Source organism: Phasianus colchicus, chromosome 1, assembly GCF_987193195.1.
Source record: "Phasianus colchicus chromosome 1, bPhaCol1.hap1.1, whole genome shotgun sequence".
In the NCBI taxonomy this organism is placed as follows: Eukaryota; Metazoa; Chordata; class Aves; order Galliformes; family Phasianidae; genus Phasianus; species Phasianus colchicus.
The window spans coordinates 101,169,291-101,241,379 of NC_143436.1; the positions used below are offsets into that span (position 1 = coordinate 101,169,291).

The 72,089-nt window shown below is 36.8% G+C and overlaps 2 long non-coding RNA genes across 2 annotated transcripts; both read right to left on the minus strand.

Annotated features, from left to right (window-relative positions):
- Positions 1 to 1,535: 1,535 nt before the first annotated feature.
- LOC149919907 (uncharacterized) lies at positions 1,536 to 4,282 on the minus strand. Its single transcript, XR_016463752.1, has 3 exons — positions 3,633 to 4,282; positions 3,512 to 3,541; positions 1,536 to 1,642 (listed from the first exon to the last, which is right to left on the minus strand). It is a non-coding gene; the product is annotated as an uncharacterized LOC149919907 (long non-coding RNA).
- A 7,232-nt stretch (positions 4,283 to 11,514) lies between these two features.
- LOC149919908 (uncharacterized) lies at positions 11,515 to 15,284 on the minus strand. The gene is made up of 3 exons (XR_016463753.1): positions 15,211 to 15,284; positions 13,450 to 13,543; positions 11,515 to 11,599 (listed from the first exon to the last, which is right to left on the minus strand). It is a non-coding gene; the product is annotated as an uncharacterized LOC149919908 (long non-coding RNA).
- Positions 15,285 to 72,089: the final 56,805 nt, after the last annotated feature.

Here is a 72,089-nt window from a genome sequence, read left to right on the forward strand (position 1 = left end):
TCCACACTGTTAGAATGAAGCCTATGATCATTAACTGCAGGACGTGATCATAAAAGGGATTCTTATCTAAGTCTTAGGGCCTCTTCACATAGGACTTTCCTTGGAAGAGAAAAAAATGGATAAGAGATGTTTCAGACGCTCATTTATCACTAATCAGTCTCTGAACAGTCCTGACTACTTCCTTGACAACATTTTTGATCGCTTCTTTCCAGCCTTTCTCTTCTTCCCCTACTTCACCTGAGATGCAGAATGGATCTCACATTGTCTTCCTCACTTCCTTGTTTTTCTTACCACTGTCTTTTCCCATCCATTTCTCTTTCCATCCCTCTGTCAAGTTTTCCACTGTTTCTCTACCCCTTCCTGTATCTTTGCTAAGGGAAAAAAAAAAAAAAAAAAAAAAAAAAGTGGAGAAATGCCTACACTATAGCACAAAAACCTTGGATTACATATGGTACCATTTCACTACTAGCTATTATGGACATGGGGTGAGGGGAATCCCTACTTCTCTTACCCTATATCTACAATATTAATGTTGACTGAAGGCCTACTGGACAGGTGCAATTACTTCTAGAAGTTTACATGCTGCCTATCACACACTTACTTCACAGCTGTTCATTAGGTGATATCACAACAACCATAATTAATGCCATAAAGTCTCCATTGACCATGATTTTATTTCTTATGTAGCTTGCAAAAATGAACACATTCAAAATTCACAGAATGAATTATTAAATTCGTCCATGATTACTTTGAATTTGTAATTTCTTCCTAAGACAAGAAGATTTAAATAATCCATTTAGTCATCGTTGTTACATATTAATTCACTGTTTGGTTAGACTCTAGGCAGACTACCATGTTAAGGTCATTTTAACTGCTGTTTTCATTAACGATTATTATATCCACTCCTAGAATGTATGCAAATGAAGGTTGGTATGAATTTGTCATAATTATCTTAACTTCATTTCATTTGTCAGGCATAGCGAGCTCATTTATAGCTCATTGTTTTGGGAAAGCTTTTCTGCATTTGTGTCTTTAATTTCATTTTGCATGCAGGGCTGGTCATTTCTGCCCATGCTTCCCATGGGGGTTTTATTTGCACTTGAAATTGCCTCTGATAACACTGCACTTCAAGGCCTACATGTGTATTCCTTTATGTGACTGTGTGCCATCCATGCATGTATATATATTTACACATATGTAGTATGTATATATACTATGCTACTACATCCTTTTAAAATAGTATAAATTATTATGAAAATAAATTCTGCAAAATTCACAATGCAAGTTGAAGAGCAGAAAATATTATCTCTCCAGAGAATGCCAGTCTGCACAGAAAGCAGAATTGATAAAAATAATAATAATTAAAAAAAAAAAAAAAAAAAAAAAAAGTAAGGAAATCTCTAAGGATTTGTTTTATTTTTTTTTCCACAAATATAAGAAAAAGAGAAACAGTAATTGGGACAACACAGCTGTGCCTTGCAGTGATATAGAAACCATCAGAAATCATTAAACATGATCTTAATTTATTGCACACATGGAAATTTGTAGCTGAGTTAGTGATGAATAGACTATAGAAGGGCTGGTGATAACACTCATATTTGGCTGATGACTTTTCTTACGTACTTCTTCCTCTTCCTCACTGCTGGGTTCATAGAATGAAGAGAAACAATGGAAAAATGGCAAGTTAATACTAAAACAAAGTCTTTATGCTGGCAGAAGTATCAGTGCATCTGACTTCCTGATTGACCTCCAAAGTCACATCTTTCCTTCAACAAGTAACTTTGTGGATATTACTCCTAATTCTTTTACACAGAGAAAAGATAAACAGAATAATAAATTTATCCATGTGTCTGGTATTCAAATGAGAAAGAGAAGAAGATAGCCTTGAACAGGAGATAAGAGTTTGCAGAAACACAGCAAAACAGCAGGGAAAGAATGGAGGCACAACTCTTCCATTTTGAGCATTTCATTCAGTTCTTAATCTGCTTTGTTATAGAGGATGTCTGGTATTTAGGCAGATGCCTTACTTGAGTGATGCAAGGGGACTGGGGTGCTTTCTCCCATTTTCAGCATCTTCAAGGATTCAGACCCCACGAGGACTCTATTTGCACTCTCCAGAAAACAACCCATCTGGATTTTGTCTTCAAGGTTACCTATAAATTCTTTTGTATGCCTTCAACAGTTTTAATGTAAGCTATATACACACGACTATTATTACTAAAATTAAGAGGCCCAAACCAGCTACTTCATTCTGCTTTAAGATATCCAAGTTCTAAAACAATCAATGTTTTATGAGTTCATAATGGACCAGGTCAAAAGAACTTTATACGCTCAACACAATTGAAGTGCTTCTACTCTAGTCTCCATCAAGGATGTATTTCCTACAGCTTTCTCCTTCTCAGTGTCATACATTACAAAAGTCTTTTCCAGAAGTAGAAACTTCATTTCCTTCTGAAGTGCAATGTTCGAAAGCTGCATCATTCAATCTAAAACTGTTCATATAAGCAATTCCATTTTGAAAGAAATTAGAACTCGTAATTTCTTGTTGCTCAGTTTGAAGGCATGAAAAAACTTATTAATAATACAATAAATAGCCTCATAATACTCTGTGCAAATTAGATGGCAGAATAAAGGAGTTCACGTAACACTGTGGAAGCTGGGCACCTTCACCTATCCAGTGAAAATAATTCTCTAATTTACTCAATTTTGATCCCAAATGGTAACTTCAGACAGTCTGAGATAAGAACTAAGTATGGGTAATTTAGAATCAATTTAGCAATTAAAAAAAAAAAAAAAAAAAAAGAAAGAAAGAAAAATGAAATTAAGAAAGGGAAAAAAATTGGAATGCATTTTTAGAATGATAATCTGCTTTTTGTCAGAACAGTTACTACACAGATTCAGAGGAAAACATTAGATAAGCAATACATGTACATCTTAGGGAAAAAAGAAAGAAAGAAAATGTGTGATTATAATTTACTATCATTCTGACTAGATAAGTGGGTATTTTTTTTTTTAAATGCAAATAAAAAGATTTTTTTTACTCACCAAATCAATTTCAGCCATACTGTAAAAACTTTGAACTAGATTTGTTTGCAAAAGAAAACATCCATATCTAGACACCCTACTCTGTAATTGTCATCTGAAGCTAGTATTGCTTTGATACATAATCATTCATTATGTTCAGCATAACACTTATCAGTTTTAATCTTACAGATTGTCAGACTAAAGAATGATGATTTCCTTTTCATTTTTGTTGTCTGTTTTTTCAGAAGAGGCTGTGGGTAACTCCATTTTAATACTAATCCAAATATTTTCCCCTATCCTAGGTCAATTTTGCTATGTTTTAGACTTGATTTAAGCTCAGAACTGAAAGCAATAGCTAAACTGAGCTGACTGTACCCAGGAGGTTGTGGGTTGACCTTGGCTGGCTGCCCTCCCACTCCCCCTCCTCAACAGTGTAGGTACTAAGGAAATGCTCCTGAGTGGAGATAAAAACAAGGAGATCACTTACCAACTAGCATCATGGCCAAATGAGATTCAGCTTGGGGAAAATGTATATAATATATTGTCAGTTAAAAATAGGTTTGGAAACAGAAAGAAAAAAAAAACTCTGAAACACCCTGCTCTCCTACCCCTCCTTTTTCTGGTCTCAACTTCACTCCTTCATCTCCAACTCCTCCATCTCCTTCTGTCAAGCAATGCAAGAGGATGGGGAAAGGGGCGGTGGTCAATCTTTCACAGCTTCTTTCTGCCTCCTCACACTTTTCTCCTGCTCCACTGTTGGTGCTTTCCAAAGGCTACTGTGCTTCAGGATAAATCTCTCCCAGAATGGGTGTTCCAAGGGTTGCAGTGTAATTATCTGGTCCACGTGAAACACCACCTCCCTCAGTCTTGGTGTTGCCTCTGCTATCAAACATTTTCTGACCCTTCTTCTCTCTCAATACAGTGCTTTCTTCCATCCCCAGGGTGGCTGCTGGGCTTGGATTTGTTTTGTGCTGCCGCCATTGGAGCCAGCTGTGTCAGGCACCAGGCATCCCTTCAGCCCTCTGCTGCCAGCACCTGCCAACACCTTGGCACCTGCACACAGTAGAATGCTGCCTCTTCATGACTGGGAAATAGTTCACACTATAGTAGGACTGTGATTGTGGGAACAATAAACCCTGAATTTGGGTGGGATTTGCTGTTCCAGCTGTATGCATACAAGTCTATAGGGCCTCATAGGATTCCTCTCAGGATACTTGAAGAGCTATCTGATGTCATCATGAGGCCTCTCCCAACTATTTTTCAGCAGTCTTGGGAATCTGGAGAGGTCTCAGTAGATTGGAAGCTAACAAACATTGTCCTCATATTCACTGTTCACAGTCAACATAATTTCACTAGGGAAAAGCCCTTTTATGACAAGGTTTTCCACCAACCTGACCAAGCAAAGCAAGTATGTTGATGTAATCTTCCTAAATTTCAGCAAAGCTTTGAATACTGCTTCTTACAGTGTCTTTCTGGACAAGATGTTCAGCATACAGATAGACAAAAACAAATGCGTTGAGTGAGCGATTGTCTGGCAGGTCAGCTTCAAAGGGTTGTAGTAAATGAAGTTACATCAGGCTGGTGGCCAGTCAGTGCTGAGGCTCTGCAGGGCTCCATTCTATGTCCAGATCTCTTGAATTTTTTCATTAATGACAGGACTTGAGTACACACTAATTAAGTTTGTGAGCAATACTAAACTGGGGGGACATCCTTGAGTGTAGAGAGGCCTTGCAGAGAGATCTTGACAAATTAAAGGGCAGGGCAATCGCCCGCTGTATGAAGTTCAACAAAACTAAGTGTCAAATTCTGCACCTGGATTGCAGTAATCAAATGTATATGTTCAGGCTGTGGGATGAGAGGCTACAGAGCAGCTGCTTGGAAAGATATCTGGAGGTTTGGTCAACAGCAAGTTGAATCTGAGTCAGCAGTGTGCCCTGGCAGCCCAAAGGGCCAACCATACCCTGGGGTGCATCAGGCCCAGCACTGCCAGCCAGGCATGGGAAGGGACTGTCCTGCTCTACTCTGTGCTGTTGAGCACTACGTGCAGCTTTGGGTGCTGCAATATAAGAAGGACATAAAACTATTAGAGAGCATCCGAAGGAGGGCTGTGAAGATGCGGAAGAGCCTGGAGGGCAAGATGCATGAGGACAGGCTGAGGTCCCTTGGCTGGTTCAGTGCAGAGCAGAGGAGCTGATGGAGGCCTGATGGCGGCTGCAGCTCCTCACGGGGAGCGGAGGGGCAGCGCTGAGCTCTGCCCTATGTGACAGATACAGGGCCCGAGGGAACGGCATGGAGCTGTGTCAGGGAGGGGAAGCTGGGGTTAGGGACAGGTGCTGCACCAGAGGGCGGTGGTCACGGCCCAGAGCTGCTGGAGTTCGAGGAGTGTTTGGCCAATGCACTCAGATATAGGTTTGAATTTTGGGTGGTCCTGTGTGTCTCCTTTCTCCTCTAAGAAATCCTACGGACAGAAAATCACTGCCATGTATTTTTTATACAACACAGATTTTGCTTCACCTTCTTCATTCTTTTATATTTTCCTTTTCCATTTTCTTTCCTTCTCAGAGATATGGGATTTTTAAATGCCTCCGAAACAGAAATGCTTCTCAAGCCAAGAAATACACCTCATGCAAAAAGCAGAATCAAACTGTGAAGGAAAACATTCTAAAAGTGACCTTGTCCCATGCTGCTGAGTAGATGAGAAGTTTAGAGAATGAAGGCACATTTTAAGCATTTCGAGTGAATTTAAAATCCCAATCACCGAACTATAAAATCTTTGCATATGTTATATGCAGTAGATACAGAGAAATTTTTTAAAAGCCCGTGGGACCATTTATACAAGTAAAGCAAATCATGACTGTACTCTGCAGAACTGGGATATAAACCTTCTCTTTCATTTCATATCAGCCCACACGTTCTGAGGGCTCATTGTATTCTCTTGCTTTCATATTCAGATGTGCTTAAATGTGATGCATTTGATATTTACAGACTAAACCAAGATTTTATCCCAAGCCCTTTTTTCAGTGGCATATAGCATTCTTGAGCCTCACTCAAATCATGCATGCAAAGTCTTAGCCAAGCTGTTTTGACAGTTTTCTCTAATACATTCTAATTAGAATTTGTGGGGTCTTTCTTGTTTGCTTGTTTGTTTGTTTTGTGAGAAAGAAGCTGTAGAAGAATTATACTAGGCCTGACTTGTACCTGCAACTGAAATTTAGTTTATTCAGTATTCAATATGCAGCAATAAGGATTATAGGTATACCTATGCCTTCTGACTTTCTATGTCAAGTTGCATTAAAGTTGAATCTGTGCATGTCAGGCTTGTTGACTATAAATATATATATATAATTTTAAGCAGTGATCATGGTTACTTCACATATAAGCCATCCTCCTATTTGTTTGTTTGTTTGTTTGTTTGTTTAAATCTCAGTCTGTCATTTATCTGAAATATTTTAAAAGCAATTTTAAAGAGCACTGAGGTTTTTCAGATCAGATGTTATACATGGCATGGAATTGATAATGCTCAGGAGAATCATGGGAAGTACTCTGTGAAGGGGGGAAAAAACCTGCCTGAATGCCTTCAGCTTGATAAATAAAGAGGAAGGGGCTATATCTGAGGCTTCATTTTGGGAGAAATTGTAGCCTTGTTCTCTTTAGGAAAAGAGCAGAAGTAGCAGATTCCCAATATATTTTCTGGAAAGAAAGCAGGAAAAGCTTTTCTAGCTGCTTCCTCTCTTGACTATCTCTTTATGAGGATTTATTTTACTTTTGCAGGTATGCACTCAAAGAAAGATAAAATTTTTGAGACAAATTATCTTGTCTTTTTTATAAAAGCTGGGATTTTGATTAAACCTCAGTTTTTAACAAATATATATATATATATACCAGTGAAAATTGCAGGGTTTTTTTTTTTACTGTTCTGTCTTTTTAGCAAAACCTTTTTTCTGCTACAAATACCCATTGGGACTTTGAGTGTGTTTCTTTTCAGACAATGTATATCTAAAAATCAGTAATTATTATTTTATGTTTATTAGGACATGAAAACATGTACTAAGCAATGCGGTCATTTTTATCTGGAATTTTCCATTGTTTTATAATTCCAGATTCGCTTTCTGGAGTACCTTTATGTCACTAATGTTTCAACCAATGCTCATGCAGAAACCATAGATTTCTCAAAACCTTTGCATTCTTGCTACTTAAAATGCTTCTGAGGACAGAATCACTGCAGCAGCTGCAAACTGTGTCTGCTTTTGCAGGCACCTTCTGTTTTAGTGGCTCTGCAGATTTAAACCTGTAAGTGTATGAAATAGTCTGTGCTACTGTGAGATGGGCAGTAAAATAAAAACTTTCAGATTTTTTGTGGGCACAAGAACACTTTTGTAGAATGGATATAGACAAAATGGTTTGTGAGGAACAAATTCATATTGTCCCTGTGGTATCAGGAGAGAGAATTTTAAGGCAAAGTTGCTTCCAGCTAATCCCTGTTGATTTATCAGACTCAGTAATGTGTCTGAATGTTGAAGAATAGCAGAAATTGCCTAGTTACATCTGTGCCTGGGATTATTTTTAGATTAATGAGAGATGGGTTGAATTACTGAAACTGAATCTAGAATGGACTTTAACAAGCAAAGACAGTGGTGGCTTTCTTGGCCAGATTTTTTAATTTGGATTGTTACAGAACATATGTAAGCTCCATTATTAAGTTCCTAATTTACTTTCTCAAACACTGAAGAATCGGTATCTGGAGCTAAAAGCCACTCAGTGGTATAGAGCAGGTGCTGCTGTGGGTCAGGATATCCCTTCAGCCATTGCACCAGGGCATCTCAGGAGAGTCTGGCAGCACTCAAGAGACCTGAAGAAAGAAGCAGTATGCAATGAATGGCTTTGCTGCACCACTCCAGCCTCTTCCCTGAGCTATTTTGCCTTCTCTTAGGCAAGAACCTGGAAAGGCAGGGCTATGAGGGTGTGCAGTTTTTCATTCCTTATAGAGGAAACTTTGAAACCTCAAAAGGTTCCAAGAGGTTCATTGCTACAAATGCTTTGCATGGCACATTGTATTGGTCTGGAATGCCAGCTGCCCTGGCCAGGAAACAGGGCAATTCCACAATTCAAGTGCGACAAACTTTGAGGCATGAGAGAAAGAAAACATAACCCAGTGGTCACTGAGCATAAATTCTGATTGCAACGGAAAAATCAATTTTGAAGGCTTAGCCTCAGTTTTCTAAAACAGAAGGTACTTCAGAAGCAAAGACAAAACACGCTACTGCAGAAAAAATTGTGTAAAGCAATAAATACAAAAACTCATTTAAAAAATCTTTTCTATATTTTTCAGACCAATTTATGTTAAAATTGCTCCCCTCTCAGGAAAAAAAAAAAAAAAGTAATTTTTTTAATCTGTTTTTCAATCTATTATTTTCATTATGGTGATATCAGCAAATAAGCATTCACTGTGCTCCTTCTATATCTTTTTTTATTACTCAGCTTTTTTTTTTTTTATTATTACCCTCTCATATTAATCAGTGTAACAGGAAATATAAACATCTCTAAGTACTTCAGTACAGGGTTAATTCAGATCCTTCACTGACAGGTCGAACTAACCTGGCTGACAGCACAGTGGTGGGCTCATTGCTTTCTGCAGATTCTGTTGTGAAAATAGTCATTTGTAACAGAAGACAGAAAATCTTTCACCATTGCAACTTCTTGCTGATCACTGTGTGTGTGTGTGTGTGTGTGTGACCCCAGAGTAGCAGAGAAAGAATTATTGATCATTATGGAGATAGCTTATGGTGAGAAAGGATGACGTCTGTTACTGTGGGACATCGGGAAGCTTAATTTTCCAAATGCTAAAATAATTATTGCTGAACTGTTCATTTTTTATCTAGTCCTCAATGAAACTGAATTGCCTCTTCATCTGCCACATGGCATTGCAAGCCCAGTCTGTACAATTTGGAGGTTCTTTCTGGATGAACTGCAAAGTGTTTTCTCTCTTATGAATTAGATTTTATTCAGGCTTGTTATAATTGCCAGCAATTTGAATTCACTTCCTTACAGCTTATTTTGTGAAGAATAATCAATACAGCAAAATGATTTGTTTGTAGGACCCTAGCTATTCTGAAGGTTTATTCTTGCTTATGCTTCTGCATGCTGTGGCAAGAAGACACGAGATAGGCACAGTAAGATTTTTGAATGTAATGAAGTGTCAGCATCTCATTTAAGCTGGTTACATAGTAAAAGTGCATGTATTAGAAACATCAATATCTCATTTTTGTTTATAACATTAAAAACTTGATCACATTCTCTTCCTTCGGTTCATGGTCCTGTCTGTTGCTAAGAAACCCTTCCTCAGGTGGCTTTGAACCTTCTCAGCATTTTCATCTCTAGTTGTCGAGCCGTAGGATACTGCTGCTATGCTGCTGAAATTTATGTTCCTTGCTGAAAGTAATAAAACCGCTGTGCAGATAAGTAGCTACTTCATTGATCTTTCAAAGCATTATGCATTCATTTCTCTTTAACATTTCTCATCTCATTTTTTAAGTGTAGCACTTACAGTGCTAGATAGTGAAAAAGTGTATGCTCAAGACAAAGATATTCATGACATTTCAATTTGATTTGGTTCCTCACTTCCTGTGGCTTGGGCTTGGGCTTCTGTCGCAGGCGAATATACTTCTTCATATCCCTAAATGCTTGCCTTCCATTAAGCTATCTGCAACACATCTCCTTGCTATGGACAAAAATGTTTGATGCTTTTTTCTTCTTTTATTCAAGCTTCAAATACAGTATGTTTCAGGATTGTTGCAGGAAAAATGAAAAATAAAAAATATAAAAAGAGACCCTTAGATGTAAAGGCTTCTTTTAAATACTGTTTTATTGAATTTAAGTGCAACACATTCAAACTGGTAACTGTTGATTGACAGTCTCAGGAGCAGGCTATGCTGAATATTGCATTTTTAACTGCCTATGGAGTACTAAATAAATGTAACCTATATATACATAAAAATATATGCATTATGAGCATATGGAGTGTTTGATCAGAAAACAGCTCCATAGAGTCTATAATGACATCATCTCTTTAGTAAAATAAGTTTTAACATCTGATAAACATTGGAAGTTTGGCACATAGAAACTAGAAATAGCTCTGACTGAATATTTATGAATTGTCAAGTAAGAGTTTGTTTTTCAAATTAGTGAAGTCCGAATCAGTTCCAGAAGAAAGCAGTCATGGAGGAAAAGTTCTCTGCTAGGAAAAATTAAATCAGCCAGGAACTGGATGATAATTTGAGAGGAAAAATATATCTGACCATAATAGTATGAAGTTGCTTTTAGAAATGTTTGTGCTCTGAGTTTTTCCTTTTTCTTTCTTCATGATCCCAATAGGTGCATTTTTCTTTAGTGCTTTATATCTTAATATGGATATCAACATATCTGTGATGGAAGCATATACTCACCTAGCTCTATTTACACGAGAAGATTAGCAGCATGTATTTTGTATGTAGTAATACTGGATCATACTCTCAGCAGGTGGAAAGTGGTTCTTTTGGCTTCATTAGAGATGTGCTTGGTGCTGATTTAATCTGTTTCATTTCACTTGGGTTTTGAGCACTTCCAAAAACATACCAGTCTGAAAAATGTACCAGTCTGTGAATGAGTTTTCCAAGAGTACAAAGATATAAATGTATTTCTTAAAATAAAATTTCTTAATTTGCAAAAAGAATTTCATGACTGTAATCCCCAGTACTGTCTGTTCCTGCAAACTTTATTTATACAGCTTTGCTGTACACCGTGATAGTTCTTCATCTGAAAGGTTAAGGCAGTCTTTAAAATCTGCTTAGCTTGCCATACTGTATTTTTATTTTCAGGCAGCTAATGTCAATAAAGAAAAGAAATAAAAGTATAGAACAAATTTAGCTGTATTTTCTGTGATTTCAGGATATACAGTGAAAGTATCTATGGTTTTAAAATTAAATAATAGAAATACAATTCGGGGTAGTTCTTACATCTATATACATTAGTAGGAAAAGGTCAAAACATTATGAAATTTAGCAGTGAAAGCTTTTGTGTATTGCCTCTTCTGAGTGGAGACCAAAGACAGGACAAGGGTCTAGTTCTATCTTCTTTAGTCCCCTTATCAAGTATTTATATGCATGAATAACATCTCCCTGAGCTTTGCTTACTCCTGGTTGGACAGTCCTCACTCCTTTAGAAACTCCTGATATGGCAAACGCTTCAGTCCCTTAATCACTTTTGTGGCCCTTTGCTGGACTTGCTCCATCATTTCCATGTCTCTTATAACCAAGAACCCAGCACTAGAACCAGCACTCCACGGTGTCTCACCATAGCTAAGCAGAGAGGAAGAATCATCTTACTCTACCTGCTGTTGAGTCTTTCTCTTACACAGGCAAAGAGACTGTTGGCTACCTTTGCTCCAAAGACATATTGCTAGTTCATAGTCAATTTGGTACCCACCAGAACTCCTTTTCTGCAAAGCTGCTTCCAGCCAGTTCATGGAATCACAGAGTGGTTATGGTTGGAGGAACATCTGAAGTCATCTCGTCCTACTTCCCTGGTCAATTAGGGCCACCTGGAGCAAGAAGACTAGGACTGTGTCCAGTTGGTCCCAAGTATGTAGTTGTGTATGGGGTTAATCCTCCCCAAGACTTTACATTGTTTTTTGTTGAAACTGCATGATGCTCCCATTAGCTCATTCCTGCAGTCTGTTAAGGTTCCATTAAAGGGCAACACAACCTTCTGATCTATCAGGCACTCCTCCAGGTTTTGCATGACATGCATATTGTCTGAGGATGCATTCTGCCCCATTATCCAGGTCTTCAATGAAGACGTTAAAAAGTATTGGCGCAAGTGTCTACGCTTGGGATACACCTCCATGTCTGGCTTTCAACTGGACTTTTTGCCACTGATCACAGCCTCTTAAGTCTAACAGTTAAAACAGTTTTCAGTCCACATCACTGAGCAACTATCTATTTTTATACTTCATCATTTTGTCTTTTGTCAGAGTCAAAAGCCGTGTTAAAATCAAGGTAAACAACATCCACCATTCTCCACACACCCATCAAGCAAGTAATTTCATCATAGAAAGCTATCGGGTTGGCTGGGCATGATTACTTTCTCCTTCATAAATCCATTCCAACTGTTCCCAGTCATCTCCTTGACTTTCACATGTTTGGAAATAATTTCAAGGACTGTATTTCCTTTTACTTTCTCAGGCTGAAGCTTACCAGCCTGTAGTTCATCTGGCCCTTCTTGAAGATAAGGGTGAAATTTGCTTTTTTTTCAGACCTGAGGAACTTTCCTCAATTGCTGCAAACTTACATAGATTATTGAATGGCCTCCCGCTAACATCAGCCTTCAGCAGTCACAGGTGAATCCCAACCAGTCTTAGCAATTTATGTACATTCAGGTTGCTTAAATGTTCCCTAATATTCCCTAAGTCTTCCTTGCTCTTGACTTTTTCTCAGGTCTCAGGGATTTGGGATTTCTGAGGGCAAATCTTATCAGTAGATGCTAAGGTCAAAAAGGCATTCAATGCCTTGACCTTGGTAGTATGTAACTCTATCTAACAGTTTCAATGCAGAACAACAACAATAAAAAAAACTAGGAATTTTGCAAGGTAATACATCTGAATAACTTTTTTGTTTTGATAAACCTGCTGCCAAAAACAACAACAAAAAGTGCTGGAAAAGCCTTGTTAAATCACTTAGTCCATTCCTTGACCCCTGCCAGTGCAGGATTATTCCTCAGTACATTCTCCACTGTCTTGTCCAAGCACGAATGCACATGACTCAAGCAATGGGTTTCCATCACTTCTCTTGAGATGTATTTCTACAGTGTAATAGATCTTACTATTAAGAAGCTTTTCTAAATGTTTCTTCATTTAGTTTTAGTCATCAATCTTAACACGCCAGTGGTTCAGTTTAACCAGCACATCTTTCTCATTAGTTTTCCAGTTCTCAGTTTATACATGACCAGTACTCTCACTGAACGTAAGTGGCATATCTGGGCATTAAGATCTTTTTCTACTACTTTTACAAGACAGTTTATGCGGTTATTTTCATTGCAATGCTATGAGTTATGGTGAGTTAGTTCACTTTTTCTGATATACTACTTCATTTCCCTCCTGTTTCTGTACTTGTTTCATTTTACCTGAAAGGTACTAGTATCAGATTTCAGTTACAACAATGAGTATTTCTAATAAGCTCATTCAACTTATCTTTCATGCTGAAGTGCACTATTAGAACAATCCACACGATGTTCTGAAAGACTGAGAGAGGTTGCAAAATGCAGAAATAAGAACTATCATTAGAAATAAAATCTCATTTAATATTCTGTATTTCACAATTTCACATTTCAAGTGCTTTTAATTATTATCTGTTGCAGGAGATAAAAAGATTATGAATAAAAAATTATTCCTACCTCAATCTAGAATGTTCCTTCCTCCTACATTTCCATGTCTACTCATGGTGTGCAGTCATTGCCATCAGGGGACATATCTGTGGTCCTTCTCAGGCTTGAAGGAGTAGGAGGGATCGTATTAGTTTGTCAACATTTTGATTTTTGCTATAGCATTCTGCTATAAACATAGTCTCAGCTGAAGTGTCCAGACACATATTCCTTGAAGGACTGGTCAAGTGTTCTCAGAGAGCTGTATTTCCAGAGACCATTTGGATGTACCAAAATTGAACAAACTAGATTCAGGATTGAGCAGTCGGCTTTGCCTCTGCAGAGAAGCAGTAAGACTTAAACTTCCAGAAAGGTTTCGAATTCATCTGATAGAAACTATATTTATATGTCATCTTTTAATGAATCAGCCACTACCTTGATATCCACTGATAAGGTTTTCTAAGTCTATCCTGATTTGGGCTAGAAAATTGTTATTGACAATTAAAAAAACTAAAGGTGCTTAGGAACTTAGATTTTGAGGGTTGTTGTTTGTTTGTTTGTTTTTGCCATGGAAAGAACTTCTGAGAAATTTATTGTTGCTTTAGTGGGTCTTTTTATGTTCTTCTAAAGTGTAAAGTAATGAAATAGAGTGGATTGAACCAGCTTTAGGGATGATATTATACTTTTTTCATAAAACTTTTCACTAAGGACTAAACAAATCCCAGTCTTCAGTATTTTGCCATTAGCTGAGTGGTTGTCAGACAACCAAAGCAAGCATCACATTCCAAAACCAAAATATAATGGGTAGAAATTTGAGAAAGTGTCTCCAGTTAGTTGCTATTAATATTTACTTGTTTGGTGTAAAGTTCTATACTGAAAACAGAGTCTAACAAAGGAGAAAGAGTGGCATGCCACAACTCAATGAAATGCAAAAAAATAGCTCTTGAATTACAGTATTTGGGTGGAGAATGCAATCAATACAGTTTCACCTAAAATATTGCCATGTTATGATTGTGAACAAAGCTCAAAAGTCACTGAGAAGGAAAACCTGCTCAGTTATCTAATTTATGAACGACGCTGCGTAATCTATACAAACTATACTTTCTGTATACTGCATCTTCCTTTTGTTTGTGACTTCTGCCTGTCCTTTCATGTGTATTAAAGCCCCATTAACTTCATATATATTTCTTTCTATATTTCTTTCTTATGAGCTCCTATAAAGGGAAACAGCATGATCATGACTAGGAGACAATCTGCTAATAGAGAGTCTTGCTATTGAAATATGATACTCAGTCCGGAAAACATTAAAAGCCTATATTCTATTTCTTTCTCTCAGAAAAAAAAGAATATTTGTCATGTTCAGTAAGTTTCTGTCTATATGTTTATTCTTAGATATTTCAGCCAGGAAAGCTTCTGTATCCTTCAAGGTTTTTTCCATAACAGTGAACTTCAGATGTTCCTTCTTATTTTTATCCCATTCTAATTTACAAGTTCCTTTTGAAGTCCTCATTACTTCCTTTTCTCCTTCGTCATTCTGCTATTATGTACTTCTGTATTTTATTGCTATTTTTTTCTTTTTTTTATTCGTTTGTTTGTTTTTAATTCTTGTCACATCCTATTCCCATTTCCTATTTCTGCTTGGTTAATTGTGTAATGTGTAGGAGCACACATTTGAATCCATCTACAGTTATGACTGTGCTTTTCTAGGTTGAAACATAAAACTTACTTTCCATGTTTACAAGTTTACTACTGCCCCTCAGTACTAATTCTGATCTTTTATCTGGACCACCTTACCTGCAGAGAGACCTGTCAATCTCAGAAGGTCTTCCCAGAGGAACAAAGAGCTGTTCCTAAGGATACAGCTGCAGACTCAGAATCTCAGTGACTGGGGCAAAGTCCTTGTCTTTTGCTTAACTATATTAAACATTAAACACACATGCAGTGCTCTACAAGCGAAAGTGAAATGTTGCAAATTCTGAACCAGAACTTTTAATCACAGAGTTTAAAAGTGTTCACACAGAAATGTTAGATCACTTCCCACAGGAATTTAAATCTTCTTTACCCTTACTAGTTATAATAGATTTAGGAGAGAACAGAGTTAAACAGGTTATATCCATAGAAAAAAAGCAACAGCTCCAGTATTTGAAGTTACTCCATAGAGCACTTCTGCCAAACTTACTGAAGATTTACACTGTAAAAATTGCAAACAGGAAGGAATGCTAAAAACATCAGAACTTTCTCACAGACATCAATCTCAAAAGCAGCCACTGAAAAATGTGTCAAAATAAAGAATAGGTGTAAAAAGAGCAATCATGCTTTGACAAAGTACTTGACTAATCAAGTAAAAAATGGAAGCAATATCAATTGCTACATATTATTATGATATAGGTGATTTCTGTACTAATGGCCCAGAGAAGTTTCTATTTTTACATGCAAACTTTTAGAAAGATACAGAAAGGATAAGACTCACTACGTATGTATAATTGCCAAAAAGGAAAAAATATGTCCCTGGACTATTTGCAATCATGTCATGTGATTACCTAGGCTTGCATTTGCTTTGATAATACAGTCAGTGAATCTTTTTAAGTCTGCAGTTTACTCCAATGTCTCCATAGGCTTTCTTAACATTTGCAACTTCAATTAACCTTAGTGGCAGCAGATATGCCAACTCTTCTTGTGGGTTTGCACAGATTCATATCACTTTTCATCACCTGTAGGCAAGCAGAATTGGAGAATTACTATTACCAACTTCACAACCAACTAGCTATATATAGTATGTTACTCAAGTATGATCTATATTTTATTCTACCTATTAGTTATTCTGAATTATCCTGCCCACTCCTTTCCCCCACATTTCCCAAAGCACTCCTGTAAAAGCAGCAAGCTATTGGAACATGTATCTCTCAGAAACTTTAAAACAAATCATCTGAGTGTTATTAACGTATGAAGACATATGGCTTATGGGAAGGAAATTATCCTAGGATATAAATCCTGGTGAATGTAGTATTTTAAGGGAATTACGAATGACAAGAAATAACAGTATTTTCTCAGTTCAGTGAAAAACATTAATGATTTGGCTTCTGTCTCACTGTCTCTAGTTGGTTGGTTGGTTGGTTGGTTGGTTGGTTTTAATGCAAGAAAGCACAGGTTTACTTAATATTTGTGATTTTTAATTTTATTTTTCTCATCTAATTGAGTACCTCTCTTCAATCTTTGGAATACTTTATCTGGCACAGCTCCTTGTGACCCACCTCTGCCTTCATATATACAAGCATAAGTCCCAGTGAAGTCAATGGAGTTGCACTTGCATATTTGAGAAGAGGTTTGAGGCCTTTCACCTGAACACAACCAAGTTATGAATTATTTTTAAATTGTATTAGCAAAAAACTAGCATTTTTCCAGTGCTGTTTATTCTATTCATTCTGTATCAACAATTTCTTTTTTAATTTTATTTTTTAGGAAATGCTTACAGGTGAAGTCGCATCTCATATCTGATTAGCTGAATTGTAAATACAAAAGATATTGGCTTGGAATTAGGTAACAGGGACTAAAAGTGCCTTTAGGAATTTAATCAAATTTATGCTTTTGAATGTTGAAAGGAATTACAGTTTAAAATTTTTGATAGATGTAATAAATCAAATTAAATTTTCAAAGACCCCTTTGTTTAACATGAATTTTAACTATAGCACAAGCTATTTCTTCCTCTACCTATAAAAAATGTAAATTATTCATACCACCTGTATTCAGTGACCTACCAGTGAACTTCCCCAAACCAGAAATGATCTGCTGCAGCATAAATAATGAGTCCATTGCCAGCCTTTGTGCTCAAGTGTCTAAATGAATCTTTCAAAGCTGTAATTACAACTAATGTTACATTTTATCTGTCTGCAGCAGATGATTTGTTGGTAAATAAGGAATTTTGATCACTCAGAGAGAAATCTTTAAAGTGGAGTTTTGCAGAAATCAGAGATCTAAAAAGTTGAAAATTACCTTGTTTGTATGCTTCAGGCTTGATTCTCAAAGCAATCTTGCAGATCTCACTGGTGGCATTTAGGATCTGTCTTAAGTTACTGTGATTAGATTCTTATTTTGCTTTTCATTACACACAATAATAGTGCATTCCGGGGTTTCAAATAAATTTCCCCTACATGACAATTCGCAAATGATATTTCTCTTTCATCACTTAAATTCTTCAATTTTCTCAATTCACTCTTGAGAAAATTAATGAAATCCCTTCAATATTTACCTTCTTTATCAAGCAAGAGGAAGTTTATTGTTTTCACTTTTTTTCTTAAATTTATGTAAACAGTCGCCACAGTAGATCTGAAACTGGCAATGCTATATACCTTTGCTGGCTGACTGGAGGTGAAAATGCAAATTACTTTGATTTGTTGACTTAAGTCTAAGTTAGGTCACATAAAACTGCAGCATCAGCTATTAAAAATTCATGATTTTACTACTCTTCCAACCATTACTTTTATTAATGTTTCAACCATGTAACACCCTCACGCTTCCTCTAGTGACATGAGATGGAGAATGGACTGTGTTGACAACATTTTTCTTACAATGACACCATCATAACAACTTTGAAACAGTGGGTCACCTCTGCTGGTGAAAATTTTTATGAGTGTGGCATGCAGGCTCTTGATCCTCATTGGCAAAAAAAGTGTTGCTTATGGTGGTGACCATATTGAAAAGTAGCTGAGAGTTTGTACCTTTTCTGAGCTGAGCTCTGTACCTTTTCTACTTTCCATGGAAATAAATAGGAGGCGTTCCTTTCTGAAAAACCTATGTTCTAAAGGATAAAGTATTTTAATAAATTCTGAAACCTTAAAGTATGAAAGCATCATATTCACTTAAAAGACCACAGACCTGTGTCTTTTGATGAAATTGTTAAAGAATAGTGTCTGTAGGACAACATAACCAGAAACCTACATAGCTGCTTGTATATCATATTAATATCCAGTTCAGTACTACATAGTGTTGGTGTTTTGGTCGTGTTTTTTTTTTTTTTTTTTTTTTCATCTGATTAGGAGATATGAGCAAGTTTGTTTCCTTCCCTTTTCCTTTCAGCTAAGGTTTTTGCAGTATATGGGATGCCTAAGCTGACACAGACCATGTGAAAAAAAACAGGTAACATTAATTTCCTTAAACACTGGAGACTAAGACATTTAAATGAATGGAATGGACTAGATGGATCCATCAGAATTTGTCAAGAGAAAATGCTTCTGTCCTATTTTTTCCCCTCCTTTTCTGAATATTAATGAGCCTTTTAAAATGGAGATAGAGCAATGCAGAAACTGTAAGAATCAATCCACGTAAGAAAACAAAACAGTCACAGTATTTACAGGTTTCTGGAACCTGGCAAAAGATCCAAGACCTTTTACAGGCTTCTGGAGTCTGAACAAATGGCTGGAGTATTTTGTACTAATGCATTTGGAAAAGACTCAAGTCACATAGGTGGCCCAATGAGTATGAGCCATATTGAGTTCATTATACAGCCTTGTGCTCAGTTTCAGTTGTTGATTTCTTTTAATCTGTATGCTTTCAGGGATCTAATAAATGCTGTAGATGGATTGCTGCTTCAGAATTCAGTATGAGAGTCTCAGTCTGTCATTAAAACTAGCCAGTTGAATGAAGGCTGGGCATTTCTTGCCAATGATAATACACTTGCTAACTTTTTTGTTCAGGCATTTAATTAGAATAAAAGCACTGCTAATGTAGTAGAACTGTTTGTAGCAGGTTGATTATCACATTGCATCTCTGTAGCCTGTATATCATTTGGTCAGAACACAAAGGAATGTCTTGTAGATAATATTCTTACTGATGGGATGCCAAGGCATGTAAAAATGTTATGGTAGCTCTCTGGATCATTGGTACTACCTTTCTGAAACCACAGACAAATCAAACAGCTCTCTGCAAGCAGATGATTTTTTTTTTTTTTTTTTTTTTCTAGGCTAGCTGTTATGTTTTGGTTTTATGTAGCTGTTTAACTTCCCAAGGAACTACAAAACACAGCCAAAGAACCTAGTAAGTCAAAATTATCATGTGAGCACTGTCAGTATTCTCTTTTATTTGTTATATAAAGTGCAAGTGGTGGCTTATTCCAGCACAGGAAACTCTTGCTTAGGATTTCAGTATTGAGAGCTGTTTTAACATCTGGGTGGCTTCACTTGCAGAAGTGCCAATGCTGGGCTGCCTGTTGTGGAGAGCTTTAAGCCAGACCCCATCACAGGGCTTTGATTTAGAAGTCAGCTGAGCAGAAGCCAGGAGCGGCCATTGTGTCTGCAGCCTCTCAGGCGCTGTGCTGAGGAAAGGCTGCAGGCCCACACAGCTGTCTGGTCCATAAATGCAGCTGTTGGGATACTGGAGTGCCTTGATCTAGGGCTGGTGTGGCTGCAGCCTTCCTCAAGGATCTGAGCCTGCTGGGAAGGGAAACACTGCAGTACAAAGAAACTGGTAGTTACAAAAAATGGGAGATTACAACCAGAACACCTATTGATGAAAGCCTGTAGCAGGGATACTGGCAGCTTTTGGAAAGTGTTCCCAGTTGTCTTTTTAATAACACTGATCTTTGGAGTGAGAATGCGTACTCTGCTTGCTGAGTTGTAATAACACTTAGGAATGTACTCACCTACAAACTGAGCATCGTAAAATTGTTTTCATAATTCCCTAATAAAATACCATGGCATTGTAAATCTGTTTTTATTTTATCTATAATGGCAGAAATATCATAAAATCAAATCCTTTTTAAAAATTTAGGCCATAGGACAGTGATATATTTCATATTTCTAGGGATCACGGTTTTTGTCAGTTCAGTCTGAACAAAAAATTGCAGTGTACTACTTAAAATCTTTTATTTTCAAAATGCATCATAAAATTCAGTGCAAATTCAAATTTGTAGCAAGGTGAATCAGAAACTTATAAAGCATGTGGGGTAAATAACAACATGTGGGTAAGACACAACTATATGGGATATTTGTGACAGGAGCCAGGTGTGGAAGAGCAAATAGGACTGACAGGTCATAGTATAATTAGATGTGTTCAGGTTTCAACTTATCAAAGTTTCCTTTCATCCGAAGTGCCAAACATCTAGGTATCTATTAATTAAATTTAAAATTATGCTTCAGACTAGAAATCATGAGGCTATAATTGGGTTTCCTCAAAAAAGGCCATTCTATTGCTCTCTTTTGTGATCTATGTATGAGCACCTTATCTTTATAGTAATATAAAAGTGTGTGATCTTGCAATGAAGAAATGCATGTGATTAGATGTATGAGAGCGCTCTTCAATGGCTCAGTTGTGTCAAAATTTCACAAAAGTATTGAATATTCAGCAATAAAGCGTACCAAATCAGTAAAGAACTACAAACTCATTGTAAATTGCAACATAAATGGTCTTTTATAAATGATCACAATTAAACCTTTTTAGAAGATAACAGAACTGACTTTCATATCCAAATAGCACTATGCAATTAATTATTTTTCCAGTCCTGCTGGTATGGTGCCTGAAGTATAAAGTGTAGGGGGTTATGGATATATCATAAATTGTGAGTGGGAAATACTGTAGCTGTAATAAAATAGAGCCACAAATATCTGTGTTAGTAGAACATTTTGATCTGTGCACTTGATTTTTCACTTGAGAGGGTAACAGTTTCATTTTATTCCTCTTGAGAGGGCTGATCCTTTCATAATAAGTACCACTAAACTATGAGACATTGAATACAAATATTAAGCAAATGCTCTTCATGGCTCTGCTGTTCCCTTCTGGGAAACACATAAACCAGTTTGAGTGGAGAGCTGAGAGTTGGAGAATCACCCAAAGATGAGAGGAAAAGACCAAACACACTTGGAGAGATCAGAAAAGGAGCAAGTTTAACTATCCTCTGAACTGAGGAAGCCTGTTCTGTTATTTATCTTCTGTTCATCTCCCATGACACTATCAGAAAGACTACCCTGTGGGATTTTTTTTTCTAGAATGAGAGTCTCCTATGAAATAGTCTCAACATATTCATGAAAGTAAGCATGCAAAATATGATTTAGGATACCAACTTAAACATGCTATTGATACAAAATATATAATAAAATCATAATACAGTTTGAAATAATCTGCGTTTTGCATTTTTTACAAAGCTTATTATACCAGACTTGAAATAGATATATGTTTTCATTGCTTGTTCACTCTTATAGAGCTGAAAAAAAATCTCCATCAAGAGGGGATCTTGCCTAATATCCATTTTCTTCATTACATTCTAGCAGGAGATTTAATATAAGATTAAATAATTAATTAATAAGATTTCCTCTCTTATAGTTTATATTTCATTCTCTGTGTTCTTAAACTAGTTATAGATGATTGAAACAGAAGTTATGCATTGATCAGTACTAGAAAGGAAAAATGAGGGAAGAAAATCTGGTCAGCCAAGGTCAATCACTTGGTAGTAGTTGTATCTTTGAAAAATAAAATGTTTCAAGGCAGTGAAGATGATGAGAAGGGCTTGTGAACATCTATGACCTATGAATCTCTGGGACAGCTTATCCCAAACCATCTTGGAAACGTGATGTTTAGCTGTTAGGATCCAGTCAAACAGGAGAATAGTCCTTGGACTGGGGAAGATAGTTAATGAATTGTTTATGAATTTGTTGTGAAGTGGCTGAAAATATATTCTTCAAAGTCTGAGTTTCCTTTTTAAAAAAATTTTCAGCCCTCAGGTTGTGAAAATATCCTGAGGACATTTCAGATCTATCTCTACTCCTCAGGAAAACTTGTACAGAAGTTACTCATTATTCAGAAGAGGTTATTGAAGGTTTGTCATGATTAAATTGAGGCAACTGAATAGATTATTCATGCAGGTGCCTAAATTAATGATTAAAAAAAAATTCAGGTCAAGCATTTCTCAAATATTTAATATACTCACCTCCAAAATCAACGAGGCTGCTTAAATTCCCAACAAAGCCCAACATCTCCCCAGGCTATGCTGCACACTTGGGCATCTCAACCTGCATTTGAGTAGCTTAACAAGAATTGAAAAGGATAACAGGAAATACAATTTATTGTTGGACAATTTTGTCTGCAGAAATTTAGTCTATAGAGGAATTTAGACTGTAGGGGAAATAGTGTCCTGAGATCTCAGAGCTGGTATTTCCAAGTAGTGTATCAAGGTACTTCCAAGTCAATTCTAGAATTTGCAAAAGAATATTTTTTCAGCTTTAGGATTAAAATAAAATAAAATAATATAAAATAAAACAAAACAAGGGGAGAAAAACAGTTTAGACCAGAAAGCTTTTAGGTAAACAGTTTTATTCAGTTGAAACTGCTTGTGTCAAAAAGACCATTTGCTACTTTGCTACTCTGCTCTAGTGATTCGAAACTGGTATAATCAGATCAGTACTTTGTTCATGGCAAAGAACTATAGTGGAAGCAAGTGCCAGATTTGCACATTCAAAAGAAAAATCTTTTGAATTGGAATGGAAGGAGAGTAGGCACTTTGTTTTCCTTTCTCAGAACTTGAAAGGAGAAATGGCCTCATATTTATCCCATACATAAGAGCTGCAGTTGGGTGAGAAAAACAGAGAGCCTTTCAACAGCGAAAAGCACCGTGGTTGAAGTAATCACAGTAGGATGACAAAGTATGATAATATTCTGTATATAACATAGTGAGATACTTTTAGTAACAGAAAAGCAGAGGTGGTTTACAAACAAAAATAATTGCTCCATTTTATTAGCTGTTAGTTGAGCAGACTGTAAGGAATATGGAAGACTAAATTAAGGAGAGGAACAAAATTAAGGAGAGAACAAAAATAGGGTGAAAGAACATGGGTGAATCCATTTGTCAGAATAAAGACAACTGCAGATTATCTGAATGACAACAGGAAGGTAGATAGATGCATAAGTTATTCTTTAAAATTTCAGCCAGTTTACCTGGTTCTGCATGTCTAAGGGGAAACAAGCTGCACTAAAATATTCTGTACTGATTCTCTGAAGTGGTTATTTGATTTTGCAGTTTATGTGCATACTTCTACATAGACATCTTTCCCTTACCTTTCTTTAGCTGTCTCAGTGTTCAAAATGTTTTGTAATTATGATTTTACAGAAGTTTGGTAGCTATTAAATATCTCACTCTAACTTAATATTTGATTTTCTGTGCTACACACAAAAGATTCTTTTCCTATCACAGACTCTGTTAAAATTAAAGCAAAAGTCCTTTCTTCTAGAAAGTCCTTCAGAAAGTCCTCAGTGAAATTCATTCAAATAATCTGCAGACACCTCAACAGCTCTTATGCTTTCTAGCCATTGTAGGATTCCCTTTTGGTGACAGCTGCTGTAGATTCTATTGTAGAGAATTCAGAATATAAAAATCCACACAGGACAACTCTCTACACTCTTTCAGTTTCCTCTTCAGTGTAATATTTTCCATTCTTTGAAAATGCTGCCTTGGCTTCATCTCATATGTTTATAATTGGAATGAGTGCTTTAGCATTCGTCTCTTCTCTTATTCTTCTTGTCTCTCAAAACAGCGTATAAAAGCACGTCTTTCTTTTACCGATGTAACTGATGTTCCATGGGAGAACTGTCCCATTGTCCTGTCCTGCAAAGGGCAACAAGTTCCCCATCCATTATTGAATCTCCATGGACTTCTGCAGTACAAATAGTACATATACATTTCATGGAGAAAAGTGATGAAAGAATCTTCTTTTCCAAGAAGGAAGGATAGTGCATCTCTCAATAAAGTGTTTCATTGTCACACTAGGTAAAATCAGATGAATGCAATTTGAACTAATACGGTTTAACTCAACTAAAACAGATCTTGCACAAAAAGTACTGGCCTCAGATTGATTTCCTGCATCTGTTTTAAAGTTATCTTTAAAACAGCTTGAGAAACAGTGTCTTAGAAGTTCATATCTTTATATTTGTAAGGAAACATGGGTCATTGCACATAATGTACACCATCCTTAAATTTATGGTAATTGTTGTGGCTAATAATAAGGGGTTAGGAATCCTGCATTTAACCATTTTCCTTAACGTATGTACTTTTATAATGGTATGGCAGGGTAAATGGGAAAAAAAAAGAAAAAGAAAAAGAAAGAGAAAGAGAAAGAGAAAGAGAAAGAAAAAGAGAAAGAGAAAGAGAAAGAGAAAGAGAAAGAGAAAGAGAAAGAGAAAGAGAAAGAGAAAGAGAAAGAGAAAGAGAAAGAAAAAGAAAAAGAAAAAGAAAAAGAAAAAGAAAAAGAAAAAGAAAAAGAAAAAGAAAAAGAAAAAGAAAAAGAAAAAGAAAAAGAAAAAGAAAAAGAAAAAGAGAAAGAGAAAGAAAAAGAAAAAGAGAAAGAAAAAGAAAAAGAGAAAGAAAAAGAAAAAGAGAAAGAGAAAGAGAAAGAGAAAGAGAAAGAAAAAGAAAAAGAAAAAGAAAAAGAAAAAGAAAAAGAAAAAGAAAAAGAAAAAGAAAAAGAAAAAGAAAAAGAAAAAGAAAAAGAAAAAGAAAAAGAAAAAGAAAAAGGAAAAGGAAAAGGAAAAGGAAAAGGAAAAGGAAAAAGAAAAGGAAAAAGAAAAAGAAAAAGAAAAAGAAAAAGAAAAAGAGAAAAAGAAAAAGAAAAAGAGAAAAAGAAAAAAAAGGACATCATTTGAAAGGAATCTCACTTTTTTTGTGTTTTAATCTGGAATAGAAAAGACAGTTTTGAAATGTGCAGTCCAACATTTTTCAAGTAAAAGTAAACCAAACAAATAAAGAAAGAAAAACAACCAAAAAAACCAGCATCCTGCTAGCACAGAATAAAGACTTTCTGAAAATGGGATAATCCTGAAAGAGGCTCCAATTGAAAAGAATTCTACCAATAACTGCTGAGGGACACAAAAATGAAGTGTTATGTTATGGAGAGGAAGCTGTTAGTAATCAATTATTTGTTGAGAAGAATGCTGGAGAACCTTATAGAGAAGACAACTTGAAATCTGAAAACATTCATTAAGGGGATGTAAACTGTAAATGCAGCTGTAAACAAAAAGATTTTGAAGAGGGAGGAATATCAAAATCGTAGATGGATTCACCTTACAGATATTCTCTCCTGTCCTGTTGCTCTGCATCACTTTATTCAAGAATATGCACAGAAGAATTATTTTCAGATTTTAAAAATGTGGAGGAGATTGGATCACACTGGGCAAACTAATTACACCTCACTTTTTTAATACTATGTTGAATTTTCATCTCCTCTGTAAACTGCGTACTCTTCCCATTGGCTAGCTTGCTTCCCATTTCATCATTCTAGTATCATTTTTTCCTCTCTTTTATTCAGACTTGATTCAAAGTACACTTCCATACATATAGGCAAGCTCATAAAGCTTCCAGGGAAAGTTCTTTTGAACTAGTTTTCACATGTAGTACAAGGGATTAATCATTTAAGTAAAGTGTTCTGAAAAGGAAAGGACTCTGTTTAAAAGCCAGAATTTTTGATCTGTAAAGGGAAACAAGTTCCATATGCTAAGGAGAGCTCCAAGTGCAAAAGCTCTTGAAGATTTCAGTGTGTTTTGTGATGGTGCCCCTTTTTCCCTCAGGATCAAGACAAATGGTTGGACCTCCACATCTTCAACTTTTGGAGAGTGAACCCCATTCTGTCTTTTCTGTTTTTTTTTTTTTTTTTTTTTTTTTTTCCGGCTTCTCTATATATGTTTTAACTTCTCTAGCTCACTGACTGTTTAAAGGAGGAAGAATCTGATTTGTGTTTCATAAGATTTTTTTAGGCTGATATTCCATTGCTATAATGGAACACAAATCACATCACATTTCAACCAACAGCTTTAAATATACGCATGAATGTCTTCTTTAAACATACATTGCGTCTTTCTCAGTCTTCTCTGCTCCAATTATTATTTTCCTTTATAGTTTACAAATAGAAGAGAGAGATTAAAGAAGCATCTTGTTCAAGATGTAATATAAGCTTCTGCTTGTTGTCATCCAATGCCAACTATTTTCTGTGCGTATACTGCTTTGTAACTCAAATGGTGATGAAACAATGTAAATACAATGGGAAAATTTGGGGAAATAAATGTCTTGTTACAGCTTGCCTTTGTACTGAAAAAAAACAAACACAATTTTACCTGCTTCAGTGGAACAATATATATTGATAGATATTAGCCAAATTGTTTAAGAGCTGCAGAATCTGGTCCTTTTCTAACAAAACTAATTATGTTATATTTCTAACATACCTTTCCACAGATTGGAAAAATATGTGTAAGTAGTGAAACCACAGAAATGCAGATTTTTTTTTTAAGAAAAAAAGAAAAATTGGAGTCTGGGATTATAGCATTGCATTATTTTTTCATAAACTGCATCATATAAACTACTGCTGTTTATTTTCCAATTGTTTTTTATTTTTTTCTCTGTCTTTGTAGTGAGTTCTTAAAATTTTCCAGGAACGCTTCCATTGCTTGAAGAGTTACTGGACAACTTATTTTGGACAATTCTTTGTTCATGTTTTGATTGTGAGTAGTAGTACCTCACAGTTTTCGATATGCAATTTTGTTTATAATGAGTCAAGTGAGATAAATCTACACTGTGTTTAAAAATGAATAATTATCAACATTTTACATTCACAGAATCTTAGAACAATTTAGGTTGGAAGAAACTCATGTAGGTCTCATAATCCAACATCTTCTTGAAAGCTTTTATGCATAAACTTTCCTGACCACATTTCAAAATGCAGTTTCCATGACTATACACTCTCTTACAGATATGCCTGCGACACATTCCTCATAGCAAATGTGGTGATGAACATATTGTCACTATCAATGTTCAAACAATATAGTTTAAGCAATCAGGTACATATTTGTGGAAACTATCTTTCTAAATCTGCTTTGCTCTAGATACAGCTTTTCTTGTGTCTCTCTAAAATATGTAAACCTCTCATTTGAAAAAAAATAGTTGTGAAGGATGAAATACTGATTTGAAGAGCAAAATTATTTTTGCTCGAAAAAAAAAGGATTTTAAAAGTTTTAAAATATGACAACCACGCTATTACTTCCTCCATGAGGAAAGGTTATGCTGACATAAGGAGTAATAAGTATACAATTGATTAATTCATTTCTAAATATGCTCCATTTAACTGTTTTCTGCTTGAACCAGCTTTGAAGAACCCAAGAACATGAAAATTCCTACAAGGAGATGATTATTCATTTAGATTGCTGTGTCTTCTCCATTTTTTTTTTCTTTTTTTTTGTGCCCTTGTACCCCTTTGCCCTCATTTTAGTTCACCACTCCCCAACTTCTGCTTTTATGCCATTTTGCATGCACTACTAGAAACAGAGGAGGGAATGAGAATTCCCTCTTCTGTGTTTCTTTTTTACTTTTTTTTTTTTTTCAGCATATTAATTTACATTAAAAGAAGTTGATTGGCAGGTTGATTGAAGAAACCCAAATTTGCAATGCACTAGAAGTAATCAAACTCCATTTTCAACCCACAATGAATTTCAGCTTTCAGAACACATTTGTGGAAACAAAGTATTATCAGTTGTTGTAAAACAGTCAATTTCTATAAGAAGAAGTAAAAATACCCATTTTACTGCAGTAAAGTCATCAGTTTTCCATACTATCATCTTTGAGATCTTTTGGATATCAAATGAGCTCAAACATGTTAAGAAATGTGTTCATTCACCCAGTCACTATTTTAGTTATGATATTTTAAAAGCACTAAAATTAAGTAAACTGAATTAAATTAAAACTGCTGAGAGCCACTCAGCTGGGAAGTGGCTTTGCAGAAAAATGACCTAGAAGTCCTAGCGAATGCCAAGTTGAATATGAGTCAGCAATATGCCCTTGCTGCTAAGAAGGTCAAAAATATTCTCTGCTACATTAGGCAAAGTGCTGCTGGCAGGTCAAGGGAGATCTACTCAGCATGGGCGAGCCCACTCCTGGAATGATGTGTCCAGTTCTGGGCTATCCAATTCAAGAGAGACATGGACATAATGGAAAGTGTCCATTGTAGGACTGCAAGGTGATCAAAGGACTCAAGTACCGCTCCTATGAGGAAAGGCTGAGAAATCTGGTCCTATTCAGCCTAAAAAAGAGAAAGCTCAGAGGGTATCTCATCCATGTATAAAAATACCTGAAGGAAGAGTGTGATGAGGATGGAGACAATTCTTTTCAGTAGTGTTCTGCACTGGAACAAGAGGCAATGGGCACAAACTGGAACTCAGATGTTCCATCTAAACATCAGAAAACACTTCTGCACTGTGTAGGTGTTGGAGCACTGGTACAAGTTGTCCAGAGAGGCTGTAGAATCTTCTCTGCGGAGATACTCAGAAGCTGTCTGGCCATGACAACCTGCCCTATGAGTCCTTGCTTTAACAGGGGGTTTGGATCAGATGACTTCCAGAAATCCCTTCCAATCTTAACCATTCTGTGATTTTGTGATTATTTAAAGAAATGAAAGTTTGTTTATTTATAAGAATGCGAATCTTGATGCTATAGGTCTAATGGGAAAATTTTCTCACTTTAGGGGAAGACAATCACTTAAAAAGTGACAACTTCTGATTGTTTATGTTCATTATCAGCATCAGATTTTTGGCTTCATGTCTAAAAGTTCTCTAGAATTGAGATTGCTTGGAAGTAAACAAGATTTCCGAACTGAAAGCTCTACACAAACCTAATGAATTAAATTTACTTGCTTTAGTTTTGCTAATTTTGGCTGATTTCACTGAGCTGTTATGACTATCATGATGATTTTTCCCCAAAAGTATTCAGAGTTCATGAAACAACAGGTAGCTTTATGAAAATAAACAAATAAATAAATAAATCTCACAGACCATTAATCATATCTTATTTGAGGGACTTTTCTTCTGTCATGTTAGGTCTATGTAACTTCCTGAGCATGGGATATATCAGCCTTTTCTCTGATTACTTTCCTTCGTCATACAATAGGGCCCAAAGGACCTGAGGTCAAAACCACTTTGTCAAAAGAGCTGTGTGTCCCCATAAAAGACACAACCTCCACTGAGAGAGCTTTCACTGTAAGTGATAAAGGCAGCCCGAGAAAATATTTTTATCCCCTATTATACTGACAAAGAATGGAGAAGGAGATTAAGTGATTTGGCCAGAGCTCTCCAGGAAATCTGAGTCCACAAGTCCTCAGCTTTAATCCACAAGACCATCTTTCCTCTGCTAGGAAACAGATGTTAAATTGGATGTTAATTTTGCCATGAAACTTTTTTAGAGGACTCTGAAAGGCAAATAGTCTCCAAGAATCATTATTTTAGCAAGCTACTAGCACTGCAGTCTTGCATCTCAAAAGTAATTCGTTCCATCTTTGTTGGCAGGCTTTAAAAGGTCTTTTGTTTTCACTCACTGATTAGTGTAACAATCTATTTTGAAAGATATGTGGGCTCATATGGGATATCATTTATTTGTTTCAAATGGTAGCTTTTTGCAGCAAAATGTATAAAGCTTTTAAGTGTTGTGGATTGAAGCCTCTGATGTCAAAGATAAACATTAGGATTATAAACACAGATCCTCTAAAGTATTGCAAGTACTGTAATCAGTAACAGAATTTCACATCATTCACTTGCCTGCCTTAAAGTGCTGAAGGTTTTTTCCTTTTAAAAATCACTGCCGCATACATTATCGGCCAAAACAAACAACTGAGCCAAACATGTAATGTGAGTTAATTACATAATGTGTATGGTATTACATAAAATTCCCATTTAATACTAGACTTCAGCACTGTACGGGTTAACGTACAACACTACTTGGCCTTCCTCTCCTCTTTTCTGCAATTCAAATCAGTCTTCTGGAAAATTGGCCTCAGTACCAGTGACGTGCTGCTGAACTTACAAGATCTCTAGAATATCCTACCAGATTTCATCCTTTTGTTGTAGAATTGTTTCCATCTGGGGCCTAGATATAAACTTGGAAAATGTAAAGGCTCTTGCCTCTCACCCTGTCTGACTTCAAAACATTGGCAAATAACTTTCCTTGTCAATGAAGTACAGATTGGATTAAAACATTGGAGTAAATTATGTTTTTGTGGGTGTAGGAATTAGTGGCATTTATTGAAAGTTTAATGTACTGCCTAACAACCCAATACATACTTTAAAATCAAGTGAAAATTAACACTGAACACAACAGAGTACTAAAGAAAACTAGGTTCTAGAAAGAAATATTAGTCACATGGGGCCAGATCTACTAAAGAGCACCATTACTCACATTTGCAAGTGCTTCATTTGTGTGCAGAACCTCAGTGTGTGAGCTTAACTCCCTGGCCTGAGTCCACATAACTGTTTTACTCAACAGGAGTAGCTAGGCTAAGAACATAATTGCTATCAGCTCCTCTATGCCCAGAGAAGGCAATGGTGATTGCATATTTGAATCTGTGTCTCATGCAAAAGTAAATTCATGTTCATTTATTTGCAACCCATTGCTTTATGCCGCTATGTCAAGTGAAAATGGTTCCGGTACGGATATTATCTGCAAAGATATTGGCTACTATCCCTCAAATGGTGGACAAGTAAGCAAAAAAGCAGAGGATGTACTTAGTTTGCTGGAGGTAGGACAGAAAAGGGGATCAGTTAACTCCTGTGTTTTCGGTGTGGTTTGTTGTTTTTTTTTTCTGACATATACATCAAGCTTTAACAGTTTCTCATTTGACACAACCACAAAGTGTCCCCAGGCTTTGTACTAGACTTCCATACATAAACTTCTGTGTGTGTCTGTGTGTCTTCACTATTGTTAGCACATCAAGAAACATTCATACAACTTTTCCAGCAAAAACCTACTTAGTACTAACAGAAGGAGTTTATAGTGACTGGAATTTAAAACATGCTGTTTCAAGAAATTCTGAGCTAGTAGCCTTTCATATTTTCTCAGCAACAGTAATATTGGAAATTATAATCTGTACTTTAGAAATGAAAAAACAAGTTTCTTTTTGTTTGTAATTCAATCTGTGTAGTCCCCCCGTTATTCAATGGATTTCTAAATGAAAGGGTAATCACTGCATTCCTTACTGGGATGTATAATCACAGAATCATAAAATCATAGAATGGTTTGGGTTGGAAGCAACCTTTAAGATCATCCAGTTCCATCTCCCCTGCAGGGACACCTCCATCTAGACCATGATGCTCAAAGCCCCATCCAGGCTCCCTTCCAGGGAGGGGGCATTCATAACCCAACTGGGCATCCTGTTCCAGTGTGTTGCCACCCTCACAGTAAAGAATTTCTCCCTAATACCTAGTCTAAACCTACCCTCTTCCAGTTTAAAACAATTTCCCCTAGTCCTGTCACTACATGCCCTTATAAAAAGTCTCTCCCCAGGAGCCCTTCCTGTAGGCTCTCCTCAGGTACTGGAAGGCTGCTATTAGGTCTCCTTGGAACCTTCTCTTCTCCAGGCTGAAAAGCCCCAGCTTTCTAAGACTGTCTTCATAGCAGAGGTGCTCCAACCCTCTGATCATCTTTGTGGCCCTCCTCTGGACCTGCTCCAACAACTCCATGTCCTTGTGTTGGATGCATGATTATTATAGTCTGCTTTTCAGAAGCAAGAACAGGTTTATGATTAGATTTCAGTTTAAAAAGGGCAAGTCTACTAGAAATGAACACAAAATCTCCTGTATCTGAGCATACTGATATCATTTCATTACTGTCCATAAGCAAGTGTACAAGCAAGAATTTGGCTGGTGAAGATCTGTGTGGGGACCCTTTTCAGAAGCACCGAGGTTGTTGTCCACATTATCACGTAGTGCAGATCAGCAGGAGCCAATCTTCCTGTGTGTTCTGAGGATGTAACACCCACACTGTACATGCTCTCTCTGCAGAAAATTGTCATCCAACTATATTGTGGTCTCAAGAAATAAAAGTCACTAGCACGGGGCACATACATAGCCTACCATTTTCAAGAATATGTAAATCCATTCACTGCCTGCTGGTATAGGCATACTGCTGATGGCTTCAACTTTACTACAAGGTACCTCTAATGTTTTCCAAGGTTCTGTTCAACTATGGCTCTCACAGAAGCTGTTTGTAGCCTCCAGTGTTACTCATCTATATTTTTCTTCCAGATGTAAAGACTCTTTTATCTTTTATCTGCACCATTATTATTTATTTTGCCTTGATATATGCCTTTAATGTGAAATAATATCCAAGTAATGGGTACATGGTCCTTGTTTATTTAAAGTATGATTTCCAGAAACCTTCACCATTCTTTAGAAAAGTAGGTCTCAAGTATCAGTTTTCTTCCTAAATATTGTTTTTCTGATTTATTTACTGATGTGGTAAATCTCATATTCCCTCAGTATGGATAACCTTATAGCTCTGAGTTTTATTAATGCACTTCTTCCTTCCTTCAGTGTTAATTTTGTTGATTTTGGCTCTCATGCAGCTAGTCCTGCTCAGTAAATATTTCATTTGCTTTTATGATGATAAAATAGGGTCTCATTCATCTTCTGCTAGAGTGTTCTCCATTGGGTTATGAAGAGTGCTTCTGGCTTGTGATACTGTTGTTATCCTCTTCATCAATGCTGTATAATCACAGCTGGGCCTGATACTAACCACAAGGTTATATAGTTCATTACATATGTTACTGGATTCACTTACAGTGTTTGACAAGGCATGGACTGCTCAGCATGAGTTGCTGTGAGCTGTGACTTCTAAATGCCATATGAATCATAGAATCACAGCATAATTTAGGTTGAAAGGGGGCTCTTGAGAACACCAGATCCTACCTATAGTCAAAGCAGGGATTTCCAGAGCAAGTTATTTTTCTAGAGTAGGAGGCTTCTTGTGTTCAACAGCTTACTTTTGTTGATTTGTTTTTGGGTTTTGTTGGTTTTTAGTTGGTTGGTTTTGTTGTTTATTTATTTGTTCTCCAAAAAGTTCACTTCTAAAAATTTGAGATCCCACTTATGAGCCTAATTCTCGTGATTTGGAAGGTTTAAGCATCTAAAACTTTAAGACTGACTCTTCATTTGTAAATCAATTAGAAGTTTTCTGTGCCTTTTCCTTTGCTAAGAAAAATAACATACTTTTTAAGGTGACTTTAGTACCAAGTTCTGTAATCAAGTGTCATGCTCGACTGTGCAATTTTTTCTGGGAAAACTGAAAGCTATTAAAACACTGATATTATTGCCATACAGTTATTTGATAACTTTTTATAACCATCTTCCTTTTTTAAAATGTATAGTTTAAAGATACAAATTAAGGGGAAACATAAACTTCCTCCAGTTGCTTTTTAAGGTGTCACTATTTTGAAGCTCTGTTCTTGATTGCTGAACGTTAGAGGGAAACTGAAGAGACACATCCACCCAACAACATCTGCCTTATCTCCCTGCTGCCTTGCTAGGGAGGTCATAGAAGCAGTTGGCTGCTTACTGTCAGCAGTAAGCTGAAGAATAGGAACGAACAAGGAGGCTACATCTTCAAGAGAACCTCTGACAGCAATTATGTACTTAGTAAAATGTAGCTGGTGGCTAGAAAACATTTAGTTAAAAACGAGGAAGCATTCTGGTATTACCAACAGAACTAGACAATACAGCAAAGCCAGTGAAGGTGTCTACTATGTACCCACCTGAGGAAGCATGAAGTGGTGCTCTATGACCAGGAGCAGCATCCAAGCCAGTTCTGGCCATTCACCCTCTCATTTCTGTTGCAATCTCTATGTCTCTGTGGACAGAGACATCGTGCAGCACCTTTAACTACCCTCACCATCAGATTTTTGCCCCCATGTTTCAGCTGACACTTCCCTTATTGCACACATGATCATTGCCTCATGTTCTGTGCATCCCTGAGGAGGATTTGACTCTCCCTTCTCTTTTCTGAAGAAAAAGCAAGTTGTGATTTCACATTGTGCATACCAGATACCAGTACAGAGACCTAGACAAATCCTGCAAAACAAATGGCAAAAATTGGAGCATTTCCTTCATCCTCATTTAAATTGATCACAGGAGTGGGAAGCTGTGTTGTCACCATAACTAAACCATAACTGCAGCCCGCGGGGAAAAGAAGATGGGAAGGGGATCCTATTCTCACTGGCTTTGGAGAAGCTTGCATTTTACTCACAGAAAAGGCTACTCACTTCTGTACAATGTTCAGAACCTATGGAAACTGTGCTGTAACACTAGGCCATGCTGGAGAAAGCTATTTAAAACTGTCTTCCACATCACAGACAAGAGTGTGTTCAGAGCTGAAATTAGACATCTGGATCTTATTTTACCAACAGCAGCAAAACTTATGAGCAACAGTCACCAGTGGGCAGTCCTTTCTTACAAATATGTTTACTGTTCTTCGTGTACTTTTCAAGAGTGCGTCAAAAAGTTACAAAATTTCAGTTTTTGAAGTCAAAATTCCCTCTCTGTAATGAAAACTTTAAAGTCTCAATAGAACTTAGGAAACTGGTCTGTACAGTGTACATTATATCGTATTTTGTTAAAATTAGAATGGAAGTCACTGTATTATTTAGACCTCCATATATTTAATTTTTTGAGACAACATTTCCAGAAACATTTTTATTTTAAAATCCCAATCTAACTATATTTTCAAAATAGCCAACATTTTAGGAATCGTATTACAACAGCTACGTTTAATCTTGCTTGTACTTTCAAAGAAGCAGTTCTGTACAAGAGAAAATAACAAATAAATATAGACTTTTCCATTCCTTGAATATTGAAGTCTTTGGGCCTCATGCAAAAGAGGAAAGAGTGGTTTTATGCAGTAGAGAGAAAACTGCCTCCTTTTATCTCAACCACAGCAGTAAAGAAGCCAACAGTAGTTGCCATAATGTTCCTGTTTAACATTTTTCTTTTGAGATTTTAAATGCATGTTATTGTAGCTGCTTTGTATGCTGAAACTTTATAATCTCAGCTGTGCTATAGATTTAATACATATGAAAAATAGATTCACAAGGAACTCTTTTATCCCTTTATGTAACATCTTAAAAAGTTTTATAATATTATGTACCTAAGAATCTATGGGATTGTTTTTTAATATACATTAAAGAATTTTCTGAATTGCATCACTTCTCAATTTCTGTAACAGAAGGTAACAGAAATTATATTTGGTCTATAGGTCCCTATCCAAATTTGCAAAACTTTTTTTACTGCTTTTCCGAGATTAAGCTGTTAATGGCACATACAGTGTGAAATGTATGTGCCATGTAAAAACAGAGTCTAATGGAAGTAATTTTCAAAAACATTGTAGAATGGGATGCAGAACTTCGAGAGCTTTACTATCAATTTCATAAATTAAAACTATTCCTCTACGTTTATTTTAAAACTTTTTAAAAAGTTGTCTTCAGGACTAATGAGTAGACATCAAATAAGTATTTCCCTAACTATTGAATGATTAATCACTTCTACAGTATTTATACCTTGGAGTCAATGTAATGCACAAGTCGATGCATCAAAGCTGCTGCCACTGCTCACAGACAGCAGAATATTTTGACAAATCATTGACTTCTTAGAAAGATTTTCTCCCGATGAAAATGAGATATACTTGCCCCATTCAGAATTCACAGCCTTCTGAAGACTGCAGCTATTTTAAATATATACATATATGCTTGCTGATATTTTTTACATTATTGTTCAAAGTAAGAAAAAAAAATGAAATCTTCATAAATCTGGAGATTATAAATACTAAATCTGGAGAGAAATGGGAATGAATTTGTGTTGTTTTTAATTACTTCCTGTAAATTTCCAGTGCCTAGCTCAAAAGAAAATTTAAAAAACACATTAATATTATATTAAACGAATATTCTGAAATTTTGCAATTCTCACAAAAATAGCAGTACAATTTTTTTTTTTTTTTTGAGATCAGATAGCTTTTAACAATAGAAACAAGCAGCCACCATTGTGAGTATTTCCCTGAAATAAAGCACTGAATACATCACAAGTTGTCTACTCAGCATTTCTATTTATGAAACAGTTGCATCATTAAGCACTTCAGATCTTAAGGAGGAAGGATCTTCAGCAGAATGAGATTTTCCATCAGTTGGGTCATAGATTTTGTATAATCTATTGTTACTGTGTCTGAGTAATTATTAGGAGCAAATACCTGGGAAGAATTGTGTGGGTATTAAATACAACTCCTCTAGACACACACACAAAGCCTCTATAATTTCCTTCTGAAACTGCCTCTTAAAAGTAGCTAGATTTTTACTTTCCATTGTTCCAACAGAAAGATTGCCTCAAATCTTCTACTTTGTAGGTTGGAGCCTTCTAATTTCCAGGTTAACTTGGTTTGGGAAGACTTCTTTATTCCAATGTTCCTTAGTTTGAGCAGTTCTCTCTTCCTGCTGTTCACTCTGACATAGTTTTAATATATCTGCCTGTCTTATGATCTGAGAGTGGGGCAGTTTTGAAATCTTCAGAAAGAGTAAAGCAGTAAAGCTGTGCTGTGCTGGGGTTAGCAAGCCCAGCCAAGAGCCTGGCTTTATGAGCTCTGGCATGGTGCAGCACTCCTGTGGTTTTTGAATAGGATCTGGTATGCATCTTGTTCAGCTTGGTTGGAGCAGAGGTAGCTAAGACCTATCTGTAACCAGTAGTGTGGCACATACTAATGGTTACATCACACACATACGTTTAGATATGTTTCTGTAGCTTAGAAACATACCTCTTGTATGAGCAGATCTCCATTCCCCAGTCTTCCTAGTAATCTTTTACTATAGCTGTGCCATTCTCTCTTAAGTATATGCCATACATTGCATAAATGACCTTGATAATTGTATTTCAGTGGAGATAATTACTTTCAGATATCTTGCATCTGAATGTCACTGCATTATGAGAATGTCACTACTTTGACAACAGTGATGTGATCAATCACTGAAGATCCACCTGTTAATTTTAAATATGAAAAGGTTTTGCTAGTGGACTCAGCAATAGGTAAATTTTCTAGAAGTGATTTTTCATCTAATCATGAATAGTAAATATCCCCCTGAGAAGCTTCTAAACAAAACCTAAAGGAGTTCTACACATTTGCTCAGAACATCACTGGGAAACATAAAGTGAGAATGGAAAGCTCCAGATGTTATGAAACAAAATATTAAAGAGTATTATGCTTCAAAAATAAACTGACTGATGTTTGTCATTATACAACATATTACATATCAGTATTTCAATGTTAACTCTAAGAATAGACTGCTTTGATTTAGTCCAGACTTTCAAAAGTCTCTTTGTGTCAGGAATGGGAAGGACAGAAAAATCCTTATTAGTATGAAAGAGTCCTTCAAGTTTTTTAACATCTATAACTCCTTGACTTTATTCCACTTCATTTCAAGTCAATGGAAATTTTGTCATATTGTTCAGGAGAAGCAAAACTGAGTCCATGGTCAAGAAGTCACACATGTACAGAAAGCATAAACATTTTGTTGGGAATCTTAAATGCTATGACTCTTTCTTAAGTCCTCATGAGAGTACAAAAGAAATCTAGAACAAAAACTTGAAGTATTTCATCCATTAAACCTGACTTATCTGTGACTAATGGCTCTTCAAACTTGGCTTTGATATGCTACTCTTTGAAACTTTATTTACTGTATGTTTGTACTTTGTTTCTCTTATTTATATGCCTAGACCTTTTGAATAAAATAATAACAAATCTTAGAATAGTTACTATGCTGAAGTTACATTGCTGTTTATGATATGCAAAACTGTAAGTAGTGAAATTTTGATTAAGATTTGAATGTTAATTAGATAATGTGATTTGAAAACTGCCCTTTGCAACTGAAGTATATGAGAAACTCATGTTTCAAAATGCATAGAAAGACTATTAAATGAAAAAAAAAAAAAAAAAAAAAAAAAATCAGATGAAAAATTTTCTTATTCCCTGAAGAAGTGGCTAATTACTTGAGTCAAAAGTGTATACTAATTTACAAAATTTTTGCAAAAGTTGGGATACTGTGCAAAAAATATTTGAGCAGGTGTCTCACATTTCCAATTCTGTTGACAATGGTTTTTAAAAACTGGAAATCAGCACATAAGTAAAAAGAAATAGATTGGCTCTTTATTTTGATTCATGAAGATGGAAATGAAGTTTTGTTTGAGTAAGCACATTCTGTTAAATTCAATTAAGATGTATGCTCTTAAATCTTCATTGTGATCACTATCCTTGATAATAAGCAATAGAAACAGACAGATTTCCAATTAAACCAGTCATTGGGAGAGAGCAAATCATGACCCATACTTAGCTCCCTCAAGACATGCAAGAGGAGAAAATGGGTATTTAAGCATCAGGCTGCAGCTTTATTAATTAAATTACATGGGGAACCATCCATTCAGCCTTTCTCATATACCAGACACTTATAGCTGGGACCAGACCACTGTGCATTTGCTGTGTTCCCACTCTTGATCTACTAGCTAAAGATAGGATCTCTGTATTCATCTATAGGACCTATCTGATATATGAATGGTTCAGATCCTTGCAGATGAAACTGAAGGAAGAACAGTGAGCCCAGAGAAATATCTGCTCTACAAAAAGTTCAGTTTTCTATTCTCTCCTCAAACATTAGATCTTGTATGTCAAGGCTTCTCCATTTAATCTCTGTCTCTTCTGAACATAGTCACAAACTGAAAAGTAATTTCTCTTATTCTCTATCTTTAAACTCTTACTTTTCAATGACAAGTATCTTCACAAGAAAGATGGAAAATCTCTGTCAATATGGCTCACTTTGGCTCACTCCTTACCTAATCTTAAAGTGGGCAATTGATCAGAAAAATAGAGCGTGTTTCCAGAAAGCCAGATCAGATTTTAAACTACATAAATCTCTCTAACCGGTATGAAGCAGAGCAAAGAATTTTCTGCTTTTATGCAGATGTTTCTGTAAATGCTATGCTGTAAAATAAGTCTATTTCAGTTTCCTCACTGCCTGCCATGCAAAGACTTGTTCCACATTTATGCCCTTCACTATAGGAAGACATGAGAGTCTTATGTCTCATGTTAAGGCATTCATAGACTTCCAGAACAGGACAGAGGCCATGCCTTCCTTTGTAGCAGTGATCATCATGCTTCTCTCAGCTATGTCTGAAACTAAATAATTCAAAACTAGATCTTGAGCATGGAATTCAAAAGTAGTTCAACTTCACATAAAGTAGGCTGTATCCTGTGCTTGAAAACTTCTCATGAATTCTGGATGCTCTACACATATTTACGTGTCTTTATCTTATCTCTTTTGAACATGAAATGTTCATACAGGTGTGTTCTGTCTCTGTACCCCAAAAGGCATGCCAAGTCAGTTGTTTTGTGATGTGCCTGACAGGCAATTTGTTCATAATCTGCTATACCCTACAGCAGGAAATACAGCTGTGGGTGGCATAGCTAAAAATAGAGTCATCAGGCATTTCCTAAAATTCTATCTACAGCATTTCATTTTCCATGGCAAGGATCACTACAAGTAGTGACAAACTGTGGCATGCATTGGGCTTTACTTTCCATTTCTGGAAAGACCTGGACACTGGGATTGGAGCCATCTGGAAAAAGGCAGTTCAGAAATATATTCTTCCTGTAGGCAGTCTGACAATTCACTGGCCAGTTAGCAAGAAAAAATAAGTCCCTTGAAGATGGTAGTGCAGGCATCCCCACAAACTACACTAATCTGTTAATTTCCTGTATTTGCTAGAAAGAAAAAATGGGAACAATGGTAAGATAACACAGCCCCATGTGAGTTATGTCCCACATGTGAGTATAATGTATTGCTTCACGATCCCCTACAGGGCAAAATTATTCTTTGAGGTCAGATTTGTTTTTTTCAATGCATCTGGGCTGTCAGGTATGCAGAGTATATTGTCTTTCTTTCTATGTTGGTAGACTTGAAAGAAAAACAAACAAAGAGCAAACCTGGATAAAGAGAGGACCACCAAGGCAACTACACTTGATAATACCTTGTGAAGAAGTAATTAAGAAAAATATCACTACATCACATCTTGCTGCTCCAGCAGGGCTCAGCAGAGGCACAGCTGCGCTCTTGTTGAGGTCCTGATGTGTCCTTTGCCCACTGTTCACTGCTGAATTTTTCAGGTCCTGGGAACATGTAATGAAATTTTAAGATCACATTGCCAGCTGATGGATTCCCTATATTGGATATTTATGAGTGTTACCAATGGAGAAGGTGTGACATGAATTCCTGTCCTTTTCCTTCCTGCGGTGTATGAAGAAAGGTGCATAACAGCTCCTTTTATGATACTGCCCATTGGCAGTGTTCTGATGTTGCTGCTCAGAAAAACAGTGCAACTGCGTATTTGCATGATATACTCATAACCGGACTGGATATATAAAGTTGAATCAGAACTCTGTGGAAAGCAACTACATTATCATCATTGACATAGAAATCTTAGGGAAAGGGGGAAAATAATACAGCATTAATAAAATGTATTTTAACCATATCTATATATGCATGAATATAAAAATGTATCATATATATAGAAATATATTGGTATGTATGTTAAAGTAGGTAAGTAGCTTTTGGAGACAGGATTGATTTTCGTAGGAGATAGACAGAAAAAGAGGAGTTGTCCACCCTCCCTCTTCAGCCAAGCCTTTAGCTGATGGCTTGGGATTGCCACTGCAGAATGGACACCTGGACAGTGGCAAGGTCACCTGCTGTCTCAGCTGATGTTTGGCAAAACTGGGGAAGAGAAGGTTTTCTTAATCTGTCAATTTGCTTACCTGTGCGTTACGGTTGCACGTACATGAGAATTAGTCAAAAAGGAAGGAACTGATTAATCTTACTGATAGAAGGGCACATCAGGCTGCCCTTCTGTCTCCTTTTGAGGCTTTGGAATGATGCAAATGAAAATAGATATCTCAGTCAAAAACTGTGTGAACCTCTCTCACTATTTGCTTGGAAGCAGCGAATGTGTTTATAGGAGCTCCTTTGCATAGCACATAACTACTTGAGCAACCCCTTCATCAGCCTTAGCCTTCATGGCTAGGGAAAGAGCTGGCCTGGATGCTGGCTGAGTGTGTCTGGCTGCCTTAATACTCTTCTGTGCCATACACTGCCTGCAGAATCTGGGACAGCACTAACTGCTGTCTGAGAGCCAAGCAGGCAGCCAAGGTGCAGCAGGGGAAGAGGGGCTTCTTGAAGCTGCACTTGGCTAAAGCTCCAGTTTGAACTCTGCATCTGTAAAAGCTAATGAGTAAGAACCTGAAGAGAGATGACTCCCAGCCTTCAGAGTGCCGTAAAATACATGATTAGCAGAAGAAGATTTCCTCATATTTTTATGTCAGAAGGGTTCTCAGTGAGATCAGGATCTCACAAAGCTGTGTGCTAAATGTACCAAATGTGTTAAATTGTGAGACACTGCATCTTCAAGCAGTTTGCTGCTAAACTGATGAGATGTGCAAAGGCAGTCTTTTATCCTTGTTTAATATGTTAGGAAACGAGGTGATCAAATAGTTTCCATGAGAGTTTTTAAGAGCTTTCAGGGAAAGAAAGAACTGAACTCAACATAAACATCTGAATTCAGTTCCTTAACTGTCAAGTCATCTTTCGTTTTCTCTTCCCTACTGGTTTTTATTAGAGTACTGTATCAGTCTTTACATTTTGGTGTAAATACTCCTACAGCTGTATCAGAGCAGTCGCTTGACACAGTGCAGTCCATTATTTGCAGATAGACTCCCAGCATGGTCTCTGCTTCAGGCAGTTGTGCTGGGGCATATGAAGCTGCAGCGTTCATACAATCAATGTTGCAGGAAGGAGAGGGAAGGAGGGAGCCTGCTTGCTGCTGGAACATTTATTCGTGGTAACACTTTTAAAGGCTTGTTGTCATGCATGCATTTTAGAAGAGAGGTTTCAAATAATCAGGAAATAGTCAGAAAGTGTGATTGATTGTTAAAGACAGTACAATCCCATAGATTTTGGTCATATTCTCAGTGTTGTGGTTCGGCAGTAATAGAAGCATAGCGACTTTCACTCAACTGAATCACAAAATTCTACCACTTTGTTTTTTTAAGCATGTACAGATAGCTAATGTGTTAGCTTTGTAACAAATTCTACAATGTCCCCTTTTTCAGTAAAGTACTTTAAAGTCTCCTCCTTAATTACTGAACTATATATGCTTTCAGATGTGATCATTACGGGACGCAGGGTTCCATTTTCACAGGAGATGGCTCCAAATTAACTACAAACATACAGACTCTGAACTTTGTCTAACAAAGTATAACCACCAAATGTTCAACATGGAGAAATAAATAGGATATTTTTTAATCTGTTACAGTATGACTTTTCTTTATAGTGCTGATATATATGAAATATATATATAAAATTATTTTCTTTTGCACATAGTGGAAATGAGTTTTGTTTTATTAAAAGTGCAAAAGAATAATTTTTGCCTGTATACTACAAATGATCTCCATTCTATAGATGTGCTGTAAATGCATCCAAATGTACAGCAGCAGTTTTTTGTGTGAATGAGCCAGGGAATGCGTGATTAGCAAGCCATTGTGAGATGCTGTGAGAATTCAAACTTGTGAAATGTATACCTCAATGTAGTTGCCAAAAAGCCCCAGATGATCATTTTTTAAGTGTTTTCAAATATTTACAGGTCTCTGGGGGACCTGTAAAGACCATTTACTTTCCAGAAAGCAGACCAATGTAATCTGAAGAAAAAATCATTTTTTCTGGCCACCCAGCTACACCAGCAATCTAGATGAAATATAATGATATTACTTGGACATAAGTAAGTTAGAGAATGGCTTTCTTGGTATGTGAGGCTTGCAAATTTTTAGTGGAATGTAGCAAAAATCAAATTTTGTACTGGAAAGTTACATTTGTTTTTCAGTTCTGTTAGTCACTGAGATGACACAATTGCAAACTGTTTCACAGCCTTCCTTTAAGTAGACATAAACAACTTCGTTCTCTAAGCCTCCTGAGCCCCCTTAGCTTTCTCCAAATGAAGAAGTCAAATATCTATATATTGCTAATATGAGCAAAACCTGCTATGAATTGTGTCTGTTTTGCAGAGAAAATTTGCATCAGAAAATTGTGAATTACAACAGAATGCTGCAAGTGAATGCTACATTTCTGAGGCATTTTGAAAGGAGAATTGGAGTTATTCTATTGTTTGAAATGACATCCAATAAGTTCTAAAGTGCTCAGAGCTGCAAATCTGGTAAACAGCTTTCTTGTCCATTATAGACAATAAAAAGTATATGCACTTGCGGGTATGGTTGAAGAAACTTAAATATCAGAGTACTTAAGTGGCTCACATTTTTTGACTGGGTGCTACGATAATGAAAGGTATCACTGTAGTTTACTGTCCCAAAGTGATTTTTTCCATACACCACCAAAAGTATTAAATTCTCTCTTCTAGGGATTTTTTCTCTTTCTTTCCAATAAGTTGCTACAGCAATTTATACAGGAATTTAACTCTTCCATAGCATGGTATCAGTTCAATTCATTTTAGTTTTTTAAACAAAAGACAAAAATATTTATTTCTTTCTCCTAGGTAAATGAAGGAGGAACTGTTCTGACACCCACTTCCTGTGAACCACCTCATGGGAAGCCTTCCCGTGTCCAGATTGCATTCACATACCAGTCTGTCTTTGTTGACTCAATCATTCATTTTATAACACTACATTTAAACATAAGATGTACTTTACTATGACTATTTTGAATGTTCTTAACGTTCATAATATTCATTATCTAATGAATGTTCTTAATTCCATACTTGATTCAGATAAATATGTTTTGTCAGTGTATTTGAAATGTTTTATAAATTACTTGATAACTCTATAGTACTTTTGTCTCACTTGACAAATGGGAGACGGAGGCAAAGAGAAACAAGGGGTTGGTCATTCCAATCTGGGAAATGTGAGAAGGATTTTCCAAGGCTAGTACTGACCCAAGTGGGGTGGTCTTCCAGCTTCAGTCCTGAGTGGTACAAACTCACCTGGCTCAACCAATCCAGTCTTTACCAATGAGTAAATAAGATACCCGTGCTTACATTCCACTGAAGTTTGCATTGCACTCCCAAAATCTCTCCATCATAAATGTTAATGAATCTTGGGTGCAGTACTTCAGTGAGACTTGTTTTGAGCTGTTCTGTTCAGTACTGTTAGTCCAGACCTTTTTCACTGAAGTAAAGTTTTTACTGAGTTAGGTCTGTTTATCACTAGGAAATACTGTCCTTGCATTCATGGGAATATCAGAACAAGACACCAGGTGAAATGAAGGTACTAAGCTTTGAACTGTGTGAAAACTTCAAAAACAATTGTGATTTGAAAGCAGGAACAAAGCAGGAGAAGCACTGCCAATGCTCACTCTATGTACAAGATTTTTTTAAAAAAAAAAACCTTTTGGACAAAGTATACAACAATAATCAGAAAATGTGAGATAATTTATTTTATTTTGGAATGTTTTTATTCAAATACTCCTGAAGTATCCATTTTCCTCTTAGGAAAAAGCACAGGAAAAGCAGAAAAATATTTTTTACATCTCAATGAAAAGAAAATAGTAAAAGGGGAACACATTTTTGTCTGTGTGCTGACAGTTTACAAAGATCTTTTCTATCATTTTCATGCTCATGACATGTTATTTTTAGCCAGTTTTATTTTGTGTTTATTCTGGATAATTTTACACAGAATTTGCACTGCAAAGAAAGGATCTACATGTTTTAAAAGATGGGTGTCTTAAAAAATACAGTAATTATATCCTACAGATTTGATCAGCCTAAGTTTTATGTAAAGTTTCAAGTCGTCTTTTCTTGGAGAGGAAGAGAAGGAGGAGCTGAAGTCCATCAGTTCCTAGCTGTTGCCTCCATGCCATCATTCTGTTAGTTTTCCAAAACAAAGACACAAAATGGGGCCGCATTCTTCCATTACCAGCACTTGCCTCTTGACAGTGCCAAAAGTCAACCAATCATGCAGGTCATTTTAGGGCCATAAAGGGGAATATCATGGAGCCACCTGAGGAACTGAATCCATACACTAATCATTAAGCTTGAATGAAGGTTTTAATCCTCAAGACGTAGTAGATGAAAAGTACCAGTCTCTGATAACTCAGAAGAACTCCGCGTGTGCACAGAGTAAGCTGATTCTTAGCAGTAATGTTGCTTTGTTCACAGAAGTAGAAGCAAGGTGAGGAAAAAAAGTTTGCCATGGGGGGCGATGGATGTCAAGGGGACAGTATGACATGGCTGTCACTGATAGCAGGGGACAGAATTTGATGACCAGGAAGTTCTCTTTCAATTTCATACTCTCATGTAAGTGTCAAATGCAAACAGATTTTGGAGAGTGTTAGAGACTACTGTACCTGATCTTACCTTGTCTGTCATGCCAGGTCTATCAGGAGGTAAATTGCTCCTGTTCTTTGTATTGTGTGGCTCTTCATAGGTTGTATGTCACAAAAGACTTCTTTGACTGTGTAGATACTTCAGAAGAAAATGCAGTACTTCTCTTTAGAATGTCACACAAGATGTGAACAATTGGAAGCTGTACTGTGGAAAAGAAAAAGAAAAAAAAAAAAGGAATAATTCAGTAACAGTGAACAGAAATGTATATCTAAATGTACTTAAAATTCCCAGAACACATTGTAGCCATGTTCAAAACTGATTAAAAAGGGAAACAACTTTGAAATTTTGCCAGATATTTTCCAGCATGAATGACTCTCTTTCTGTCTCGCACACAGAGCACACTGAGAAGCTATGCTGCATACTGCAGCAATCTCCTATTTCAGCATGAGGGAACTGTCAGAGATAAGGCCAGAGATATGTAATATTATAACCATTATTTATTCCAGTTTAATGAAAGGGGAAAATAGCCCTTTTAGCTGCAGCTTGCATACAGAAAAACATTCATCTTACACAGCCTGCACTGTCTATTGTATTCACAATATATTAGCAGTTAGCCAATCTATTGGCTGAGATGAATTATTACATTGGCTTATGCTGATATCAGTTTTCATTACAGGGCAGTCATCCAAGTCCTTTCCTATTCCTTTTGCACATCCTTACTTTTCTTTTATGCTTTGGGTCCTCTTAGACCAGGAGTCTCATACACTGAATATGTTATCTTTTATAGTTTGAACTCCATATAGAAGCAAATAATCAAGTAAACGGTTTTACAAGTAATTTGTTAATTTTATACCACATTTTATTGCTAAAAGTGCATCTTCATAGACCAGATTTTCTTCTCCTTACCTAAAGCATATTACAGCTTTGGTAGACAAGGGGAGAAAGGAGGCCAGTTTATTTTGTGTTTGTTGTCAGGGTTTGCTTTGCTTTATCTTGTATTGTTGGTATGGTATTTATAGGGAGGTGGGAGCAAGAGGGACAATGAGAGGTATTGATTACACGATGTTACACAGCAGTGAATCCTCTGGCTAAGTAAAGGAAGAAGTCCTAGAGATAAATTTACAAAAATGGGTTGATATAGTGAGGGATTTCAAGATAAAAGAGAATACAGGTAGGCAGAGGGGGAAAAGGCAGGTTATATTTTTACTGTAGTAGTGACAGCTCAGGAAAGGACCTCAAGGCCAATTTGCTGCCCTTTGACATTCCAAATCTGCAAGCACTGCTTTAGGCACAGCCTGAGCAAACCCACTGAATACTGAATCACAGCATCACAGAATCACAGAAACACCAAGGTTCAAAAAGACCTACAAGATCATCCAGTCTAACCATCCACCTATCACCAATAGTTCTCACTAAACCATGTCCCTCAACACAAAATCCAAAAGTTCCTTAACATGGAACGCTGGATCCCACAGGGCTCTTGTGCCCAACACCTTAGCACCTGTCCTGAGACTGACCCCAGGAATTCTTTTTCTTCCTCCAAAACTACAAATTTTGGGACAGGAGTATATGGTCAAGGAGCAGCACTCAGATATGTGTTATGTTCATATGTATTCATAGTGTTGTCATGTTAAAACAATAATGCCATTTGACTGGCAGCTGTAGTGGTCCCTCTGTGTTACAGAATAGTTTCAAGTCATGGATAACGTCTGCCCATGCTCAGTAATTCTGCCTTCTCAATACGACTCCTCTAAGTACATAGCCTTGACAGTGCAGTTGTCTCTGAATCACATCCCTTACAGATTCCCTCAACTACACAGCTACTTCTGTGTGCATGCAACCATGGAATCCACTGTGGAATCAGGATGCTGTTCAGTATGAGAGAGAGACTGTCTTGCCATTGAAAAAGTGAGCATGTACCTATACATAGGAGCACATATAAATGCATATTTATATTTGCAAGCAGAATTTTGGCAGATTTCTTTCCTTAAGCAATTTGTTCTTCTCCAGCCTCCTCTACTCCCCTTAGAAACCACTGTCTCATAGATGGCTTGTAGGATTAAAGCTGTATTTACATGGGGCGATTTGGGGGGCAGACTTTCCTTACCTTGTCTATGTTTGAAGAGAAAGCAGTGGGCACCATTTCAAGTCTAAATAATGACAATAATCATTTCCAGCAGACAGACAATCTCTTCCTGGCTGGTTATAGTCTGACACTTCAGCCAATGTAACTGGCAGCTCTGATATTTCCTCTGAGCCTGGCACAGAGTTAGGATGCTTGCTAGTGTTCTAGACGCCAATTTATCAATTTATTCCTTAAACTGCCTGATTTTGTTGCCTATGAAAATATATACTTATCTATTAAAGGAAATGCAAGTAGAATAAAACAGGAAATATTAAAACACAGCATGATGCAGTAAGATATGGTGTTTCTTAAACAGCAGCAGTAATCTTAATGAAATGCAAATGTGATCTTTTACAGGGAACAATGTGGTAATAAGAAGTGAAGAAAGGAGAAAGGTGCATAGAAAGAAGGGGGAGCTCTTGGGTAGAAGAATGTCTTTGAATTTAGCAAAGACATAATACAGTGCCTGTTACAATTGCACAGCTTTGCTTTCAAAAGGTAAAGACAGTGGGTGGGCTCCTTTCATGCCTGGTGTAATTCTACCAAAGTCAGTGGAATAGTAACCATACAAAATGTATCTCTGCACAAGCAATATAAGAATCTGTAGACGTCAGTAAAATAGGATGGATGTTATTTCAGCTATAAGTAGCTGAAACAAGTGTGCAATACAGAATAATCGTAACGTTTGTAAGAATCGTTTCATAGTAATGAGACATGGAAAGAAAAATATTTGGCAGAGTAGAAGGAAGATATATATTTCTTTATGTGTGTCCTTTAGCATTAGTTACTACTAAAAGAAAAAAAAAGAATGGATACCACTCTTAAATATTGACCTCAAAATTTAGAGCAATTCTCTAAATACATGTGTACTTTTCTACATCTTAACTGGTTCCTCCATTTTTAAAATATTTCTCTCATCTACTGAAGTTTTAGTAGTCCATCACTAACTAGACTTACTACGGTTAAGCTTCAGGGATGTCCAAAATCAGATCTTGGTCGTTCTGCTCCTATCCTTGGAAACCAGAATCCCAAGGGACCCTAAAGTAACGAGGGGGTGGAGAGAGTTTGTTGAGAACTTCCTGAAGTTCAGCAAGAAGAAGAAGAAAGTTATGCACCAGGGAAGAATTAAACTGTATAGGAAACACTTAGGTGAGACACAGTTGATAAATAGGAGCTGGGTTCGTGGCTGATGTCCAGTTGAATGCAAGCCAACAGTGTGCTCCAGCTGTGGACAAGGCAAACAGTGACCTGGGCAACACTGGACAGCAGATCATAGGAGGGGTGCACTTCTACTCAGTATTTGCAGGGCTAAACCTGAACTTAGTATCTGCTGCCAGATATTTAATTTCAAAAGGGACACTGAGAGATTGCCCAGCATTTAGTAAAGAGCTCTGAGATGGTCAGGGGATAGACCACCTGACATAGAAGTGGAGGTTGATAGGGTCGTGCTTGTTTAGTGAGACAAAACGGAAGCTTAAAGGTGATTAATAGCATCCTATAGCTTCCTTAAAGGCAGTTACAAAATTCACAGAGAAATTTTTTTTTTTTTTGGTAGTAACAGAAGACACACAGAAAGGAACAAAATGCATAAATTATGACTGAAGAGGTTCAAACCAGGCTTTGGAAAAATACTCTTTATTGGGATGGTGGTACTGCCATGGAACAGCTTAGCCCAGGATGCTGAGAAATCACGGAGATTTACAAGACTCATCTAGACAAAGTCGTGGATGACCTGATCTAGTGCTGGCAGTAGTCCTGCTTGGAGAAGGGATTGGGAATAAATGACCTCCAGACATTCCTTCCAGCCAACACTATGATTCTATCATTCTAGTATCTATTTGGTTTGGTTTGGGAATTTCTGTTTGTTTTTTCTTCTCTGGGCTCCTTTGGCTGACTTTAAACCCTAATGAGTCCTCTTCCACACACTGCTCTTAAAATGCCATGGCTTCACATTTTTACAGCACTTTTGAACTCTGTGGAAAACTGTCCGCAGAATGTGTCAAAATATTTCTCGGCTCATTGACTCATCTGGTATCTGTAAGAATTTCTCAGAGATATCAACTGGGCACAGATACAAACCAGAAGACCTAAATGGTGAGCCTGAGTAGACATTGTCTTTAGCTGCACAGAGTTTTTATGCATCCTGTATAAGAAATCAAAGATCTCAAGTAATACTTTTTATTTTATTCTGAAAGAGGGTCAAGAAGGAGAGGAAAAGGGTGATAATGCAAACCAAACTCTAAAATGTCTTCCAAAGCTATTAAATTTGGCACTGATAAATAATAAGGAAAGAGTCAGATGTTTTACATATATAGGGACCCTCATTTCTTAGAGATCTGAATCAGGGCACACAACTTTGACTTTCCAGGGGAACAAAAAATAGATGTTTTAGTGGAATCCTGTAATTGTCCCTTTTTTTTAACATATGCAGGTAATGCTGTATTATAGTCTTAGAAGAAACTAAAGCTCATGTATTTGTCTTTATTTTGCTTATGTAGATGATATAAAATTAAGTCTTCCTCAAACATATCCATATGTGTAACTTATGTTTATAGGTTGTGTTTTACTGTTATTCTCTTGAAAAATTCCTAAGAGGAAATTTAGCACTCTGAATAGCGCTGCTGTTTTCACTTATTATGTCGCAAGAGGCTTTCCTTGAAAAGAAACTTCCTTCTAAACGAGGATCTCTAATTGTCTGAGATACTCTTAATATTTAATAATTACCCTCCAGACGCCTTCAGGGACAGCACTACTATTACATAGCTCAAACTTATGAAAAGGTGAAGTCTTCAGGAAATTAAGAACCTCTGTGGTCTTGGTGAATGCACCCCCTCAGCCAACTGTATCATTTTTTTGAGGCTCTGTTGACTCTTCTTCATTGCTCTTCTGATATTAAATGTTTTTGTTTGGGTTTTGCTTCCTTTTTAAATGAATATGTTCAGATATGTCTTTCATGTGTTCACCATTCTTTTTTCACTGGAAATAGTTCAGCTTTTACCTCTTCCTCTCTCCAATGAACAGCTTTTTGGAGCAGCTTAAATTCAAAGTGGGTCAGCCAGGCTTCATCTTCTTTCATGTTTTCAGTCTGTTACTGTCACATTTCTGCAGACTAGAAGATTTAAAAATAGGCTCCCTATGCCTTCAGGTTCAGTCCCAAAAGTGATGTCTTTCCCCTACTCCTTTCAAAACCAAGGATTTGTAATGGAATTCAGCATCATACTGGGTCTCTTTTCTAGCCAAATCCTTTAAAAATACCATTAGCACTCAGATTTCTGATGAGGTGAAAGTTCTATAATAAGGAGAAGGTGCATGTATTCAATAAATACATTTTAACTTTTGGTCCTAGAATCTCTGCTTCATTCAGGACAGAGTGTAACACAGAACAATCCATCAGGGATGTATTATAATGTCATGATTTTCTCTGTAGCCTCAGACAAGTGGTTACATTCACCTATACCATCCAGTATCCTAGCTGTTCTTCTGATTTATTACTTCTCATCACTCAGACCGTTTCTCATGTATAAGATGGGAAATCAGCAGTAACAATAAACATTAGGTTTAACCATGATTTCTTCACTGTGTTGTGAATGAGTTCATTGCTGCTGGAAATGAAGAATTTCCTTCTCCTATTTGTGTATCTATGTAGTTGCCCTGAAAGTAATGCCTCTATTTATTTCCATAGAAACAGGGTCTACAAAGAGCAAAATAACACAATTTGACAGGACAAATTCTCAGCTACAAAACATTATTTTTCAACAGTCACAATCATTAGCTATGCATTTTTACCAGCAAGGAACAAGAACCTGCATGCCACACTCAAAACAATCTGCACCAGAAAAGGTCATGTGACCCAGTGTTTCTCAGCTGCTATGACAGCACTGTAACTAGGAAAATGTTGCCAACACAGTCCAACTTTCAGTGTTCTCACATCCATTGCTTGATCTCCATAAATGTTCAACAAGCATCTGTGAATGTCAATGGGTGCAATTACATCTGCATGGAGGAATTCAGTGACACACCTTTGCTCCACATGCACTTCCACGTCAGATGTCATTTTGTCAGACTGCCCCTCTGCTGCCTTCTCTTACGCACAACAAAACGTAGTAGAATATGACCAACATCTGCTTCTGGCATTGTAGGCCAACATTATAAAATAAAAGGCATTACTTTTGGAGCAGTCCTCATTTTTTTATTTGGGTTACCTCCAAACAATGGTATTTCAAATTGTTCCTATGACTAAGTTTTAATACTATAAGATATTCACTACTAATTATACATGCAGGCACTAGACGCTGGAAAATCTGGTCTGTGACTACTTAGCTGCTGTGATTATTAGAGATGTGAAGATGTCATTTAAAATCCTTTGGGCTTTTTGTGTGCTTCTGAGCGTGACTGTAGGAACTGACACTGGTCTATAAAATAAGAATTTGTATAATGCAGAAGTATAAGAATTTGGGTGATTTAAAAGATCTTTGATTTGAATCCGGCCTGGCAACAAAAAATAATATTTAAATATTAAGATGGAGAATATTTAACTGGACCTCTAGAAATCATCTCTACAGATGATATTCTTTGTCAATGACCAGGGATACATTCTGTCTCTTTTTTTTTAATGAGGTTGAGGTAAATATAAAAGAATATGAGGAAAGTAAAAGTGAATGAATGGTTCATGCATAGATAAGATTAACCATTTGTCTGTAATATCTCTGAAAATAAGCAAATGGTTTGTTTCTGATGCACATACTACACCCATGCCCTGAAATTTTGCTCTGTCTTTAAAAAAATGTATATACATAAATAAAGGAAGGTCTGATAATAGTCAACAGTTGCTGAGATGCACTAAAATGCATTCAGTATATGGCAAATATAGTGTTACCAATCACTTGCAAAAATACAATAAAAAGCCACATACACTAAAATCAAACATTGACCTTGAGAGTACACATAGATCTGAATCAAAATCTTCAGTCTGAATCTTGGAGATCATTGGGGAATTTCAATGATTTAAAGTTTGTAGTTTCCTCCTGTCACTACAAAGAGACTCAGCCAAATTTAAGTTCCATGTACTTTTGAACACTGATTTAAACAAGTGGTTTAAACACTGATTTAAACAAGTGGTTTAAATATTCATTATATGGCATAAAGAAACAAATAATAAGAAGGACACGTTTTGATTTCATTTTATTTTTAACATCACTGGTTATTCTGAACTACTCCAAGCAGATGTAGATAGATTTAGTAGAGCCTCTTCTGCATGTGTAAAGTGGTACTTTGGTGTTCAGATTTGTTTGGCAGTTGGGAATACTCTAAGTAGTGCTAAAATTTCCATAGAGCACTGAGACAAGAGAGTCAGTGCAATCACTACTGGTCATATGAGGAACTACTGCCATTCCTCCACAACTGCTGCTATGTACTCTCACCAGCATGTCTCTGGTTCTTAGGTCTGACCATTTCACCACTCCCTGAAGTCCAATGCCTTAGAAATTACTTAGTTTACTGTGCCTGACCTTCCTGGTATGCCAACATCCTGCCAACAAGCTGGATGTGCTAAGCACTCTAAATGCACAGGGAAATGTATACTCAAACAACCCGTAGAGTTCCAGAACAGACATTTCTTTCCTTCTCTGGGTGGAGTCGGGTAAGTCTGGCAACTTGGTGATTTCCCTCACCAGTAGCTTTGCTTTATGGGTAGCAAAAGTCATTCGCTCCTCTCCTGAAAGATATTGGCCCAACCACCTGGATGGCTCTTTTGAACTATAGACAGCAAAGACTGTGCATGATTTACTGAGAGCCCTCTGTTGAGCTGAAACACTGGTAGCATAATAATCTATGTGAGCTATAAACTCAGCAGACACCATTTTTCCTCTAAAACTACATTTAAGTGCCTGTAATTTCTTTTCCTTTGGCATTTCTGGTGTTTACTGTAACGTTTTAATTTCATCTAATAGCTGTGTAACCTGTTGCAAACCTCACTTTTCTGTTCATTCTCTGAATTTCCATCCCCTGTCCATCTCCCAGATGCATGTTTCAGAGTCTTAACAGGTTTTATTTGAAGTTGAGACTACTTGAAAGACAGATTCAAGTCATCTTATGCCTCTTAAGTTACAGCAGGAGATCTACGAATTTCAAAGTCTCTTGAAGAGCAACTAGTGTGCTACTTCAGTTTTCAGGCTAGAAAGCTGGAGGTTCTTGTTCAGTAGATTTAGGTAAAATCATAAGCCCTGTTTCAGAGCCATGGAAATGCAAGGCAAATGCAAAAGTGCCTGAATCAGCTTATTTTGGCCTCTCAACCTGCAAATCAAATTGTCAAAAGAAAGTGATATTTTTGGACCTCCTGCCTTTGAGGTGGCATCTTCTCATGTCCTTACTGCACACTATAGTTCTGTTCAGTACCCTGAATATAGTTCTCTAAACTGATAAAATTCACCACAGTCTTATTTTCTCTTTGGGCTACCAGTTTGGTGTGTCTGGAAAAGTTTCTCTACAAAAGCTCCAGACTGCAACATCCCACCAGCATAGGCAATCCACCAAGCTGATGACTGATTAATTGAAAGGGTACTTTGTCCAAGCTTCCTTTTTCATAAGCAGATCTCTTACACTGCATTACGGTACAGGAAGGCAAATGTATGAATTTGCAGAACCTTTTCTACATTTCTTGAGTGACTCTTCAGGCCAACTAAGCTTGCTTCATGCGAGCCAGTCGCCTAGGATTCCTCTGCCAGTTGACAGACAAGAAGACATTTCCTCTTGTTCTAAGAGAAATATCTACAGTGAGTTGAAGTGCTTATTTCTTTCCTTAAAGTACATAGAGAACTTCAGATATCTACATCGTAGATACATAATATTAGGTTATGTGAATCTTTCCTATAAGTTTGAGTAATGATTTGAGACAGTGCAGTGTTATTTCCAATACAATTTTTGCATTAATAGTCACATTGTGGTTCAGTTACTTCCAGACACATCCTTAAATCCTTTCTTTCCCCTTTTTTTTTAATATTTCAAGCTGTAGTCACTTTTAAGGAACTGCCAGTCTCTTCAGGAAACATATATCTTGTTGATGATGGACCAATAAATGTATCTTCCATACTGGAAACGCTAAGAGTCCATGAGCTTTGTGTTGAGAAGGTAAGCTATCACAGCATTCACCTCATGGCAATTTAAAGTGATTACCTGCAGGCTGAAAATTATTGTGTCATTACTCCCTTCAAACAGATGAACCCTTTTTAAAACCTTTTTTTAAAAAAAAAAATTTAAAATGTTTTTAAGGATCTGTGAGTAACAAAAAGGTGACAAAGTGAAATTCCCTCCCTCCTTCCCCAGATTCACCTTTGTTAAATCTTTGGCTCTTTCTTACTTTCCTGATTACTTTTCTTATTTTAAAATGCACCACTGTGTTATCTGTTTTTCAGATATCAGTAGGTTTGCTTGAGTATCCTTGGGGTGTAAATAGGTCTGAATAATGAAGAAATCAGTATGATGTAAAAGCAAAAGGAGCTTACATTTATGGCGGTAGTAATAATGATGGTGCAACATCACACAATGGCTCCTGGAAGCACACAAATGTCAAAACAGCATGAAAAACTCCTCACACACACTGTTAAGATTGCCCAGAATTCTTCCAGAATAACATAAACAATCATTTTGATGAATTCAAAGCTAATACTCATGTCATTCCCTTCACAAAGATGACTAGTTTCAGACAGGAACTAATTGTGCTGTCTAGTTTAAAAATAGAGAAATCATCTTTTGTTTTAGCAGGATCCCTCTACGGTGTTCTGCTGTTATTGCCTGAAAACATGCTGTGTATAAAATGGTTGCATGAAAGGGTTAGCAATCCCAGGCAGGGTAGTGGACGTTGTTGCCAATGTAACAGCACATTTCCTTGCCTGAGAGAAGGGTGCAGATGATGATATTTGGAGAGCTAGCACACCTCTGTGGAAAATGCTTGTACTACAATGATCAGTATTGTTTAACTAAAGAAATTTCTTCACAGTGGTGACTAATGTAGTCTAGATTCTAAGGTTTTGGTGTGTTTACTCTCTTTGGGTTTTTTTTGCTCTCGCAATTTCCATAATCCTCTAGTTTATTTATAAGCAGAATTTGAAAACAGATTTCTTTTTAATTGAATAGGAAGAATTCTTCTGAAGGGATAATACCTGAAGAAACAGCACTGATCTTTCTGCACAATCTGCACTTTAAACAGTAGCCCTTTGAAATGCTTTTCCCAGACCAGGGACAGTAGGTAAGGATTTCATTTGTTTGAGCTACCCGGTCCCTAACACTGTGCACAAAGTAAGTGGGAATGTGGGTAGTAACCACATCTGTGGCTGAGGCCTCGAGTTTATTGGAAATAGAAGTGACCCCTCGCTGTCTGCTTATAGTGCTATTACAGACATTGTGCTTTCCAAGGCTGCAGCCTCCATATTCTCCATTGCTGTTCCACTAATGATTTTTTAATGGAATGGAGTGGAAAGGCACACACCTAATAACCGCCTGCACTAGGAAAAAAATCCTATTTCCCATGAAAATAAAGAAACTGTTGCTAGAAAAGTACACTGAGCAGAGAATTGCCTCTACGCGCTATTGCCTTACACTGGGTAAAATATAAAAGCAGGTGGAGGAAGAAGCACATCTGCACTGTAGCAAGGATAGATTCTGTATATATGCATATATATATGTGAGCTTCAGCATAAATGGAGAATTACCTCTCCCTTCCAGTTTTCACAAGGAAGAGGGGGAAAAAAAAAAAAAGAAAGTAAAAAGAAATTGTGCCTTATTTTTCTTTCCTTAGAGGTTCATGCACCCAATAATTATATTACGTAGGGACACCGAAAAATATTTATCCCTTTTTGTCTGACCACTTTCCTCTGTTGTGTGACTGATTTCCAGCTCAATTTCAGCCTTGTTTCAGAATGTCATGGTATTAGCTTCTTCTGGTATTATCTTCTGAATGACAAGGTGTTTAGTGCTCTTCCTGATCTCTAGCCTACCTTCCTTTCCAAAAATCCTACCACATGACTTGCCCAGTGTATGCTAAGATTTAACAGGTTTAATGAGTGATTTTTTATTTTCTCAATTTTGATACTCTATTCCACCCATTATGGTATAAAAACAGATTGGTGACGCATCTGTGGGCATCTTGTACTGCCACTTACCACTGCTGAGGCTATGTGGCAATGACATTGTAGTGCATATCTCACTGATGTTCAGAAAGCTTCCTAATTATGTTGATTGTGAAATTCCAAAGCGTAGCTAGTCAGTAGGGTGCAATCACTGCTTTTGATTCTTTTATTGCTGTTTGTTTTAGAGTAACTGATAAATTATGTAAGTCCTTTTCCTGACCCCAGAGAGACAATGAGACCAATGAATGTTGAGAATCCAGGCTGGCAATGAGACTTGTAACAGAGTGATGTGTGAAATACAGATCAACTGCAATGCGATATGTTGGATCATCAGGTCAAATGTCTTTGCTTCCTCTGAAGTTTCACAATCTATTACTGAAAAACAGAAGCAGTGTTTTTCTCTCCTGTTTCCTATTGTGGTAACTCATGATACTTTTTCTTTTTAATCAACTTGGAGACAATTCCAACTTTGAAATCATTGATATAGGTATGTTGGGTCATAGAAAATGCCAATAGGTTGGTAAAGACAATAGGTCTGCAGTTTATGCTACTACTACTGCTAGAGACTTCGCCTCAAAAATGCAGATACCTTTGTCTGATACTTCTTCGTTCTTGTTTTTGGAGACAACCATAAATGCCCTCTTAGAGGAAAACTGAAGAACATGAAAGGCGTGAATTGACTAAACATACTATACAAAAACACATACATGGAATAAAACAGGGCCAGCTTCTTCCTGTTATCCAAGTGTTCTCTTCAGTACAATGACTACTTGACTGTTTCATGTAGTAATAATTATTGACAAAGGGACAAAGCATGGAGCAGTCAGATTTTGCCCCACTGTTAGTTCCCATAATTTGGAGCTGTGCTGTCTTTGAAACATACGCATATATCCATAATACATGTGATTTCTAAGATCTTCTGTAGGAGTTCTTTTCAAAAGCTGTATTGTTTCCATGGATGCCGCCGTATAATCTAATTATTCCTGATGGGTTGCCTATTGTACTACAGGATTCTTCAAAGGAAAGGAAAACAGCAAGGTAGATCGTTTGAGCAAAAAATCTTTTATTTGTTTAGGACAATGTTTCACAAAAGCTCTATCTGGGAAGGAAAGGAAATCTCTTCTGAGCCTCCTTTCTTTCAGAACTCAAGTTGCTATAATCATATAAAGCTGCTGTGTGTACTGTATGTTTTATCCTTTCCTTTCATTGGATGATAGAAGACTTTTCAGCCCCATGTTGTTTTTTTCTTCTGCCTCTGAAAAATTAAATCATTTGTGTTGTAAGATCTACTGTAGACAACCAGGGTAATGCAACCCCAAGCAGTCAGAGAATACATGCCAGGCCCAACACCTGCAGTTTGTCAAAAGAATTGTTCGACTCAACTCAGTTGGAATCTTTTAGTGATAAGATATACAGTGGTGTAAAGGAGTTGATATTTACATCCACCTCATTAAAGTGAATCAATTTCCTATTATCACAGAGTCCCAAGCTCCTAGGCCATATGATGAATCTCACTTGGTCTGTAGTGTGTGCAACTGCACTGTTTTTGACCTAGGCCATTGTGCTATCCACTTCCATTGCATGTGCTGTTTCTCAGGACACCTTTGCATAACTAGGCTCCAGCCAGTTTTCCCAGTGAAGGTCCTGAAACTGTACTTCATCATGTCAAATAACAATATCCTCAGCACATGAGCATGCTCTCTTCTTGCTGTGAATGCAATAAAAATGAATGTTTCTTTCACATTGCCTTCCCAGATACCATATTGTAAGGAGGTGACAACTGTGTGGGAAACTAATGAGTGGATAGAAAACTCCTCAAGCACATCAGTATCAAATGGGAAAAGGATGGAAGCTCAGAACTGTTTCCCACCATCATCCACTCATTTCTTAGAGCTATTGCTATGGTGCTACTATTTTGCACAGCTAGCTTCTGTGTTTTGGAATTTTGCCATCCTTTTATGTATATGTGAAAAGATTTTCCACTGTTTAAGTGGAGTCTTTGTTTTGTATATAAATAAGCCAAAGCTAGCTGTATTTTTCTTTACATTCCCCTCTAAGAGCTATTAGTGACTGTTTACAAAAATGGCCTGTGTTATTCCTATATTATCATCGTTCCTATATCAATCAACAGTTCTGCAAAACTCGACTTTGTTTCTTTATGTAATAGTTTCTACTGGGGGGGAAAAAAAAAAAAAAAAAAAAAAAAAAGGTATTAAGCTAATAAATTTCAGTTTTTAAGTAGAGATGGCTCAGCTCTGTTTCTTCTAAAGGTTACCAACAAAGAATTCAAAGCTTTAGTTCTTAAATTTGTTCAGGATCCAGAAATAGCTACAGCAGAGAAAATTTCAATCTTTGATTCTCCCTAGAGAAAGATGCTTAGCAGTGCATAGCTGGACTTTGGTGGAGAGAAAGAAACATGTGAGGACTGGTGTCATAGCAGCATACATCTTGGAAGAGCTAACAGAAATACTCGGCAGTCAGCCATCAGTAAAGTCAAAGGAAAAAGACTGCTTTTTTCTCTACCCAGCCCCTTTCCCTACTTGGTTTACTACTATTTGTTCATCTGAGATACAAGGTGATGGTATTATACTACTTACATATGTCTACCTTGAGTCTTGTTCCTCCCAGACAAATCAAATTCTTTATTCAAATTAAATAAAATGATGGATAAATTGGTTAAATAAAATGATTCGATTTTAACTTGGAGAGGGTTTTGCTAAGTGTGGGGGTGGAAAAGTACAGAGGCAATGAAAAATAAGAATTGTGATCAATCCTGACAGTGGTGTAATCTGTGGGGCTGAGTGCCAAAGTCCATCTCCTTTGAAGATTATTTCACACTTGTTCGTAATTCTTTCCTGTGATTCAGCCAGTACCATCTCATTTGAAGCTATGAAAAGGAAGAGATGTCAATCCTCCAGTTAGCAGTTGTTATCATGGAGGGCTTTGATTCAGACAGTGGAGAAACAGGAGAACAGAACAACATAGCCAGGAGGAATGTGTTTCCAAACAAAAGGGCTACCTTTTAAAGTTAGGTCTTCTTCCATCAGTTGGATAGCTTATGTACATATTGAAGCAATGGAGATGAAATGTGGCAAATATATGGAACAGCATAGCTACAGATCTGAATTCAACACAATGAAAAGTTCTAGCACTGTATCTGAAGTTTATTTGTCTATATTGGCACATTATTTTTGGTTAGCAAAACTAAGTAGCTTACAAAGTAGCCTAGGAAATTAAATGAAAAATGCTGTAGTATTAAATATTTTTGAGTGCGATGAAGTTTTATATAACTTCCAAGGAGGAACAAAACACTGAATTGATATCACTATTCATAGTGAATGAAATCCGAAAAGACTCATTTTCACAGGAGTACTTAAAAGGAACTTTTAATGTTCCCTCCAGTTTGCTCCAGTCAGACCAGAGTAGCAGCTGGAGATGCAAAAATGCACATTCTCAGGCTAATTCCATTGGGTAAGATATCAGGTTATCAAAAAATATGGAAAACTTTGATGGTTTATATATGTATAGTTTTTGAACAATTGTGGATTTTCAGCATGGTTTATTTTTTATGTTGGATACTGTCCAAACCTTTACCAGTGTTGACATGGTATTTAAATTCTTGCTAGTGCTACAGTTATTTTGATAACTTGCATCAAGCATAATGTAATACTTCAGGCTAAACAAAGTATACAAAATGTATTAACAATTATTATGTTGTTCTGTGCCAAACCACTGATCACATGTTTGGTGATACTCATTGCTCATTCTTGTTCTTCCTTTAATAGTGCCAATATCTGAAGCAGATGGCTGGGATAAATTAAGCCTATCAGCTGGTGTGCAGCACTCAGTTGGTGTGATGGACAAGGGGTGCATGCTAGATTTCTGCACTGAGTTTCATGTTTGTTTTCTTTCCCATTTGGATTTTATTGCATTCTGGGGTTTTACCAATGTGCAGTGTCCTATCCTGTCCCCAAAACTGGGGGACTTGGGTTGGCCACAGTGCGGCCATCCTCAGATGCAATCACTGGCCTTATGCCCGATTGAGAAAGGACACGATGGTGTCAGGGTGGTGCCCAGCTATGTGGGGCACGTGGCCAGACAAAGACATGGCTGTTGTGGGGCTGGGCTGAGAGCGAGGAATGTACTGGCATGGACATGCTGAGGACAATACCCACAGTCAACACTTCAAATTCCTGGAAACAAAAGCCATATAACCGAGTCTAGTGTGAATGGCTCCATGGTCCCCAGGTCCATTCAATTTTTTTACCCATTGTATATAATATCACAGTGCCTATTTTTTCCAGCTCAGAAAATGTCATGCAGAGATTTTAAATACGTATTTGAAAGAAATTAGTATTCATTGTGGATTGTACCATTGAGAGCATAAGTACAGACAAATATGTAGAGAGCTAGGGTTACAAACTGCCTCCTGTAGCTCCTTTCTCCAGGTTTTTCCCTTAACAAAATTTCTTTGACAAGTTCAGCTCTTGTTGCAGAAGACTTGAATTTACTGGATTGTTGACTTTTGCTGACCCCAAGTTGAAGCATACATAGCTCCTAAGTATCACTTAACCTCAGAGGTTTACCTTGGTAGGATATTTCAAGTTAACTCACATAGTTGTTAAAAAGGGCTTCACCTGCTTAAAACTGAGAAGTTCAGCCTATGTATGTATGTTAGACTACTGCTGAAAGTGGAAAGACTACTTAAACTTGTATTAAAATGATTTTAAGTGTAGATGATCTAAATGGGAAGTGTTCATCCCTTAGAAAGTTTCCTTGCTCTTTATCTTCCATCACAGTTTAAAATTACTTTTTGTAATTAAAAACTGTGTGCAAGGGTGTATTTGCGTTACAAAAGCAAACAAACAACAACAACAACAAAAAAACAACCAACCAAAGCAACAACAAAGAGACTATGAAAGGGCTTGATAGTGGAGGATGTTCTGCCTGATGATGTTCCTGTGCTAAGAAGGATCAAGGTCAGCTCACAAAAGCAACAAAGCATTTTGGTGCTTTTAAATAAACTAACAATTTACTTCTCCCAGTAGAACTAGCTAAAAAGGGTGCCACACTACATATGCAGTTGCATTATTCCTGAAACTGATTTGGCTAATGCTGGCTCGGGGGTCTCAATTTCTGTTGTGTCATGTTCTTGTGCGACTCTATCCAAACATCCATTCTGAAAAGTGTACAATGCTCCAGTCTTCACCCACCACGAGAATGATTGAGCTCACAGGTTTATCTTGCCTTCTGCCTGTATGGGCCTTTCCACACTTCCTATTCAGTTTTACTTTGACTCTTTCTTCTGTGACTGCTGACTGAGATTTGAGATCTGTTTAAAAATTCCAGATGCAGTCTCAATGACTTTTGCTTAGATAAACTAATGTCACATAGTATTTTATATTGTTTTACATTCTTGATGAGGAATAAGACTCTTAGTGTAAACTGGTGCTACATGAATGAAATAACTCAAATGATTACAGTTTACACTAGCTGGCAATCCAAATCAATTTTCATATTCCCATTCAGTAACTAGACTGCATTAACTGCAACTGTCTAAAATCCCTGGTTTACTGCTAAATTCACTCTTTGATCTTCTGTATTTCTCATTTTTCTTGGTTAATTGCTTCTTTATTCTGTTCACTCTGTTTAAATTCCTATGTTGATGAAACCCTATGCTAGTCTCCCTAGGCTGCATCACTGCTGTTTCTGCATCACTGTGAACTGAAGTGTCACACGCATATTACAGCTAAATAGCTAAATAGGATTCTTGCTGCTAAATTGAGATAAATTAAGCTAGTAACTAACATCTGTAAGTATTCCTATTGCTTGTAACTCTTTTTGGCAAATCAAGCAGCTTAATGTTTCTTAAATCATCCACAGGAAATAGAAATTTCATTTTTACAGAATTCTTGCTTTACAATAACCAAGTTTTGCTGCTGGACATTTGATGACTTTCACGTCCTGATCAGTATAGCCAACAAAGATCATAGAACTATAAAAGGGAAGGCATCTTAAGGTCCACCCAGTCCCAACCCCTACAATGGGCAGGGCTGCCCCCACCAGCTCAGCTACCCAGGGCCCCATCCAACCTGGCCCTGAATGCCTCCAGAGATGCGGCACCAGAGCTTCTCCGGGCAGTTGTGCCAGCACTTCATCACTCTCATACTGAAGAGACTCTTCCTAGTATCTAATCTAAATCCACATTTTTTTGTTTAAAGCCATTACACCTTGTACTGTCACTACACTCCCTGATAAGGAGTCTTTCTCCAGATATCTTGTAGGTCTGCTTTAAGTACTGGATATAATATACACTAATATACAGCTCCAGTCTACTATACAAGACTGGTCCTAAATCCCTTTTCAGATTTGAATGTATAAGTCCATAGCTCTTTGTGGTTCTAGCTTTACGATTGAAAGAAATAATTTTGTATCAGAGCAGTGCCTAGATATATTACTTAGAATTATTTTATACTAACTTGGTAATACAGGGAGTCACCATTTTTTCAACCCTACCACATTTATTCAACCTAGCTCACAAAGGCAAACCTCAGTACCCTGGATTATTATATTACTTTAACAAACATATTGCCACAATCTATGCCCCATGTTGCTCACTGTGTTGTCAATAGTTTTGCCATATCTGTAAAATCTCACCTGTCATTGATATTTTATACTCTAAGACCTCCTGTAAACCATTATATATGTATATACACAGACGTATATTCAGGTGAGTCAGATGAGGCCATGAGGTGAATGAAGTAACTACAGTATGGTCTTGGGGTCACATCTTTACTTTCAGAATTGTATCCTTTCACCTTTGTCACTTTATCTAAATACTAGAATGGAGTTGCCACTTCTATATCAAATCATGGATAAAAACATGCCACCATTGCTAAGATAAATGGTAAAGATGTGAACACAGCACTTGGTTGCAGCTGTAAAAAAAGACAGTCTGCTTGTTACAGCAGACTACTGGGCTATGAACATGCCAGCTGTACTGTACTTCTGTTGCAGGAAAAGCAGGAAGACCTGATGTGCCTGGAAAACTGTAAATCTCCATCCAGTAGGATAGACTGAGCAGAAAATCTAAGGGAGGCAAAGTCATGAGGCTTGTCATTAGACCTTTATTTTGAGTAGGGAAATGTCCATGTCCTCCACGGAAGCAATCCGCTGTATTACAATGTATTTTTCATGGCCTCTCAGGCCATGCAACAGACATGCAACAGACCTCAGTCATCTTGCACTGAAGCCACTGCTGAGCTTTAATATGTGTGGTCAGAAGCTGTTCTATCATTGCTTTGAGGAATGGACTTGAATCTTCCCTGTATGGTTTGCTCTATGCTAAAGGGGTTATAAAACATTACTGGATGGGAGAGGGAGAAAAGAATAGCTATTTGTGAATATTTACATTTCCTGTGCCTGATATTAATTGTCTTAACAGTGGAGAACAAAGGCCAACAAGCCAGTTCTTGTTTGCACATAACACACACAGCATTTCTCCTGTGGTTCAATATTGTGAAAATAGAGTTAGGGATAAAAAAAAATACACTACAGGAGTGTGTTGCAGAACTGAGTAACTGGTGATTGAAAGGAAACTGTTACCAGGAAAAAAATGTATCTGATCACTGCTTCCATCTTGGAGTGAGAGGTGTGATAAGGGGACCAGAAGCATATCTTGGGAAATACGCCTGCTCTTCTTCTGTTTCTGATAAGCATTACCTATTCTACTTTTTATATTAATGTCACACCTGCTATACTGAAGGACCATAATTCCTTCATACACATTGTTCCAGCACTGAAATATAACCACCCTGAGAACACTTTGTCCAGGTGTCAAAACTTGAGAAGGTAAAACATTTGGAGATAAAACCTAGACTGCAGTACACAGATCGAAACTAGTTTATTCAAAGACAGATGGAAGTAATTCATACAAAAAAAAAAAAAAAAAAAAGCAGAGTTCAAGAAGTGTTCAGTTTGAAGACTATAGCTGCCCTGAAAAAGGAGAGTATACTAGGTTAGACAAGAATAAAATGATTATTCTTTGACATTCTTTTAGCAGACAGAAGGTGGCAATTTCTTAGATATTTTTTGTGTTAGTTTGCTGAGATTTTCCAAAAGCTTTCCTGATAGCTTTTGGTAATATCTTCATTTAGGAACATAAGGAGTTACCATATTGGATCAGATTTGTGATCCATCTGGTCTAGTAGCTTGTCTAAATAGTAGCTGGTACCAGGCATGTCACAAGAAGGTGCAAAAACCACACAGTTGACAGAGGTCATTTCATGTCTTCCCTAATAGTCAGAGATGGTAAATGGATTTTTAAACTTTCACAATACTTTGTTTGTATTAACTATTATAATTCTGGATATCTTTATTATCTCTGTAAACGATCAGTCACTTCACTTCCTAAATCCCTGATCAGCATGCTCCATGTTGGTATGTCTCATTGCCCAGTGATATATTATCCAGAAAAAAAAAAAAAAATTAAAAAAAAATCTTAGTTTTACATTTGTAGCCTTCTGTTTTCATTAGCTGATGCTTATTTCAGTCATTGTCTTACACGCTCTTTAGTTTCATTTTCTGTATCAGGAATTACTTTATGCTCATTTCTCGTCCTTACCTCATTGCTTCCTTTGTAGAAGAGCCAAGAGCCCTTTCAGTTCCTTTTCATATGAAACATTCCCACATCTCCAATAATTATCATGCTCCCTTGAATTTAATATAACAGATTGCAGCAGGAGGTCTATTTGGCACAAAATGCAGCATGGGGAAAAAACAAAAACAGAGGAGTGACTTGTGAGCTTCAGGTTTTTCTTTACACTTGGAGGCTGAGGAAGAACAAGATATGTTCTCGACCCTGTCCAGCAGAAAGCGGAGAGAAGAAATCATAGGTCAGCTAGAGAAGAGTCTGCTACCTTGGGATCTGCCTTGCTTGAAATACTGTGATACCAATCACAATGACTTCAGGAATGAAGAACTTTTCCAGCGGTATTGACAGTGACTGAAATTAAAATATCAATATTATCTCAATACATAGACAGTCTGAAAACCAAGACCTTGGATTTTAGGCCATTTACATGAGAAAGTTCTGAATCTTATTCTTCTCTATACTTACTGCTTTGTCTTTTCTTGGGCTGCTTTCTGACCAGAAAGGATTGATTCTTGGATTTGGAACACTTAAATAAATCCCACTGTCTCCAAATTCTAATAAATTTCATTATATTTCTTGCAGGTGGGTCAGCTCTTAAAATAATCACTTCCACACTGGTATGATTACCAATACTCAGTTCCTTGGTACTGAAAGTAACTCTGAAGAGTGTCAGAGGGCTGTGCACAAATGATGTGCCATTGTGAAATATGTTCTGAAGGCCAATTTTTACTTTTCTATTTATTTATTCTTATACTGGAATGAGACCAATTTTTTTCTAAGAAAAGACAACAACTCCTTATGGGACTGATCTGGGGATTCAGTGGAAGAAGTAGGAAATGTTTTCCACATTTGTTTTCATAAAGATTTATCACAGGTATAACCAAAGGACTGTAGTTGCATCAGTTGAGCAAAGCAGAAAGCACAGAAGATAAAGAATTCCATTCCTATGTACATTTTCTTTTTCACAAGTAAAAGGACACACACAAGTAAATCAGAACCCAAAAACATCCACTTACTTAAAAGAAGGACTGTACAATGAATAAAGGATGCTGAGAGGCAGAAAGACTAAGAAGTGTTGTCTGTTGAACCCCTTATTTTGACAGTAGAATTCTACATTATTTTTAACTATTGGGGTTAAGACATGATAGCTAATCCTAATACAAAATAGGGAAAGATACAGAAGATCTACTTCAATTAGTGTATATTAACATTACATGTGGAGTGTCAACCTTCAGATTTTAGTATTAAACTGTAATTAAAAAATACAATTTAAATCCACCCTGGTTACTGGAAATCTACTGAGAAGTACAGTTCATTGGGATACAAGAAGTTCATTAACACTGATATAGGTGAAATCCCTCACAATAACTTACAATAGGGTTTCATATTTGTGTTGTAAAATGCATCAAAACTCTAGATTTCAAGACATTTTGGCATAGACATATGTGTTTCTGAAAAATAAAATTGAATAAAATTTAGTTTTCTTATTATGTTGCAAGATATTTCAATTAATATTGAAAATCTAGTCATCACTGATTATTTGCTTTTCTGTTTACTTCTGTACTATTAATAGCAATAGAACAAGAGCTAATGACCATCAGCTGCACCAAGGATATTAGGAAAAATTTGTTCCCAGAAAGTGTGGTGAGGCACTGAAACAGGGCACCCAGGGAGGTGGTGGAGTCCCCTTATCTGGAGGTGCTCAAAAAGTGAGTGGATGTGGCACTGTGGGGACATGGTCAGTGGGGACAGTGTGATGGGTTGGACTAACTGATCTTAGTAGTCTTTTCCAACCTTAATGATTCTGTGTGATTTTAGATGCAAGTGAATTTTATAAAATGTAGTAATTATTTGGGTTTGTGGTTGATCATTTACTGATGTAAAAACCTGAATGGAACTCACTTTTGTTATTGCTTTAATAACTAACTTAGAATGCTTGTTTTGTCATTGATCACTAATAGTCTGGTCAATCATCTGTAACTTAGTTTAATATAAAGCTCCTTAAAATGCAATTGTGGAGAAAAAAAAATAGTAAAATAAAGTAAAATATAGTGTGCTGGAGGATGGTCTGTCATCAATACTAGATACTACATCTGCAGATAGTAGAAAGAGAAACAAGTAGAAGTTTGTGTGTGTTAGAGAGAATGATGCCTGCATGTACAAGATACATATTTACACTTGACTTAAGAGATGTCATCTGAAAAATCACAAGATTTCAAAGATAGGCTAGGAAATGTTAGAATCAACTAAAATTTCAATTGTAATTTGGCAATCCAGTACCAGAAACATTGCATTATATTCATTTATGTAATCACTGCTGCTTTTTTTTGTTTGATAACTGAACCTTTTCAGTTCCCAGACTAACTGGTACTGACCAAATTCACAGCTATTTGAGATTCTTCTTCTTCTTGTATGTGTATGATATGAGACTTTGATTACTAACTCTTCTCAAACTCTTTTCTAATACAAAAACTTTAATTGATTAACATTAATTAACATTAGTTAACATTAACTGATGACTTTTTTTTTCCATGCACTAGTCCTTGCATCTGTTAATACTCATGATAATTTTAGATCTATTTTTATAGCACCTCTCTGAGTTGACAGGCAGAGGGGTCTTACGTCCATTAATTGAGTCATCAAGAGATCCACCAATTTTGGTTGCCAGTGAAACTTTATTTTGTGGCGTATTTAACATTATGCAACATATGTACACACAGTCCAACTTTCACTGACTTTGTACTGCTCTGTGCTCCTTGCTTCTGCTGGTTAGATTTCATAATGTTAAGCAGATAGCCAAGAAACATGGAGAACACAGAGTATGAAAAACCAAATGCTAGGCAAAAATGATTTTTTTTTTTTCTTCAAATAGTTTCCTACTCTCCTTTTCACTTCATGAAAATATTTCAACTTAAATGCTGAGGAACAAATTCAAGTAACAGGATATGCTGGACAACTTCACCAGCATGGAGAGTTTCCCATTCTTGCTGTGACATATGTTCATTAATATCACCGATCATGAAAAGTACTACAGACAGAGGATGTTGCTGCAGTGTCAGGGATTTTGTTAGGTGGAAGATACTGAATACAAAAGGTTAATTTTACTAATTAGTAGATGATAGATTAGGACCATGAATAGCTGCAGAGAACATCAATATGAACACTGAAGAATGTCCCTAGGGACATTTAATCTAATTCAAGAGTCAGAGTAATAGCTGAAGTAAAGGAAAGCCTGGCACCAAAATGAAGCAAAAGTCAATGAACTAGAGACAGTGGAGCTTAGGTCTGATGGGTTGTTTTGGTCCAGAGACTTAGAGTGACTGGACCTGAGAAAGCAATAGATAATGGATTAAGGGATTTTAAAATATTAAACCAAAATATATCGCAGGACAAATCTATGAGGAAATGCCATTAGATTTTGATGAAAAGCTCTTGCATAATTAGATTATGTAGTATCTTATTGTATAGATTATCTATGGTGCAACATCCCGTCTGCTTTCAGTCTTTCTTTTGTTCTACACTGATGAACTCTGGTTGGATTCTGTCTCCATCAATCCAATTGGTATTGTCCTTTAATTTTGGCCTTCCTGCCATTGATCTTATTGTCTTTGCAACATGAGAAACATCTTTTTTCATACTGAAGCCCAATGGCATAACACTGAATGTGCCACTGCACTGACTTCTATAATTGGTAGAACCTCAGATTTGTCACTTAAGACAAAGGATAAATTATACCTTAAACTGAATTACTGTTTTGGAATGTTGAATATACTTAAATTGATTAATATTAATGAATATTAAAATATTTAAAATAATTTAAAATAATCAATCCGAAGGAATGAAAGAGTGAAATACAGCTTTTTACTTCATCAAATCATTTCATTGTCTTTTATGTAAATAACATTTTTGTTCAGGAAAACATTTTCTTTCTATTTCAACAAATTAATATTTTTTTCAATATAGACCATTTTTATATGTTCTGGGTATAAGGCTATGATGTTGATAAACTTTTTTTCCTGTCACCTTACACCTCTCTTGTTTAATGGTCTTTCAAGTCCTGATAATAAATTCTACAAAAAAAAAAAAAAAAAAAAAAAAAAGGATTCCCTCTCTAAAATTAAATGAATGTTCTAATTTATTATATTTGTTTTCACAATCACAGCCCTATTTCTCTGCATCAGGTTTCGCGCTCCTTTCTTCCTTCTGATTTTTTTTTGTCCTACTAGCATTTCAACCAATCCTGATAGAACCAATTAGAACCAACCCATCCTGATAGAAAAGTACTAGTGAAGGGTAGCATTTGTACAACTGCCAGTTGCAAAGAAAACCCCACATTTTTCTATTACAATACAATACAGAGAGAGATGCAATTACTGAGTTTGGGTTTCCTTTCAGTTATCCCTGACAAGCTATGCCTTCACTATAAAGATATTATTAGAATGACTGGTTTGTGACATTATATCAAAAAATCTTATCTCCTCTCTCTTCCTGAAGCTAACATGTATTAAACGCTACAATGATTGATACAAAACTAAAAATGAGCTGGTTCTAGGATGTACTTTGTAGGAATTACTTCTACTTCTAAAACTTCTAAGTTTTACTTTGGTCTGCAGAAACCTCTTCTCCATTTTCAGAGGGCTGTACTATCTGGTAGCTATTTTTCCATCAAACAACGGAAATCACACATAAGTTGATGTGTGTGGCTTTTACTTTAGAAAGCTTTGTCCTGATGTCAGCTATTCTTCTGGGTGCCTGGGCAGTTCTGTCTTTAGTAAGAAGGGAGCTGTGGGAAATTATGAAGGCTGGGGCAACTCTCCCAAAAATGAAACTAGGCTTCCTATGTTGCACAAAGTCTTGGCTTTTAACTTCAATATTATTCATGTAAAGCCAGCGCTCAACTTAAGGATTATCTTTTTTTTCCCATATATTAATGAAACTACAAGAAAAGAAACAATCATCAAAAGATGCTGATGAGTCCAGTTTGGTAGGTATTCTGCCTCTGTAGGATGACTAGAACACTAATAACATGCAGTGCTGAGGACCCACCAGCAGCCTTGCTGCTCATGCTCTGACCCACTGGATCCAAAATGTTTAGCTGGGCCTCGCCAGTGTTCATTGGTACACTCCTTTGCTGAGCAGCAGAGTGCAGAAACAAATGCAGACCTATGTATGGAAGTGCAGGAGTCACCCGTGTGAGGTGACTCCTAGCCAAAAGATTTTGTCCACTGCCGCTCAACCTACTTTGCAGCCCTTCTACCACCACACTGCTTCCTCCTGAGTGAGAAACCCACGTAGATGCTGACACACCTGCTGATCAGGTTTTACAGAGGCAAATATTGGCAAAGAGGTTGCAGCTGCGCTGGGTGTGAGAGGGAGCAGGCTGGCTGCCTCCTACAGGGGCAGCAGCTGTTCTGACCTTGGACAGCTCCCCAGATTTCATATCTCCATAAAGCTGCCTCAGTGTAATTTAGAGGTGCTTCTGACTTCAGTGGATAATTTCAGCTTGGCATATGTGATGTTTAAGCTATACTGTTGTGTCAGACAAACTGCAAACTCCCCATGTAGGCACAATGACACAAAACTGCATGCAATCAGTTCATGTTGATAATTACAAACAATTTGTGATACACCTTCGGTGTAATTCTACCCTTAGAGCTTTGGCTTGCCTACCTAAGCAAATTAGGGTTTAAAAACCAGGCTGTGTGCTCATATGTGTATATACATGTCTGTCTTCTCCACCCAAGATGGACTAAATCAGATAATAGGTCAAACATATAGAAGTTAATAATTTCAAGCATATTTTGTAAAGACAGTTGTCTTGAGGGAAGCTGTACTAGTCTACAGCTTAGGAAAATGCAGCAACTGCCAACACTATTACACTCTTAGATATAGCAGAGAACCTACACCATGCAACACTGGTTTTGCCACTCCCATTTATTTTTTTTCCCTCTATTTTGCATTTCTGAGAGAACTTGAAGGCTGAAGAGCAGAAGAATCCTGTCAGAAGCAAGAGCACTGCATTTCTTTTGGCTACCTCCAGCCCAGCAGTCAGTATCTCACTTTGACACAATCTGACTTAGCAAGGAAGGAGAGAGGTTATCTCAGAAACAAAAGAGAAAGTAAACAAGGGGAAAATACTTTCAATCTTGTTAGTTGTCAAATACTGCTATGTGTCAGCTTGGAAAAGTGACAGAGTTCAGAAAGCTGGTCACTGGAAAAGGGCCACAGTTTTATCTGAGATAGATTATCTATTAAAAATGCTCAGCTTTTTTTCTATGGTTACAAATTAAATCTGGATAATGTATTAGAACCGGGCAGGGGTTGGGGGTGGGGGGGAAGATATTCTCAAAACACCAAATTGTTTTTCACTACTTGGTGTGTGTAGGCATGATGGAGTGTAGTGCGAGCAGCTAGGTACAGTAATACATCCAAAAGTGTTTAACTGACTTACATTTCTTTTTCAGACTCACCTTTGATCTTTCAGTGCCAAAGTTTAAGTCAAGGTCAGCAACACTTTTCTGCTACATCTTTTGAAATTTCAGGGCCCTGTGTCATTGGATTTCATGCTTTTTCAGAGAGAGGAGTAAGTTCC